Source organism: Abrus precatorius, unplaced genomic scaffold, assembly GCF_003935025.1.
Source record: "Abrus precatorius isolate BTA unplaced genomic scaffold, Abrus_2018 Scaffold7, whole genome shotgun sequence".
NCBI classification, from domain to species: domain Eukaryota; kingdom Viridiplantae; phylum Streptophyta; class Magnoliopsida; order Fabales; family Fabaceae; genus Abrus; species Abrus precatorius.
Genome location: NW_020874417.1, coordinates 29,996,467 through 30,050,467, shown reverse-complemented (window position 1 = coordinate 30,050,467; position 54,001 = coordinate 29,996,467). Strand labels below are relative to the sequence as shown.

General features: G+C 34.0%; 7 protein-coding genes across 16 annotated transcripts; 4 read left to right on the top strand and 3 right to left on the bottom strand.

Moving 5' to 3' along the window:
• The first annotated feature begins 2,513 nt into the window (after window positions 1-2,513).
• On the top strand, window positions 2,514-3,851 carry LOC113871763 (aspartic proteinase CDR1-like). The gene has a single exon (XM_027508866.1). The coding sequence runs from the start codon at window positions 2,514-2,516 to the stop codon at window positions 3,849-3,851; it is 1,338 nt and encodes a 445-aa protein (XP_027364667.1).
• Window positions 3,852-5,735: 1,884 nt separating this feature from the next.
• On the top strand, window positions 5,736-24,853 carry LOC113873485 (exocyst complex component SEC8). Of its 4 annotated transcripts, none has more exons than XM_027511621.1 (28): window positions 5,744-5,873; window positions 7,052-7,165; window positions 8,436-8,648; window positions 9,910-10,083; window positions 11,051-11,158; window positions 11,762-11,871; window positions 12,183-12,335; window positions 12,925-13,096; window positions 13,190-13,296; window positions 15,544-15,851; window positions 15,935-16,098; window positions 16,687-16,802; window positions 17,171-17,241; window positions 18,342-18,472; window positions 18,552-18,601; window positions 18,751-18,780; window positions 19,453-19,553; window positions 20,456-20,568; window positions 20,781-20,888; window positions 21,424-21,612; window positions 21,734-21,819; window positions 22,433-22,613; window positions 22,714-22,791; window positions 23,530-23,631; window positions 23,763-23,837; window positions 23,995-24,090; window positions 24,169-24,218; window positions 24,287-24,850. In XM_027511621.1, exons 2-28 carry the CDS (start codon window positions 7,124-7,126, stop codon window positions 24,372-24,374), a joined length of 3,216 nt encoding a protein of 1,071 aa, XP_027367422.1. In that variant the 5' UTR covers window positions 5,744-5,873; window positions 7,052-7,123; the 3' UTR covers window positions 24,375-24,850. The 4 variants fall into 4 exon arrangements, with proteins under 4 accessions (XP_027367424.1, XP_027367422.1, XP_027367421.1 ...); XM_027511620.1 differs by having other exon boundaries at window positions 12,183-12,356; XM_027511624.1 differs by lacking the exon at window positions 18,751-18,780 and adding an exon at window positions 6,405-6,467 and having other exon boundaries at window positions 5,755-5,873; window positions 11,057-11,158; window positions 12,183-12,356; window positions 24,287-24,853.
• Window positions 24,854-26,012: 1,159 nt separating this feature from the next.
• LOC113873486 (putative ribosomal large subunit pseudouridine synthase SVR1, chloroplastic) lies at window positions 26,013-29,786 on the bottom strand. Of its 2 annotated transcripts, XM_027511625.1 has the most exons (12): window positions 29,269-29,786; window positions 29,095-29,174; window positions 28,908-29,008; window positions 28,760-28,832; window positions 28,491-28,584; window positions 28,316-28,364; window positions 28,020-28,170; window positions 26,953-27,009; window positions 26,635-26,690; window positions 26,403-26,487; window positions 26,232-26,276; window positions 26,013-26,193 (listed from the first exon to the last, which is right to left on the bottom strand). In XM_027511625.1, exons 1-10 carry the CDS (start codon window positions 29,738-29,740, stop codon window positions 26,427-26,429), a joined length of 1,194 nt encoding a protein of 397 aa, XP_027367426.1. In that variant the 5' UTR covers window positions 29,741-29,786; the 3' UTR covers window positions 26,013-26,193; window positions 26,232-26,276; window positions 26,403-26,426. The 2 variants fall into 2 exon arrangements, with proteins under 2 accessions (XP_027367426.1, XP_027367427.1); XM_027511626.1 differs by lacking the exons at window positions 26,013-26,193; window positions 26,232-26,276; window positions 26,403-26,487 and having other exon boundaries at window positions 26,631-26,690.
• A 1,232-nt stretch (window positions 29,787-31,018) lies between these two features.
• LOC113871762 lies at window positions 31,019-31,975 on the top strand. The gene has a single exon (XM_027508865.1). It carries the CDS (start codon window positions 31,019-31,021, stop codon window positions 31,973-31,975), a length of 957 nt encoding a protein of 318 aa, XP_027364666.1.
• A 1,548-nt stretch (window positions 31,976-33,523) lies between these two features.
• On the top strand, window positions 33,524-35,419 carry LOC113871761. Its single transcript, XM_027508864.1, has 3 exons — window positions 33,524-33,780; window positions 33,832-34,681; window positions 35,060-35,419. Exons 1-3 carry the CDS (start codon window positions 33,524-33,526, stop codon window positions 35,417-35,419), a joined length of 1,467 nt encoding a protein of 488 aa, XP_027364665.1.
• Window positions 35,420-41,056: 5,637 nt separating this feature from the next.
• On the bottom strand, window positions 41,057-46,752 carry LOC113872692 (glycerol-3-phosphate dehydrogenase SDP6, mitochondrial). 2 transcript variants are annotated; one of them, XM_027510441.1, is made up of 7 exons: window positions 46,336-46,752; window positions 44,542-45,015; window positions 43,934-44,265; window positions 43,507-43,667; window positions 43,091-43,349; window positions 41,752-42,050; window positions 41,057-41,606 (listed from the first exon to the last, which is right to left on the bottom strand). In XM_027510441.1, coding segments are annotated over exons 1-7 (1,890 nt in total). In that variant the 5' UTR covers window positions 46,700-46,752; the 3' UTR covers window positions 41,057-41,605. The 2 variants fall into 2 exon arrangements, with proteins under 2 accessions (XP_027366242.1, XP_027366243.1); XM_027510442.1 differs by lacking the exon at window positions 41,057-41,606 and having other exon boundaries at window positions 41,751-42,050; window positions 46,336-46,732.
• Window positions 46,753-49,293: 2,541 nt separating this feature from the next.
• On the bottom strand, window positions 49,294-53,695 carry LOC113873455. Of its 5 annotated transcripts, none has more exons than XM_027511583.1 (3): window positions 53,480-53,525; window positions 50,975-51,030; window positions 49,532-50,440 (listed from the first exon to the last, which is right to left on the bottom strand). In XM_027511583.1, the coding sequence occupies exon 3, from the start codon at window positions 50,434-50,436 to the stop codon at window positions 49,645-49,647; it is 792 nt and encodes a 263-aa protein (XP_027367384.1). In that variant the 5' UTR covers window positions 50,437-50,440; window positions 50,975-51,030; window positions 53,480-53,525; the 3' UTR covers window positions 49,532-49,644. The 5 variants fall into 5 exon arrangements, with proteins under 5 accessions (XP_027367382.1, XP_027367386.1, XP_027367384.1 ...); XM_027511584.1 differs by having other exon boundaries at window positions 50,975-51,033; window positions 53,480-53,520; XM_027511581.1 differs by lacking the exon at window positions 50,975-51,030 and having other exon boundaries at window positions 49,294-50,440; window positions 53,480-53,695.
• Between the last annotated feature and the right edge of the window lie 306 nt (window positions 53,696-54,001).

The window sequence follows — 54,001 nt, the reverse complement described above, 5'->3', positions numbered from 1 at the left end:
TCTTATTATAAATATTATTTAATCAATAAAAACAAAAAAACATATATTGAGTTTCTTTCTCTCCTTTACTTTTGTCCTTCCGTTTGTATAAAAAAAAAAATTATCGGACTGTCCGAAATTATGTGATATCAATATTTTATAATTTTAAAAAAAATCATGTATATCGCTACGTGAGTGACTGGAATATGCTTTATTGAACTAGCAATGAGTTAGCTGAATATTAAAACTAAAATATTAAAATTAAAAAACTAGCTAATAAATATGAAATGGTAAATAATAATATCGTTAATTTTTAGATCAAAATTAAAATTGATAATTATACTTTTTTAAATAATTATAAAATCAAACTTTTAACTTTATTTTTAAATGTTTTTATTAAATAAAATAAGATAATATAATTTAATTTATATTATTATTTTGATAATAATTTTTTATTATAAAAAATAATTTTAATAATTTAATTATCTTTTAATAAAATTTAATAACAAAGGTGATTTAAAATTTTTAAACATTAAAATAAGAAAGGTAGTAAAATTTAAAAAATGAAGAAAAAAGAAAATTTTATTAAAAATAATATAATAAATCACTTTTAATTATTGACTAAAAAATAATATTTACAAAAATGCTTGTTAAAACAGTACTACTTTTGATAAACAGAATTTTTAGTTAACAAAATAAAATTTTTAACTAATTAAAAGGTTCTATCAAATACATTTAGTGATTATATGGTATTTTGTAAAATAAAAGAAATAAGGGAAAGGACTTTTATATTGATTTGATATTTTAAGAGGGAGGGGAAAGGTTTTTTTACTCAATTGTAGCTTTCTGAAAGATTTAAAGGATAATATTTTATAACCAATTTTGATAAAATTATTCTTGAAGAATATATTTATACATCTTAAATATATAATAATAAACTTGTTTATTTATTTTTCTCCCTTCTGCTTTCCCTAACAAAATTAAAAATATTACTCTCTTCCATTAAATTTTTTCCTGTCTTTTCTCCATTAATTAAAACTTCACTTGTTTTTTTGTCAAAATCAGACAATGTGTTTAAAAAATTATATAAATTAAAAATAATTTTCATTTAAAATTTTATAAAAATATCACTTTTTTTTTTTGCTATAAAAATATCACAAAATTAATAATTATACCCTTCATTAATATTAATTAATATCTCATTTGTAACAAAAAAATATATCTCATTTTTTTATATTAAAAATATATCTCATTTGTTTATTATTCTATACCAAATAAATATTAATTGTTAAGGATAAAACTGTAGATAAATATAATCATAATGTCAAAGAAAAGAAAAAAAACAGGAGAGGTATATTCTAAAAAACCGCGTATGAAAATACTTCGCGTGTCATAATTATATGAACATGTTTTCTCTCCAAAACGCTTTTTTCCATTAATTTTAATATTTTGAATACTTTTTTCAAAGATAGTATTTATATTTTTAAAATAATTTCTTTTATTTTCAGTTGTTAACTTAAATTCTGAATTTAAAATTATATTTTAAATTCAGGTTAACTTTTTTAACGTTACGTTCGCATTCATTCACTTTTATATTCTTAAATTTTTAGTTTTTTTTTCTAATTTTTAATACATTTTACATTTAATACAGGGGATTTAGGCTTAAATGTTAAATCCCCCTATCATATCTGATCCCAATTAACGCTTGCAATTCCATAAGACCAATCATATATTTTATTTTATTATCTCCAATCTTCTCCATGCATTTATTTTTTTTTCTAACAAACAATATATTTTATTATTATTTAATGTTCTTGTTTTTTTAATATACCAACTCTTTATAAATACCAATTAATTATTTTATCTTTTTTCTGTCATTATATTTATTTTGCTGAATATACCATTCATATTCTGTCATAATTATGCGAAAATGGTTTTCCTCCTAGATTCATTCTTTATCAGTAATATTTCATGCACTATAAGACTATTAATAAATTGAAAATTAATAAAAATATATCAAAATAAATTGATATATGTAGCATTACATCATTTAGATTCCATTCATAACTACCTTAGCCATTCCAAAGCTTGTATTTTTTTTTTTCAAAATTAAAAGTTTCAAAAGCATTTATTTTATATTTTCTTTTCATTACAAAAAGATAACTTTATTAATTAAATAATTTTGTTTATCAATACTTTTATTTTAATATTTTCAAACACTTTTTTTTTTCATATTTACGAATATCCATCTAATGCAAAGGCATCATTAGTAGTATCACGTCAATTAAAAGTGCATAATTGCAAGGTCACTGCACACTGGATTAAATCCGGTCAATATACATGGCATCATACTTTTGATATTATAATTATAACCATGATTTAATTAAAGGTGTGCAACTAATATTTACTAAATATAAGTTATTAGTACATTTAGTATCGATTTTTTATATTTTAATCTTACTTCTTCATGTCTTTATAAAATTAGCATATGTAATATCATTTTACACATCAACCATTTCATTTTCATTATCAAAATGGTCGTTACTAACAAATCACAACCCCTTTACCATACCTTGAACCTCCTATGCATATTTCTTCTCTTATTATTCTTCCACTCAGAAAGCATTTACATCGGGTATACTACTCATCTTATTTCCTATGATTCTCCTTTATCTCCATTCCATAACCCATCAAACACCCATTTTGATCGTTTGCGCAATGCTTTCCGACGCTCATTAAACCGTGTCAACCACTTCAAAGTGGCCACACTAGTCCCTAGTAAAGGCACAACGCAAGACCCTATAAACTCGGGTGGTGGAGAGTACCTCATGAAAATTTCCCTTGGAACCCCACCAATTGAGGTAATTGGAATAGCTGACACAGGAAGTGACCTCACATGGACACAATGTCTACCATGCATTAAATGTTACAATCAAGCTATTCCCCTCTTTGATCCTGGTCATTCCTCATCTTACCTTACAATACCATGCACATCGAAAATTTGCAACGCACTAGACACTTCAAACTGTAACCGTAACATTAGCACGTGTGGGTATAGTTATTCTTACGGGGATGGTTCTCGCACTGCGGGAAATCTTGCAGCTGAAACCTTAACATTAGGCACTAGCAGTAGCAACCCAATTTCTCTTAAAAATATTGTGTTTGGGTGTGGACACAACACTACTGGCATATTTGATGCATCAGGGTCTGGCATAGTAGGCCTTGGTGGTGGTGAGCTCTCACTAGTTTCTCAATTGGGTACTCAATTTGGCACCAAAAAGTTTTCCTATTGTCTAATTCCTACTTCAAGTAACTCCACTAGCAAGATAAGTTTTGGTAACGATGCTGTTGTTTCTGGTCCTAGTGTCGTTATAACTCCTATTGTAACAAAGGTAGCAACCTTCTACTACCTCACATTGGAGGCATTTACTATAGGAAACCAAAGGATTCCGTTTGTAATCAAGGATGGCACAGAGACAAGGTCTAGTGTTGAGGGAAACATCATAATTGATTCTGGGACAACATTGACAATTTTGCCTTTAAATGTTTATAATGACATGGTGTCTGCTTTGGATAAAGTAATAACGGCCAAGAAGGTGAGTGACCCCAACGGTTTACTTACCCTTTGTTATCAAAATAATCGTAACAATATCAAACTTCCCATTATCACGGCGCATTTCAAAGGAGGGGATGTGAATTTGCAGCCAGTGAATATGTTCTCTTGGGTGAAGGAAGATGTGGTGTGCTTCACAGTGATTGCATTCTCTAACTTCTCTATTCTTGGAAACTTGGCTCAAGCGAATTTCTTAATAGGATATGACCTTGAGGCAGGTACTGTGTCCTTTAAGGCTACCGATTGTACCCGACAATAGTGAGATGTGAGAGGTTTATGGAATAATTGACATCAAATAAAGTCCAATAATAAAGCTTTCTTTGCTATGATGTAATTATTATTTTAAAATATTATTATTGTATGTTATCCTCGTAGAATAGAAAGTATATATATATATATACATTGAATTGAAGGTATATTATTGAATTGCAATAATTTTTATATGTTTTTATATAATTATTTGTATGTCAACTGTAAAAAAATGAATTTAAATTGACCTCCTAATTTTACTCGAATATAATTCTGTCTCAATTATAATAAAAAAGTATAATGAATATTAAAAAAAATATAAGATGGTAAAACTTATAAAAAAAGTGACAAATAAGATTTAATAAATATGATATAAATTAAAATTTATTTTTCATTATTTAAGAATAACATGTAATAAAATAATTATTTTATAGTTTATTAAAAATTAATATATTTTAAATTAAATTTAAATACAATGAAACATCAATATACTATACTATAAATAGATAGTCAACACGAGAATATAACGTGAACAAAAAATTAATAATGTTTAATTTATTAGAAACTGAATATGTATTTAAAAAATATAATATTATAATAACAAAATAGAAATAATTTTAATAATTATTTATTTATGTAAAGATAATTAATAAAATAATTTTATAAACAATGTTACAATTAAAAATTGTTTATATTTTGTTTTGTTGATTGCCAACATCTGTCTATCTCTATTTTGTGATGTTGATTACTTTTAATTCTCTTTTTTTTTTCGGAGGCAATTAAATATACTAAAATGGATTTTAAAATAAAATAAAAAAGAAATGAAGAACACTGAGAACAGAATAAAAGATAGAAATAAAAAAAGAATACTACATTCACAGATGTGCTCGTTTTCTTTAGTTATCACTAATATTGTCAAGAGAATTATAAAAAGTTACCATCAAACTATCATGAACATACTTACTATTGGAATTAGTCCCAATAATGATGCAAATTACACAAATATATGTTCCCATAGTTGTTTTAAACAAAAAGCAACAACCATAGACATCATTCTTAATAATCACAATAAACTGTCTCCATTCACCATATCCAATGTATTAATAATGGTAAAAAATTTTGAAATAAAGTTTTTTTCTTTAGGAAGTTGAAAAATAATAAAGAAATAAACAATAAAAATTATTAAATGCTAATATAATGTATATTACCGTTAAAATTAAATATTTTTTATTGAGTAAAATTGATTTGTTATTGTAAAAAACAAAATCGGATTCATTCACATTTAATATTAAATTTAAATATTTATATTATTTAATATTTTTTTATAAAATATATAATTGAACAATATTTTTATTGAATATCAATTTAAAATTTCTTATAAATAAATAAATTTTATAAATTTTTAAATAATATATTTATAAACAAATATTTTATCTTATTAGTATGATATATATTTAAAATAGAAATAATATAAAGTTTAAATAAATTATTTATAAATATGTAAATTGATTAAAAATATATATATTTTTTTACATTATCGAATATTGATATTTGCATTCATTCGTATTTTTTTACTAGTATTAAATGATAACAAAAGTAACGAAATATTTTTCAAATAAAAACTACAAAAAGATATTACCATCGTTCCGAAGCGTGTTTTATTCTATCAAGGTTTGTGTGTGTCTCCTCTTTCTCTCTCTAATATTTATATAATTATAGTATAATATTTTTAATTAATGTAATTTAACAAGAAAATTTAATACATGACAATACGTACGATGACAATAACGATGGAAACTAGTGGGAAAAAAACTCGTTCAAAGAAGTAAAACAAATAATTGTCAAAATATTAAAATGAAAAACATATTTAATCATGATATGAATTTATCATCATACTAGTCAATCAAATCAATACACCTTTCCTTTCCGTATGCTGTGTGTCTATTCCTCACGCGCTCTCTCCCCGTCTCTGCGTTGTCGCCATTCTGAATTCTTCGCCTCTGATTCATTCCTCCCACGCCTCCAGCAACAGGTTCGATTCGCAAAACCTTCGATTCACCGCGCACACACTGAATCTCGATTCCAAGCCTTATTCTCAAGATCTTCCAACTCGAATGCATATTCCGAATCGTTACTAATGATGGTTCTTTTAGAGTTGAAAACTCTGAATTCTCGAATGCTTTCGTTTATTGCACCGAGTAGTTTGTTTTGCGTGAGTGAATTACTTAAGAGCTCAACTGAAGTGTGCACGAGAAAGAAAATCAGGGATCGGCTTCTGTTCGTAGTAGTTGAATCGTGTTTTTGGTGTTTTAGTTAATATTGCCGTAGTAATGGACAGCGAGAATGCCTAATTTTACGCTTACTTTTTTAAATTGTTGCTGAATGACTAAAAGAGTTGTCGTTATGTTGTGCGCACACATACAGAGGTTTTTGATGTAGGCATTTTTAATCATTTAATGGTTAATGTGGTGGTTAAGTGCAAGACTTCCGATGCTATTTCACTTTTGTTGAATTAGGAATTCGTTTGCTGTTGTTTGTTATGCTGTGATTTTCCTAATGTCAGGTTATCTGAAGTTCAAGTAAAACTACCGATTGCTCTCGCGTGCTACTGGAGCTGAATTTAGAGGTTTTTTTTTTTTAGTTGTTTCTTAAGTCTTCGCTCTTGGGCTTGGTGGCCAGGAATTGTTCATTATAAGTATATAAGGAAGAAGATTAAGGTCATTTTGTTTGGATTCTTAGACTTGCTTTTTTCTTGTGGAATTTTTAACTTGGAATAGGGGCAGGGGTCTTGGAGACAACTTTTCAGTAATTGTGTTTTGGCGGAATTAGTGCTAAATATATATTATACTTCAAAAGCAATTATAAGTTGGCTATATCCTTCTTTTGTTTGCTTTTTATTCTTATGCATTATTCTGCTGGATGGTGGATGTTTTCAGTCTTAATTTTATGAATTAAGTATACTGTAGATTATTATATTCATTGAAACACCATATTTTGTTAATGCATGTATTGAGGTCTTTTTTTTTTTTTTTTAATAATGTGAAACTTTGCCTAAGAATTTTCATGACTCTTCCAATTAAAATCAAGAGAATTTTTTCATTTATTTGGGTGCAATTGTTTTCCTTGTTTTGGGGGTAGATAGTACCTGACTTTTATATTAAAAGAACAATTTTGAATTTTTTAAAGCTTTTTTGTATTCATGCCTTGCAGTTAGAATTGCGGGACTGTTGGCACAAATTAAACCTGTATCTTCATGGTGTGTGGATACATTGAAGACTCAATATGGGAATTTTTGATGAGTTACCTTTGCCTTCAGAAAAAGCTGTAAGATTTACTTTGTTCCTTCTGAGATTTGTATTCATTACGAGATTAGTGACCTTCTTGGCTGAGGGATTTTCTGCAAGTGGTTCAATTTTAAGATTTTTTGGGCTTACTGCTGTATGGAGCTCATAAATGACTGGAATAGGTGTGCAAGTTGTGGGAAAATTTCACTTGTTTCATGTAATACACACTCTTGATCCCCCTTGGCCAAGTAGAATATGGTTCTGATGGAAGATGCCACAACCATTTATTGTCCAGAGCAATGTCCTTTCAAGCCAGATACACAGAGTCCCTAAAGCAAAAGCCCCTTTCTTCCGTGTTTCAAAATTCAATGTAAAATTCCAACTAAAAAGAATGATTTATTTTGGAGGCATTCACACTAGACATGAGAAAGTTCCCTTATAGTCTTCTCAATTCTTCCTTTATCGATTGTTTTTTGTCCCAACAGAACCCTAAATAGGAGAGGCCACTGAAAAATGGTTCACACTGCTATATTTGTTACATTTGGTAGGACCTGATCGTTCATATTAATACCAGTCAAATCACTCTTTCTCTAGAAAATAGTGTACATTTTTAAGCTAGGAAGCGTGGAAAACACATTATCTGGAGTATCCCTCCTGCATGGGCAGAAAAGAATAGGATCATCTGCAAATTGCAAGTGCCAAATGTCATTGCTTGGTCCTACCATCCAATGCTTGACCAAGACATGAACCCAAGCTCTGTTCCTTGCAGCATCATCCAATACTAATGTCAACAATTAAATGAAACACACAAGATTGTAGAGAAATAAATCTTTCTCTGTACTTAATTTTAGTGTTCCAGGATCTTTGAATATATATGTTTTAAATATTTTTTTGATGGAATTGTTATCTTTATTTATTTTTTCCTTTTACTTGCATTCACTCACATATTTTAGTTTGAAACAATGATAGAAATCTAGCATTATACCCAAATATTTACTGGATGGGTAATGGATACATTGGGATAATGTCAAGTTTCAATTACAGTTTGAATGTGGAATCATTCTATTGAAAATGGTTTGGTTATGCATCTGTACATATATTAACAATGTGTTGAGTTTTAAGCATTGCATGAATGATTTATTGTTATTCTTATTAATGCCAAATATGTCTTCACCATAGACATATATTAGAAGTCCAATTTATTTGCTCTGAAACTGCTGTTGTCATGGTATTTCTTTTGCACTAAGTCATGCATTACATTGTAAAATCACTCATGATAATCTGAGTCCCTGTGCCCCATTTGAATACAGTATTTGAGAGAAGACCTCTCTAGAATAGACGAGACTTGGGTTGCTGCTCGTTTTGATTCACTGCCTCATGTTGTTCACATTTTGACATCAAAAGATCGCGATGCTGCTGCACAATTTTTGAAGGAGCAAAGCGATATTGTTGAGGATGTTGTGGATGAAGTAGTACATTCTTATCACAGTGGCTTCAACAGAGCTATCCAAAACTATTCCCAGGTTTCTTAAATTCATATCTACTGGTCATTTTGATGAAAATACATTGAATCAGGGACAATTGGGTCATTTGCCATTGAAAGTACTGGGTGTTTGATTATGTGTATTCATTATAGATCCACCTGTAGTCTCCCCTCCCCCCCCCCCCCCTTCCACTGTCATGTTGTGATTGTTTTCATTCCAACTACTACTTTGTTCAATTTTTAAGAATTTGTTGGTGCCTTTCTTTCTCATAAATTTTTTTGTTATAAGAATTTTTTCCCTTCATTATAATAGTAACATTTTTTGTACTTGGTCTTGGCTTCATTTCAAGCATTTGTGTTATACATTTGTTTTAAATTTCACTGCTCATGTTCACTGTTTTATTTTATAACTTCCAATATCACTATATTTTTCCCTTTCCTGCATTGTTTATGACCATTTAGAGTCTATTTGGTAGACATGGTAGGATAGATAGAAAATGATAAGATATGAGATTTGGATAAGAATTGGATGTGATTAAAGTAAGATAGACTCTTATTTTATTTTACAATTGATGCATGCCAAAATAATAAACTAAATACCTTATGTTATTCTATTTTGTCTATTTCTAACCTAGACCTCCCTACAAGATAAAATTTAACCTAGACAGTATGGGATACGGCTGTATGATAGACTTATCATATTAAACAAACACTAAAACTAGAATAGGATAGGGAAATTTATCTTATACTGTTTCCTTATCATGTTCATTAGCTGAGTCCTTAATTTAGTCTTTTTTATTGATTCTTATTAGTTACAATCTTAAGGTGGTTTCCGTTGTGTGATCTGGAATGCAAGGTTGAAATACGAGAAAACTGGGAGTTCTTGTATTTTAAAAAATGAAGTTGAGAAGGAATTATTAGATGTAAATAGAATGAAAGACATTTAATATTTAATATTTTAATATCAAATTGAAACTGTTAGTGGTTCAAAAATTGTGTTAGAACTTCAAACAATTTCAATAGTAAGGGGTTGTTTGGTTTAAGGAAATGTTTTTTGTTTTCATTCTATTTCCTACTTTCTAAGATTTGTACAGGAAACAGTGAAAACAGGAAACAGAATGAAACCAAGGTGACGGTTTTGTAATTAAAAGTGGAAACAACAACTGTTTCCGGAAATCAAACAGATCCTTATTTTCTTCGGCTTCTTCCCCCTTTCATCTTGTTTAAATCTTAGTGTAGCTGAATTAGGACTGACCTATCATTATAAATTTCTGTTTGATAACTACTTTGCTTATATCCAGATCTTGAGGCTCTTCAGTGAATCTACTGAAAGTATATCTGTCTTGAAAGTAGATTTGGCAGAGGCCAAGAGGCGCCTTAGTGCTCGCAATAAGCAATTGCATCAACTATGGTACCGATCAGTCACGTTGCGGCACATAATATCCTTACTGGATCAAATTGAAGACATTGCTAAGGTCCATCTTTTATTTTAGAATTTCTGATCCAATTTTGTGACTTTTGTCAGTTGATGGGAGTCAGGCAGTGTAGTTGGCTTGTGATAGTTTTGCAGTTTGTTCTATAGAGCAAACAGATAAGTGCATTCACATGAATTTTCCCTCAGATGTAGAAAGAATAATTAATTATATAGACTGTGCTATTTACCTGAAATCTTTGGTGATTTTCAACTGTCAAAGAACCACTTGACCTTAAAACATTTGTTAAGTCGGAGAACAATAATAGTTTACTTTGAACATGACAACTTGGTTGGACCGCCCTCATAATTAGTTAGAGGTATAATTAGCTTGTTTTTAGAGTTAATTAGTTGTTGCTATATATTAGTTGGTTGGGCTTTGACACAGAAGAATTAAGGCAAATTGCATATAAATAAGAGGAAAGGTTGTGTGTGTGAGAGAGAGAGAGAGGAAGATCTTGTTATTTGAAAAGAAATTGTGGCCTTTGGGCATTGGGAGGTGCAGACCCTTGAAGTTTTACAGCATTCTAGTTTTGTAATTAGGATTTATCTCTATTTCTTTCTAATAAAATACCAGGTTCCGGTCACAAGTCATATGAAAGCCCAATGGGCTTGAAATGGAGATAAAAATAAAGCTAAAATTTTTCTGCTACTAAAGCTTAGTATTATAATTAGTTGAAATTCTAATTATTAGATTGATGACAAAGGGCAATTGAAATTTGGTTCACTGTGTTTTAATAGTGTGTCAAAGAATTATTTGATCTGAATGCTCAAGCACTGGAGAACCTATAGTATCTGTTTAAAAAATGTTTGATGAGAGCAAATTATTTGTGTTGTTGTATACGATTTGCATCCATAATGAGATTTCTGTTTCAAGTTTTTCAATTGATAATAATTTAGAGCATGTTTTCTTTTCAATTATTCTGTTTAAAATTATCAATTTCGTAGTGTTTTAATTATAAAGATCTAAGGTGCAGGTTCCATCTCGAATCGAGAAACTCATTTCAGAGAAGCAATTTTATGCTGCAGTTCAATTGCATGTGCAATCCATACTGATGCTCGAGCGAGGTCTCCAAACAGTAAGATTTCAATTTACTATTATTGTCTCTGTTCAGTGTGCTTCTCAAAGAGGGCTTCTAGAGAGTATATATTTTGGTCAAACCTTTTTTTTTCTCCCTTTGTAAAGTGTAAGGGAGGAATGTAAGATAGGGGGAGGACACTGTATCCTAAAGCCAAAAGTCAACAATGAGTCAGAGAGGCTTAGGGCCTACATATGTATATCTATTTTAATTTCTTGGTTAGTTACAAAAATGTATCCTTGTTTTCTGTTTTCAACTATTTGTACAAAAATTGATGAACACGATGTTTTTTTCTTAATTATGAAAACAGGAAATGCTAACAAAATGTTTTCTCAAACCAAATAGGCCCTAAAAATTACATATAACAAAGTGGTGACACCTCTCTGCATATTAGAAATGAAAATACTCCCTGAAATGAACATGACTGTGAGCAAAGCACTAGAGACAGTAAATGTTACACTTTCCTTTGACATATTGAAGGGAAAATGGAAGGTTGTTCACTTTGATTTGAACTCCAAATCTCGTATTGTATGTGACTATTCTAATCATTGCTTGAATATAAGTTTCTCTGTTTTTTCTCATAGTTCAGATTTTTTGGCCCAGGTTGGGGCACTTCAAGATGTCAGATCTGAGTTAACGAAGTTACGTGGAGTCCTCTTTTATAAGATTTTGGAGGATTTGCATGGTCATTTATACAATAAGGGTGAACATAGGTATTTGTTTTCCATTCCAATCTCTAACTTTGAACATCATGCTGTGAGAAATTACACTTTTGAAATGCTGTTATTTGTAGCTCATATTTACTGCACATTTTTCACCTTGTTATGCTATTCATGCAAACTGTGAAGCTCTATTTTCTCTTTAGTAATTTATTGTCTATTTTGTTTGCACGGTTTTGTGTTTTTGGAGGATGTTCCTAGAATGTACAACAACTTTTAATATGCTGTGTTGTGTTTAAAGTATTTCTTCTGAAGTTGTGATTTATTTTATGAAGTTATAAGTATTTGAACTGTTATTTGTGCAGTGCTGCTGGGTCAGCTATGTTAGAGAATGATGATGAAGTACCAACGACCACTGCTGTTGTGCTCAATGCACATAATTCACAACCCCTGTCTCGAAGAACAAGGTTATTCAAAGGTGACAATCAAAATAGTCTCCAGATTGATGGATCGTATAGGCCAGGATCTGTGGATGGAGGGTAATACTGCTCAATTGAATTTATCACTATTTATCTATTTTTCTGCTTATTTTGTACTACATAAAGCATGTCACTGTTTTCCTATTGAAGCTTCAAACAATTTTTTTATGTTGTACCTAGCTTTCTCTAATTATATGAAATTCCTCTCAGTTTGTCTTATATATCAAGAATGGAAAAGATTGTTGATAAATTTCTTTCATAAATAACTAAGGAAACTGATTTCTGCCGTACATGATGAGAATCGTTGGTTGTCTGATTTTATTCTGTGTTATTTTACTAGATTGGTTATAGTATTTTCATGTTATCCTTGATAGTGTGATTTTGTATCAGATTACTTTTTTTTTTTCTGGTTTGTTACTTTCATAGGTTGATCTAACAACATTCAGTTTGCCTAATGTGTACTTTGGGTTGAGTCCTCTTCGCTAATATTAACTATAGCATATAATATTAATTTAGAGATTTAATCTCTCAAAAATTTTCTAGTATGTATATCAGTATGTGCTTTGGAATTGTGGTTGCTGAATATATTTATACACATACATTAAATACCATCAAATGTGTGTTTCAGTTCTTTTGATGGCCATGACGAGGAAGGGACTCTGGATTCAAATGAGGAAGCTACTTTAGATGGGAATACAGCAGCCATGAGAATCAATGGTGGTGATGTGCCAAAGGATTCTAATACTGCTCTTCGTCAAATGCCAGCATGGCTTTCAAATTCAACACCTGATGAATTTCTTGTATGAGCCACTTAATTATTGAATTCACAATGCTTCTTGAATTTTGGTGACTTCTAGTCCTTTGAACTGAAGTTCTGAGATTCTTGTGCATAGGAAACAATTAGAAAGAGTGATGCACCACTTCATGTGAAGTATCTTCAGACCATGGTTGAGTGCCTTTGCATGCTTGGCAAAGTTGCAGCTGCTGGTGCTGTGATATGGTTTGTTTTCTTTATAATATTTTATTCCTTTTTAAAAATAGTTTAATATTATTCACTGGTTTTTCTAACATAAGCTTCAATATTGTCTTATTTTTACTGTCCCTTGCATGCTTTTGTGCTTATCTTTTTAGATTAAAACATACATTTGGTCCTTATAGTTAAACACTTATTTACGGATTAGTCTCTATACTAAATAAATGCTTTAGTCTCTCTATATGAGCATTTCATCATGCTTTTGTCCCTGTTTTTGCTTGCCATTTTAACACCATTAATGTTAACATACAACATTTGATTCTTATAGTTGACATTCATTTATGAATTAGTTTTTGTACATTTTTTAAAAAAGTTTTACTCCCTAAACAAGAGTTTATTTTGCTTTAGTCCTTGCTATAACTTGTTTTAAGTTTAACATTTTTGTAATGATTCAAAAATGGTTGTAAAGTGACAAAAACATAAGCTTTTTAGGTATAGGAACCAATTTGTAAATGAGTGTCACCTATAGGACTAGCTGCTTATTTTTCTTACTACATTTCATTATCACAATTTTGAAGATTTGGAATGCCTTTTTAAATAAAATTCTCTACAAACATACTTGTAGACTTTTGTTGCAAGCTTGATCTATGCTCTCCATTAGAATTTATATTTTATATAAATTTAACTATAGAGGGATTAAACTTACTAGTCACATGATAAAGGTGTAGAAAAATGTTATTGAACATAGATTATGAGGTGAAACTAAGATTATAGAAAATTAACTTGATTTTATTTCAAAAAATTTTACGATAAAAGCTAGATATCTTTTACAAAAAATATGAAAAATATCGTTACCAAAAAAATTTTACATATGATTTTTATTTAGAAAAAAAGCATACTAATTGGGTATAAGAGAAGTGTTATGAAAGGTTTTATAAAGGAAAATGGCTCTTGTAACATATATTCAGGCTATATAAAACACATATAAAAGGGATAATTACATATGTGAAAACTTCAAGAAGCGTATCTAAAGACCTTTCAATAGAGATATATTTACATTAAAAATCTGCTTTGAATCCTTACTTGTTTAACCTAGTCTTAGATACGCTTTCAAGTAACATACAAAATATTATTTCTAAGTGTATATTCTTTGTGGATGACATAATGTTATTTAAGGATTTAAAGGAAGAAGTTAATGCTAAACTTGACTTATGGAGAAAACATTTAGCATTTAAGGATTTTCATTTAAGTAGAAGTAAGAGAGAATATATATATTATAAATTTAGTTAAAATTAGAGTTGATATTGTACTACAAGTTTCTTGGTTTAGATATTTGGGATTGATTTTATAGAAGGATGAAAAAATTAATGAAGATATTACTCAAAATATAAATTGAGTAATTAAATGGAGAAAGACAAAAAAATATTTGAGATCATAAAATGTCTATTAAGCTGAAAGGAAAATTTTATTGTATTGCAATACGACCAACTATTTTATACTTAAAATACAAGCTTGGTGGTTAAGATGGAAAAAGACATTGGGAGTTATTTGTAACCTTAAAATGTCTTTTAAGTTGATAGGAAAATTTTATCGTACTACAATACAACTAACTACCCTATATGATAGTGAATGTTAGGTCTTAAAGATACAACATAAAAAGAAAGTGAGAGTGATAGAAATAAGAATGCTAAGGTGAGTGCTAAGGTGAGTGAGCGGTTGCATGAATAAAAACAGGATAAAATGATACTATACTGAGAATATTAGAGTAACACCTATAGTGAAATAGATGACTGAAAATCGTCTACTCTAAAGTGGTTTGGTCATATGCAAAGAAGACCTTTAGAAATATCAATAAGGTGGTTTGGTCATATTACAACTGGTTTTGACATGTCTGCTTGTTACTGGACACATCACTCCTTTCCTCTGCTAGGCTGTCCAATCTTCAATTAAGATACCCAAAAATAGTCATATTCTCTTGTTTCACACATCTGGAGTTCTTGTCTTATTTGCCCATGATCTAATGATCAAGAAAGTCGCAGTTCTGATTATATGTGTATATGCTTCCTATCGAGAGTTGATCTGAATAAGGAAATGATTTTGTATCGACAACTAATTACTGGGGATCTAATATTGTTGTGATAACATGTTGCTCAAATGAATAAGGATATTTGAATTGTGATTTTTTTCTTGTCTCACCTTATTCATTATTATTCTTTTTGTTGTATTTGCCTATGATGACGTAATATAAGCTGTATTGGTTTTATTGTATACCAGCCAAAGATTGCGGCCAACAATTCACGAGATAATTACATCCAAAATTAAAGCACATGCAGAGCTTTTGAATTCATCAAGGTCCAGCATTGGTCAGGGTTCTCGAACTGGAACAGGTGATGTACACTTCATAAAAGGTCAACTGGAAAGTTATCAGTTGCCAAAACAGAAGCGAAAGAATGGAATATCTGTTGCTGGGACTCTGTTGGCAGTGAGCCCTGTATCACCTCTCATGGCTCCTGGTGGGAAAGCGCAGGTTGCTGCTAAGGAGCTTCTTGATTCAATTTTGGATGCCGTTGTTCGAATATTTGGTGAGACACTAATTTTATGATTTTTATTCAAGATTAATCATTAATATAAAGGTAAATTTTTCATATCATGTATCACTCTCTAGAAAACCATGTCATTGTTGGGGAGCTTTTGGAAGCAAAAGCCAGTCAACATGCTGAGATGAACACACCAAAATCATTGCCAGTAGATGTAAACTGGAACCCTGATTCTGAAGCATCTCAAGTCACCGGGGGTTACAGCATTGGGTTCTCCTTGACAGTATTACAGGTATTCTATGTGTGGGCCATTTAGTTGCAAGAAATTTTATGATAAACATGGTTGGTGTCTTGGTCTAAGATACAAATCCTACACTGATAAATAGGAAGTATTTTAGGACACTTGTATTTTCTTTGTACTCTCTAAATAATCAAATAGTTGTCAATGGTCTACTTTTCTAGAGGGCTTAATATGTTATGTAGAGTGTGGACAAGAGTCCCTTTGTAATTGGTTTTATTTAAAATATATATCCTTCTTGCTAGAGCCCTTTTAGCTTACATGGACAGTGCACATGGTATGTGCTGGCTAACCTTGTTCTTTTGTTTGAATCCAACTTTTAAATTGATGAATAAGTGCTACGAGGAAATAGAAACCATGTAATGTAATGTGAAATTAATTTATATGAAACTAATAGGATCTGTGATGTGAATCATGTAATATCCCGTGTTGTCATGTTCTGTCTTTCCGTTTGTGACAAACTCATTTTGTTTAAGTTGGCATAGGGGGGCTAATTTATATAAAACTGACAGGACCTAAATTATGTTGTATAATTTTTATTTAATATTTTCAGCTTACATTTCTTGACCCGTGTTTTTATAGAGTGAATGCCAACAACTTATATGTGAAATTCTGCGGGCTACTCCTGAAGCTGCATCTGCTGATGCTGCTGTGCAAACAGCTAGGCTTGCAAGCAAAGCCCCTTCGAAAGACAAAAGGCAAGTGAATTGAGTTTATATTGTTCAATATAACATTTAACCGTAATTTCTGCTCAATGCAAAGTTTTTTTCTTCTTTTGGAACTATTGTATAGCCTTTAAGAGGAAGTGCTTTCATGATATGGTAATGTTGCTGTCTTGTGACTTGAAAGTCACAGGTTCAAATCCTTGAAATAACCTTTATGCCAGGTCCCGCATTTTCTGCAAGGCCTCCCTTTTTTATTGTATAAATTATAATTGGGTTCCTTTTGCCTCATACGTTCCCAACACCTCTGATTCAAGAAATTGAGAATATCTGCCAAAGAAGATGGCTTAAAAACTGAAAGACAAGGTGTGATGGTAATAATAATTGTTTCTTTTTGTTAACAGGGATGGGTCAGAAGATGGTCTTACCTTTGCATTTCGCTTTACAGATGCTACAATATCTATTCCTAATCAAGGTATGATAAATTCTATCAAAGGAGTAAAGTGAAATTTCAATTTATAATGGTTGATAGAATCATGTTGCTGTACGTTTACCCTTCAGAGAGTTATTATTAAGATATTCTATGAGATTTTGATGAATGTTGCATACTTTTCACAAATAATGCACTCTAGAAGGGTGTACCTATGGGCTTTACAAAAGAAGGTTCTCGTTGATTGGATTTAGTTAGATTCATTGACATAACGTTTCTAATAATTTAGCTTTGGAATGATACTTCATAGTTCGGATGAGTCATATGTTAGATTCATGGATGTGTATTACACGATCCCACCCCAATTTTTTTTGCTGAATGGTCCAGACGAGTGGCTTTTACTTCATGTCTTGGGTGTATTGGTACCTTCTTTTGCATTATTTTAATGCATTATTATAGTTACCTAATAACTTAACTTTTAGTACAAATTAGTTCTTTGCATGATATCAATCAGGATTACCTATATATGCTGAGAGATTGGGTAGCCCTGCTGCATTGTATAGCTTTTCATACTCAGTGTATTTAGAATTTTTTTCGGAGGATACTTTTTCTTTTCTCTGTAATAAAATTTATATTTCTGAATAGAAAAGGGAGCCTGTTGGGCATTTTATGTGTGGTTTATTTGATGGCTAGAAAAAGTTGCAATGTCAAAGAAAAATGAAATTCATATTGATAGTGAATCTTATTACTATTTTGATCTGGAAAAGCAAATTAATGTTTGAGACTACTTCTAATTTGGATAAAACACAAATTATCAGGTGCTTGTATTAGCGAACATTTACTTTCTGGCTATCTGTCTACAATTCTATATGGTTTCTTATTCAGTTTATGAAGATACTCCATTTCTTAATAGTATGCATTCTGACCTAGACTATTCTGTAATAGCTTTAATATGTAAAACACCAACGGAAGCTTCTTGTAATATCATTTAGTTTACTTCTTGATAATATTTTTATTCTCTACTTGCAGTTTATGATTTAATTACTAGTCATTGTCTTTAAAATACTCATTGTGTTTATCATTTATTTGTTTATTTAGCTGCAAATTTGTAATAATTTTCAACATATATGGCTGGTTTTATTCAGGAGTTGATCTTGTTCGCCAAGGCTGGAGTAGGAAGGGTCCAAATGTGCTGCAAGAGGGTTATGGTTCTGCAGCAGTTTTACCCGAGGAAGGCATATATTTAGCAGCATCCGTATACCGACCTGTCCTTCAGGTGTTTTATATTGGATTGCTATGTTGCTCCTGTAAAGTTTTGATCTTATCCTTTGTTCCTGACCTAACACTTTGTGCAGTTCACAGATAAAATTGCTTCGATGCTACCAACAAAGTATTCCCAACTTGGGTGAGCTGAGAAACATTGCATAGCTTTTTGTCTGTTCAATTTAAAAAAAATAAAATTTATTTCATGTTTGTGAAACCAATATGCTGCTTTCTTGTTCAACTTTTTTGTTAAAAAAACTATGAAATTATAATGTTGCTTTCAGTGTGCAGTGATATGTTAGGGACATGGACTAGTCCAAGGTGACTAATTCAATAGACTTTTAACCTTACCCTAATCATCCAATAGGCTTCTATCCCTAATCAATCTACTTCTATATATTAAATTTGAGTCTTTATTCATAAACGAGAATGTTTTAAGAGTCATTTTCTTTCTTATTATGCTTCCTTTTTCAATATAATTTCTTTATTTTAATTTCAAATTTAATTTAATTTTTGAATTATTGTAGCCATAATCAATTTTAATTTTAATTTGATTTTTGAATTTTGAATTTTTCATAATCTCTTTCTTATTTTTAAAAATTTATCTTTTTAATTTAGTCCTATTTAATATAATAAAATATTTACTCTTTAATTTATGAAACTTGTAAAATTTAACAGTAGTCATTCAATAAATATGCCTTTAATTTTTTATTCAAAATATATTTCACTTTAGTAATGTTTGTGCAGTGCATTATAAAGTCACTACTAGTAGAATGAACTAGAAAGTTACTCCTAATTCCTATCATTGCTACTGAATCAGTTTGATGTTAAATTTTACTCATATAGTTTTGACTAATAATGCTTGTATGTATCTTTTTTCTAAGCAATCTCTTGCTAGTTGATTCTGTACAACAAAACTTCTTTTCAAGAAATTTTGTTGCTTTCCTACTCATTGATGTTAATTTATGGTGTTGTCTACTTGGTCAATTGCAGCAATGATGGGTTGCTAGCTTTTGTGGAGAACTTTGTGAAGGACCACTTTTTACCAACTATGTTTGTGGACTACCGAAAAGGCGTGCAGCAAGCCATATCAAGCAAGTCTTTCTACTTCTTTTAGTGTCCATTCTGTATCTCTTATTTGAAGGTCTTATTGGCAATTACATGTGTGATAACTATTTTCCGGCCCAAAACATAAAAATGTATGAAGCAAATTGTTATTGTGCAACTGAAGGATGGAAGTTAAGTAGGTTGGTATTGTACAACTGAAGGGTAGAAATTAAGTCATTCCAAGTCGTGCCTTCCATGGTTCTGATCATCAGTTATCTTATACTTGTTCCCTTGCTGGATTATCCTTTCCTGAGACAATTCAATTCAAAGACCCCCCAAAATGGAGCATGACCTCTGAGTGTCTTTAGAGTTTTAATCGTTGTAGTTGTGCATAGTTTTATTTTCATTTTTATTTTTTGGTATGCATAGACTTAGTAATACATATTAATTTGTTGGAGAATTAAAATAAAGATTCAATTTGTAAAAAAAATTATAAAAAAAGGAATGGTTAAACTTCCCTTTTTTGAGAATCACAGTGCATAAAGACAATTTGCTGAGTGGTTAATCTACTGTTCATAGGAACTTTATTTTCCGTAGAATGAAGCTTAGATCGGTCGTTTATTATCATTCTCCATAATTTGTAACATCACTGTGCATATAGAGAATTTGCAGAACTTTAATTGCTGCTACATGCTACTGTATATTTTATGTTTGAAGGGTTAGAACATAGAACCTTTCATTCTGACTCAAGTTGATATAATAGCATATTTTATTAGACTTATTGCCATGTTATTGGAAAAAATAGAATTATTAGACAATTATTCTTCTTCCATATTAAAAAATGGAATCTGAATCTGAGTGTTCATGACTGGTTGAGATGTTAGTGTTTTCCCTCAGATGGATCCATTGAGTTTCTTTTAAGATCTGATCTCTGCATATGAACTTATAGGTCCAGCTGCATTTCGTCCAAGGGCACATGTGGTTACTACTTACACTCCGTCAATTGAGAAGGGTCGACCTGTATTGCAAGGATTATTGGCTATAGATCACTTGACAAAGGAGGTAAATTTTAACTTCAATAAATCTTAATAAGATAAGATATGATATTTTATTCTTGTATATTAAACACAAGATGGTGTGATCCCTGGAGCCCTGGACTAATAAAGTTTCTTTGGACATTATTTTATTGACTATAAATACTTGATGATTTATTTTTCATTTGATAGTCACAGAACATGGGTGTTTTCCCTGACTTTTACAAGTAATTATTGTAGGTGCTTGGCTGGGCACAAGCTATGCCCAAGTTTGCTAATGATCTTGTGAAGTATGTGCAAACTTTTCTGGAGAGGACTTATGAAAGATGTCGAACTGCATACATGGAGGTATTTTTTTTTTACTTTTTGGATAAAAAAAATTCAATAGAATAAAGCTACACAACAATGAAGGATATTCGATCTTCTTAAGGAATCTAAACAAAAACATAATATACACTCACAAGCATTATTAGAAATAGCTAAATCCTCAATCCGCATGGTACCAGACAAAGCCACTCATTTGAAACAACCAACGGCTGAGTATCATGAAGCTAAGATCGCAACTCTATGACCAAATGATCAGGCTCAGGAGTTTGATCCTTGTTGCTCCTGTTCTTCATTAATTAAATTAAGTTTCAGCTCTAAGTATGACCAGCTGATTAGCAAAACAAAAATTGTCTGGGTCTACGTCTTCCTGTCCCCAATAGCTGTAGCTTTTGGGTTAAGTTGATTCTTGAGATTGTTAGATATAAAACTGTTTGTGTTTGAACCCAATAGCTCAATCATTTTAGGTAAGTTGATAACTGACATACCTATAAATAGTTGCCTACTCTTGCACAATGGCCTCCACTATTTTCTAATGTTTTTGTCAATTATATTTCAGGCTGTTCTTGAGAAGCAGAGTTATATGCTTATTGGGAGGCATGATATTGAGAAATTGATGAAACTTGACCCCTCAAGTGCATATTTGCCAAATCTGCTTGGTCAGTTTAACATGGAAAGTAATGCTGAAACAATTGAGGCTGAATTAGAACTAAGTGAATTACTGCTAAATTTGCGTCCTATTAAGCAGGTTTTTTTTTTTTTTTTTTCTGTTTATGCTAACCAATTTCTACTCTTCCTATTTTTAAGTACTTAATTTACTGACTGATACATTATGTTTCTTCGGTGACTTTGTTGTTTTTTTGCATCAGGAAAACTTAATCCATGATGACAACAAGCTTATTTTGTTGGCATCCCTTAGTGACTCATTGGAGTATGTTGCAGACTCTATTGAAAGGTGGGTTTTCTACATGCTGTGCAATCCAGACATTGTTTTAATTGTACCTACTGTGTATAAAGCAAGCATATATGCAAGTCTGTCGGAATTGCAATTTATATTGTAGAATCTATGATTCTTGAAAGTTATGGGTAGTGGAACAATTTCATTCCCTGCAAGAAACTTGTTCTGCTGGGATCGTGGAGGGATTTTGCTAGATCAGTAGAATTGTTCCGTACTGCCAATCATATATATACAAACAATCATTTTTGGTTGGGGGGAAAAAGGAAGTTGCGGACTTAGATGTGTGTTAGTCAATGTAACATGCACGCATTCAGAATTTCAACAAGATCATGTTCAACAGGGAAGGGGAGCAGATTCGGTTAGGAGCTGGATAAAAGGAAAGAGAGGGGGGGGGGGGGGTAGAAAGGGGACAAAAAATCCTACCTGTATCATGTTTAATGATTTAATCAACGTATGTGTCATTCTCTTTCCTTGATGAGCAGTATGGTGTCTGGTGGTTTTTATTGGTCTCATAAATTAGAGTAATTAAGCATCATACACCCAAGATAGCTCTCTTTGAAATATTCTAGCCTTATTTTTGTGATACTTTAAATTATTGTTAAATTTGCAGGCTTGGACATACAACTCAAAGAGCATCAAATCATGTTGGAGGAAAATACCATCATAGTCGTACAGACAGTGCACCTACAAGGAGTCTAGCATCATTTGCTCAAGATTATAGGAAATTGGCAATTGATTGTCTCAAGGTTTTACGTATAGAGATGCAATTGGAGACATTATTTCATATGCAGGTTTGGCACTAGTGAGATTATTTGTCTCTAGTTGTAGAAGTAATAAGAATTTTATTGTTAATTGTCTCCAAATTTAGCTAAGCTTCACAATTTTGAGCAGGAAATGACAAATACAGAATACTTGGATGACCAAGATGCTGAAGAGCCAGATGACTTCATCATTTCTCTGACTGCACAGGTGTGTCTTTCTATCTTTGCATTTTGTCGTTGTCTTCATTAGGATTCTTAGTTGGATCCTGGGATGGATTTGGAAATAAACCATTGGGGATACCAAGATTATTGTAATGTTGTAACAAGACATGGTTTCCTTTTGGGCTGGTTTTCTGAGTTTGTGTAGTCCTATGACAGTTCATGAGCATCCTCCTTCCTTTATCAATGAATTTTTCAAATTGAGGGATAATTGCTATTGACGAAGTCCTCCCTAACAAATTTACTGCTAGTGGATAATTAACTAAAGTCAGGATTTATGGGGCAACATGATTAGTACTCCGTTCATGAGCTAGCTTTTGGGATGATATAGCTTATAAAAGGATCATGCTTCGTTTAAGGTTCTTGATGGATAAGTTCAGGATTTCAAATTTGTGTTTTATTTCAGAATGGAGATGGACTTATTTTCCTATAATTGTGGAACAATCCCTTGGGGCCATTAAAATATCAATACAACACAAGGTGTTAAAGTTAAACTAAATTAATTTGTTATAGCATCTTACTAAGTCACTATACCTACTAATTCAAAAAATCTAAATTATTTGATTTAATGCTAAAGACTATGGAATGTTACTATCAATCCCATTTTCAACAGTCAACTACATTGTAATAATGAATTTCTGAAAGTTGACCTTCCTGTTTAGTTACTCAAAGATGTAGCTGCTTACGCAAGTCATATTGTATATTATTTTGTTAATTGAATCCCCAGATAACAAGAAGAGATGAGGAAATGGCTCCCTTTATTTCAAATGCAAAGCGGAATTACATATTTGGTGGAATTTGTGGGGTTGCAGCAAACGCATCCATTAAGGTGTGAATTTCTTTACAGTTTGTTTTTAAACTTTGCATGTTTATGATTCGAGCGCGTATTTTCAGTTAAATCCCTTATATCACTTCCCTTGTTTCACCGCTAATGTTAGGCTGCTCTGTTTTACCTATTAGGCTTTAGCGGATATGAAGTCCATAAATCTTTTTGGCGTTCAGCAAATATGTCGAAACACGATTGCATTGGAACAGGCAAGTTTTTCTCGCTATTTCTCCAGAATTTACGCACACAACATTTCTAGAATTTTGGGGTTTTACTATACAACTTTTGGGAGAATTAATAAATGGGAAGATGTAAAAGCTCGTAATAAAAATTGACAAGCATAACAATTTTAAGATGGATGTACAGGCATTGGCAGCTATTCCATCCATAAATAGTGAAACAGTGCAACAGAGATTGGATCAAGTCCGCACCTACTATGAACTATTAAACATGCCATTTGAGGTAAGTCAACTAAACTAATGGCTTCGTGTTGATTGTAATTTTTGTCCAGTCATCTTACGTATTCCTATGCTGTTGCAGGCCTTGCTTGCCTTCATTACGGAACATATACACTTGTTCACCCCTGCTGAGTAAGTTTATGCAAATTTTAGCTGTTAATACCTTTTTATGGATTTATATTGACACAATATTTCTACAGGTACGCCAACCTTCTTAATGTTCAGGTTTCTGGAAGGGAAATTCCTCCTGATGCACGAGATCGAGTATCTGAAATATTGTCCCTGTAGTATGTTCATTCGTTTTGGACTGTTGGGGTGCTCACATCGATTAGATTTCTGGTTCTTATTTCTGAAAAATGCTGATGCAACAAGCCCACGCAGATGTCCAATTTTTCATCAAGTTACAACCGAGTAGACCACTAGTTAAACGATGATTTTGATTCTGCCCTTGGGGATGGTAGTTCCATTTTCCCCCCTCATTTGATTGTAGTGTTTATAATGTGATGTCAATTTTGGTTGCCGCTGCTTTCCTTTTTGGTCTTACTCTATTTTTGGGGTTTTGAGTATGGGTGTGATGAGGAATTTCATTCAAGTCATTATTTAGAACCACCTGAAAATCACGTGTATATTTTTCATGCTATATTGTATAATTTTCTTCCTACAATTGTGTGGCCAATTTTAGTGTAAAAAATTAATTTTTTTCGAGGAGAGACTCCCTCGTGATTATTTTTTAATCTATTGTGGGCTTCGAACAGGAGATGCATCGTTAAAACTCAAGCCTCAAACTAGTGCGCATTTTCTTACCCACGTGGTAATTTGGTAGGTTATTTTAGATACCGAAATTGAAAATGACCCCAAAAAAGAGTGAAATTGAAATAGTCACGGAATTAATGGTTAAGTTGTGATAATTTAAGATGGATAAATTTTATGATGCTTTGTAAATTAAGAGGTCTTTTAAATTTTTTATACGAAAGATAATTATTGCTGATAATTTTTTATTAATAGATAACGAAATTTGTAATTTATTTAAAAAAGATAAATACTTTTAAATTTTCAAAATATTAGAAGAAATATAACAATTTAAAAATGATCTATAATATTTTTCCAAATTTCCAAATATCAAAATAAGTACCTTTCAAATATACTATAAAATTAGCTAATTATATTTGTCAACTGAATTTGTGAGCTTTAAGCACTTTACATTTGGCTCTATATAAAAATATAATTAATATTAGACCAATTAAAGGTATTGGTACTCATCCAAATTCTAGATCACCACAACATTTGCTTTTCTTTTAGGGTTGGGGTGAGGGCTTGTGAAACGGAAAGTAGGGAATAGAAAATATTAAACACTAATATCGACAATTTACCCTTTGGATTACAAGAAATGGTGGAGAAAAAAAAAAGAGAAATGTGTTAGAAAAAAATATTATTTAACCTTTGAAAATGTGTTTAATTCATTTCAGAATTAAATTTCAAAAGTAATTTATTAATCACCTTTAGAATTTAATTTTTAGAAAAATGTATATATTTGTATATTAAACTTTGACAGTGATTTACGAACGATTTCTAGAATTTAATTTTTAAAATGTATTAAACACATCTCTAAAATAAATTGCAGGGTAATACAAATTGCAAAAACGAGTGGTAGAGTCCTATCCCAAACATTTTTGGCTTAAATAACTTAACAGTTTCATATACTACTTAATCACTATGTCTGATTTAACTAAAATAGAGGTGAAAATTTCTTAATGAATTAGAAAAAAAAAATCTGAATTTTTAGGATGAAAAATTAAAATCCGAATTTTTGCAATGAAAATTAAAATCTGAATTCATTTTGTTTAAAAGAATTTATTGCTGAAAATTTATTGAAGGGAACTACTAGCATTTGACTTAGTAAATAAGATTACATCACAATTTTTCCTTAGCCTCATGCATTATAGGTTTCGATTTAAACACATTTTTCAATTTAGAGTATAATTATCAAAACATACCCTCTTATTTGAACAGGCAGCTCTAAGCTAAGCTTGTATATTTATACACAGCCACGTCGTCACCGTTCCAATTCTTCTAAGCCGCAGGTTAAAATTTTTTCCCAATTCTTCTAGACTACATAGATATCATTGATTGCGTGAGGCTTCATGTCAAACTCTCCAGAAAGCCGTGTGCACGCTGCCACCATTCCAAATACTGCCCCAAGAAATGCAACAGGTGCCAGAATTCAACAGCTCAAATCAAAACTAGTACTGACCAACTCTTTGATGATAGCTTCAGCGAGCTGCTCCAATCTAATAAAGCATGAGTAACATTTCTAACCCCGATTATTAAGAAGCAACTTTGTCAACTCTTCCACCCCAATGCATTCAGATTCGTTGGATTTAACTCAATGTGCTTCCCAATTCTGAAAATACAACAGATGAATAATATTAAAATCTATTAACTACTAGGGAATTCAATTGAAATATTATAGGAATTGTATTTGAATACTACTATTACTACTGAAGAAAGACTACTAAGAAATTAGTAAAATTAGATGCATGACAATTACCCAAGGTCTGGTGGAAGTCTAAACCCACCAATGCGTACTCGCTTCAATGAATGAATCTGAAATATGAAACAGAAACAAGAAACAAATGCATTATGCTAAAAACCTGAAGGAGAAAAATAAAAGCATTTAGCATGTTATTAATCTATAGATATCATACAAGGAAGCTCCTAAAACTATAATTCCCATACGGAAGTTAATAACACAACCATATACCCCCAAAAGATTATATAAACTTCCTCCAAAAGCATACAACATAGCATATGGATAATCCTTTTATTATTATTTTTATATTAAAGCATATGTATAATTAAAGCTAACCTCAAGTCCAGCTTTTTTCACTAGTTCTCGAACTTCATGTTTCCTCCCTTCATGAACCTATGAGAATCCAAATTAAATGAAGCAAATGTCAGCTATGTCCAATTTCCTTCATCATCAGACAAGTCACATGCTCTAACAAGTAGATGGAGAACAGACTAAAATGAAGCCATCTTGATACTATGAGAGTGTAAATATATCCTGTATCATTGCTTAAATCTAAACCAATATTCCCATGTGACATGTACAATTTCACATTAATGGTCACAAATTTTCTAAACATCTCTAGTGTTGAACATCCAGAATAACATTAAACAATGAGAAACACAAAAGGGAAAAATAATTGTCATTAATTTAGAAAAGCCATTCATCTGAGAGTTAGTCTAAAAGTTTCAATAAGACGTGTGAAAAAAGTATTCAATATTACCAAAGAATTATAACATTTCAAATTATGACTAAGAAAAATTGAATCTTTTATTACATACATAGAGAATCTAATTGTGTGCCAGCCTTTGCTAGAATTGACCCAAAGTAACATTTTGTGAAACTGTTAGACGCGTGGCCCAAGTGTCAGCAGTTGTTTAGAACAGACTCAATAGGTTGACAATAGTATTAACAGTTAGTTATTTAGTTAGAACATTGGATAGTGTATATAAAGAGCAGGAGGGAAATAAGGGGACATTTTCAGACTCATAGGAATATGGAAGGCCAAGAACCACATCTCTCAGATACTTGGGTGAAGAGAGAGAGAGAGAGATTTCCATTGTATCATTCTTGGCCTCTGGTTCTGTATCACATTGATACTGAGCAGGGAAATTTCTGCAATACATCTAATAGTTCATCCTATTTCTGATCCAGTTCTATTAGAAACACAGACAATAATGCCAAATCTATGGTTACCATAGCCTATGATGCTATAATTTGCATTAAAAAGGAAACTTCATCAACCTTATGTGCCAACAGATTGTAATTTAAGCGACATACCATGCCATCATCAGAGAATTTGATAATCACAAATATACAAGCAGCATTGCATAACTGATCTAGCAGACCAGACCAGATAATTTTACCACAATACGAAGACGAGCTCTTTGCACATCTGGCTGACGAGGAAGTAACTCCACAATGTCCGGTACACAATGGACACCTTCAATGCTTGTTCCCTCACTTATGGTTACTAAGTGCCTCTTATGAACCAAGCCATCAACTGTTGCAATGTATCTGACATAATCAATGTGATGTTTCAGATAATGTAAGAAATTCATAGGAAAGGAGGACATTCTTCAGGCCAGAAATAATAATATCAAGCCTAAAAAAAAGCAAATATTATAAACCATACATACACAAAACAAATTCATTGACTCACTCTTTTGATAAATTAGATGAAGGGTGTGAAAGTTTTTGAGCAAAATCTCCTGTGAGCAAGCATTGATGCAGGAAGTGTTAGATATCACAAAACTGTTTATATTTAGACATGATTTATAAACAGAGCCACTATGAACTCAATGTTCATAAAAATGCTTTCTCAGGTCATCACATACCGTCGTTAGTCACAATAATTAACCCTGTAGTAGCAACATCAAGGCGTCCTACAGTGAATAGCCGAGGTGCGGGTACTCCCGGATGCTTTTTACCCTGGAATAAAGATAAAATCGTTTTTAGGCGACAGAGAAGACTTCATTTGATCTTATAAGAGAGGAAAAACAATATATCATCATCTCAGAAACAGTAATCCAATGCCTTCATATACTTACTAAAGTGAAAATGCAGAATAAATAAAACCTCTACTATCAATCGAAGTGTCACATACCCAACTCCTCAAGTAATCATCAAATAGATTTATCACAGATTTAGACTCATTCTCCCCAGACGAACATATATACCTGTGGAAATGCAAAAGTATTCACATCACTTATAAATTCAATTACATAAGGATACACGCGCAATACTTTACATACCCTTTCGGCTTGTTCAATGCGAGATAAACCTTTCGAGGCTGCCTCTTCGGAAGCCGGTTCCCATTCACATAGATTACATCCTTTGCAGGATCAACTCTAGTCTGCAACTCACACACAAAAAATTAAATAAACAAATATTCTATCAAAAGCATGAAATTATGATGTAATTCAGAGAATTGAAACAAACCTGAGGTGTATTACATACGGAACCATTAACCGTAACCCTCCCTTCGAAAATAAGCTCTTCGCAGCTTCTCCTCGACGCAACTGAAAACAGTTAACAGATACCGAACTCGTAACTGCATAACCTAGCTCCTAACGGAAATAACTAATTCTGTAACAGCTGAAACAAACTCGTTACCTCCGGAGGCGGCGAGAACCTTGCTGAGGCGCGTGCCGGCGGAGTCCTTGATTGTTTGGTTGTAGAACCTCCGCGCCGCCTTGGAATGCTGCGGCGGCGCCACCGCGCGAACCTTTTCGTGGTTTTGAGCTTTGTTGGTGCTGGTTTTGGTTTGCTTCTTGTCCTTCTTGGTGCCGGTTTGGGCGCTGGCCAAGGCATTGATGAGGCTCGGAGGAGGCTCCGATTGCAGCTTGAGATTCCCGTCCTCACCCCGAACGATCCAAGGGATGAGGAGCGGTGTGTCGTCGGGCTCGGTTGGGCCTTGGGTTTCGGGCTTGGGCTTCGGCTTTGAGGGAGCGAAGGAGATATTGAAATTTAAGGAAGAAGAGAAGGAGCACGTGAGGCGGGGGAGAGTACGAAATGATGAGAGAGTGTGTATTTTAGAGTGTGATTTAACTGAGAGTGCTACCATTGTAGCCGCTGCTGTTACCATTTTTTCGGGGGCGACCAGGAAACGCAGTGGTTTGAAATGAATTTGAAGAAATTATCTGCTCTTTTTTATCTTATCGGCTACCTATATTTACATTTGTCCGTTAAGAAAAAGTGTCTCTACTTTTTGGATTTTAGTGGATAGAGAATAACTCGGTGCTATTTGTAGGAAAAGGAAACTGAATATCTATTTGATATAAGTGGCTGGATAGATTAAAAGGTAATTAATTTAATTAAGATAATAATCAAGATATTATTTATTTTATTTTATTAAAAAGGTCAAAGATCAAGACTGGTTTAGAAGGCCCATTATAGTGCTTATATAAGGAAGGTAAAAGTACAGGTAAAGTGTTGACTTTTTATTATTAAATATTATTTATTACTCAGAACCAAATCTGACTTCAGCATCGGAGTGTCTTTTGTAGGTATTCTCCCCATGTCAGCGACTACTAGAGATACGTCATCGTTTCGGAGTAAAGACCTGAAGATTAGTATTTTCTTAACAGGAACATTTTGGTGCCCACCGTGGGGCACAATTAGTCTCGTTTTTCAGATTAATCATGGTACTAACGAGAAGCTAGCAGGAAGGACATGTTCAACAAGGAGGAACCTCTCGTCAACAGTTAGAGGGTGTCACACCAGACGAACCAACACCTGAAGTAGTGATGCAAGGGGAACCGACAAGAGCATTTTAGCTGTACTGAGGCAGCTTAAAGCAGAAATGACGGAGATGAAGAAGGAGAGAGAGAAGGATGCACTGGAGTTCTCGGCTCTGCGAAGGGAAAATGCTAACTTGAGAGAAGAGATAAGAACACACATCCCTTCCCAAACTACACCCATCATCCAGGATCAGGGGGAATCCTCGGCGTTGCAAGAGAAATCAAAGCAGGTTTATCAATCTGAGGCCAAAAATGACCGAGACGATCTCGTGAGTCGAAGCCCCTTCGCTCACCATATCCTTGAGGCTAAGCTGCCCGATAATTGGAGAGGATTAACAATAGATAAATATGATGGCGCATCTGATTCGGGGGAACATTTGGATGTCTTTACAACCCAAGTTGGTATGTACACCGAGAATGATTCTTTATGGTGTAAGATTTTTCCCACCTCACTCCGAGGGCCTGCACTCAGTTAGTTCACCCGACTCCCCCTTCATCCATTGACTCATTTGCAACTCTCGCAAGACGGTTCAATTTATAGTTCGCCACAAGCCGACCGCATCCCTTAACATCCTTGGCGCTGGTTAATTCGCCAAGAAAAGGGAGAGTCACTTAAAGCGTTTATGGAACGCTTTGGCAAAGTGACCCTTGCAATCCATAATTTGGAACCAGCAGTGGCTATGCACCACCTCATAACGGCCCTAAAGCCAGGACCTTTTGTTAATAGCATCTGTAAAAAATCACCTGTCGACCTAGACGAGTTAAGAAGTCAGGCTGCAAAGTATATGCAAATGGAAGAGTTATCTGAATACCGAAACCAGGTGCGGATGGACCAGGGGTCCAATTCAAAAAATACAGATAGGAGAGAAATTTTCAAGTCTAGGCAAGAAAATAAGAAGAGAAGAAATGAACCTGAAAGGCTGCCCAGGGGACCCAAATATCCTTCCTACACTACGCTCAACACTAATCGGTCTAGAGTACTAGATCAAGCATTGGCTACAGAAATACTGAGAATGTCTAGACGCACCAACACCCCTCCTCGGGCAGATAAAAGCAAAGCTTGCCGATACCATCAGAACAGGGGTCATACCATTGAAGAGTGCACCGCGCTGAAAGATAAAATTGAGGAATTAATAAAGGAAGGACATTTAAAAGATTTTGTGCAGACAAATCTCGTCGGTCAATCCAATAAAGGAAGAGACCGTTACCCTAAGCTATCAAGGAGATACGATGACAAGAGACTTGAACGACAGAGGAGTAAGTCCAGGGAACCTCCAACTGGACGGTACCATGAGCGTGAGAAGTACCCTAAAAGGGTCATTAATACCATAGCTGAAGGGTTTGCCGGTGGCGAAACTACCCATTCGGCCAGAAAAAGACATTTGAGGCAAGTCAGATCAGTCAACAATATCACACTTGGTAGCAGGATTTGGATTCCCCCTATTACATTTACTGATGAAGACTTTCAAGGAGTGGATCCTATACAAGACGACCCTATGGTTATAAGTGTAGCCATTCTCAACTGCACTGTCCGGAAAACACTCAGAGATCAGGGGAGTTCAGCCGACATCCTTTACTGAAATACTTTCAAGCAATTAGGAATACCCGAAGAGGAACTCAAAGAATATTGTGAACCCTTAGTTGGTTTTTCAGGGAAACGGGTGGAGACTCGGGGGTGTATTGATCTTTACACCTCATTTGGATCAGAGCACGAAGGAAAACGCATCAAGGTCACGTACTTGGTAGTTCATGCGAACACCTTGTACAACATGTTACTCGGCAGACCGTCCCTTAACAAACTTAAAACTATAGTATCTACTCCACATTTGGCTATGAAATTTCCATCAGAAAGGGGACGAATAGTCATAGTTCATGCTGATCAAAAGACAACGAGGGAATGCTATTTTGCAAGCTTACGCATCAGACCACTCCAAGAATATAAATGAGATGTCAACATTGTGACCCCTAAGTCGGAGGAGGACGTAGATATTGAACTTGATTCTAGGACTGATGAAGGGTGTCGGGTTGAGCCCAATGAAAATAAGCAACCTTTTTAGCTGGGACCGAAGCCTGAACAGGTTACTTACTTGGGAGTCGGCCTATCTGGCCAAGAAAAACACGAGCTCCAGAAGACATTGATACAAAATGCTGATCTTTTTGCCTGATCGGCTTCAGACATGCCTAGCATCGATCCAGCATTTCTTTGTCATCACCTCTCCATTTATAAAGCAGCGAGACCAATAGCCCAAAAGAAAAGGAAAGTGGGAGGCGACAGAGTAAAAGCAGTAAAAGAAGAGACTACTAAATTGATACAAGCCAGTTTTATCCGAGAGGTTAGGTACTCTACCTGGTTGGCCAATATAGTCAAGGTCAAAAAAGCAAATGGCAAATGGCGAATGTGTACCAACTACACAGATTTAAACAAAACATGCCCAAAAGATGCTTACCCACTCCCTAGCGTTGATGCCCTAGTAGACGGCGCAGCAGGACACAGAATGTTCAGTTTCTTAGATGCCTACTCTAGGTATAATCAAATCCGAATGTGTCCGCTGGATGAGGAAAAAACTGCATTCATCACTGATTCCGCTAACTTTTATTACCGAGTAATGCCTTTCGGTTTGAAGAATGCTGGGGCAACCTACCAGAGGCTAATGAATAAAATTTTTGAAGGGCAAATAGGAAAATGTATGGAAGTATATGTTGATGACATGGTAATCAAATCTATCAAATTAGAGCACCACCTTATGCACTTAAAAGAAGTATTCGGTCAGGCTCGGCGGCATAGGATGCGGTTCAATCCTGAAAAATGTACATTTGGTGTAGCCGGTGGTAAATTCTTGGGTTTCATGCTATTCGAAAGGGGAATCGAGGCAAACCCTAATAAATGTCAAGCTATCATCGAGATGGCTAGTTCTCGGAATGTCAAGAAAGTTCAATGACTAGCCGGTAGGATCACTGCCCTTTTCAGGTTTCTTCCCATAATGGCAGAGAGATCTCGGGCTTTCATTAACTTGCTTAAAAAATCTCAAAAATTTGTTTGGAATGACGAGTGTGAGGCCGCCTTCACCCAATATAAAAATATACTCGTAGCACCACCCGTATTAATAAAAACGCTCCCTGAGAAGGAGATGATTATATACCTGGCGGTGTCAGATAACGCCATCAGTTCCGTCCTGTTACAAGAAATGCCTGAACCGGCCCTAGTTTATTTCATCAGCAAAACGCTCCAAGGTTCCAAATCCCGGTATCAATTGATGGAGAAAGTGGTGTTTGCCCTAGCCCACACAGCTCGTCGGTTAAGACGCTACTTCCAGAGTCATCGAATGGTGGTACGGACAGATTGTCCAATGTTCAAAATTTTAAGAAAACCTGAATTAGCTGGTCGGTTAGTAGCATGAGCAATAGAATTATCTCAATTTGATATACACTTTGAAAGTCAACGCCTCCTTAAAGCTCAAGTACTTGCCGACTTTGTCAATGAATTCACGACTCAGCCACAAGCCAATTGGGATATGTGGAACCTACATATTGATGGATCATCAAACCAATCTGGTAGTGGAGCAGGAATTATACTTGAAGGCCCGAACGCCGTAACAATTGAACAATCTATTCGGTTTGGATTCAAAGCCTCTAATAATCAAGCTGAATATGAAGCCCTCCTAGCCGGCCTCAAATTGGCAAAGGATGTTGGAGTAAAACATGTCACTTGTTGGAGTGATTCAAAGATAGTGGCCGAACAGGTCAATGGAACATATCAGGTGAAGGATTCGGTCATGCTCCAATATTATCAAGAATTTAAAAATATAGAAGCCGAGTTTGATGAGATATGTGTTCGATACACCCCGAGAACAATGAATGAACAAGCCGATAAGCTTGCTAAGTTGGCAAGCCAAAGAAAACTTGGGCAATTAAAAAGTGTCATTCACCAGGAAGTCCTTAAACCGAGCATAGCTAAGAAAGAGTGCATAGATATAGAAAATGTGCCTCACAATTGGATGACTCCCATTATCCAATACCTTACCGATAGCAGCCTGCCAAATAATCCAGAATCGGCCAAGAAAATAAGAATGCATGCAGCTAAATACTTCCTTCTTGGCAAAGACTTGTACAGAAGAGGGATTTCAACACCTATGCTTAAATGCCTTAACGACGGCCAAGCAAACTATGTCACGAGGGAGATTCACGAAGGTATCTACGGTATCCATTCAGGTGGACGAACCATGGCGGCAAAAATACTCAGAGTTGGGTACTATTTGCCAACACTCTCCCAAGATTGCCATATGTTTGTAAAGAAATGTATCCCCTGTCAACAACACGGTCCACACTTACATTAACATGCCGACGCCCTCCGCCCTATTAGCTCTCCTTGGCCCTTTGCCATTTGGGGTATGGACCTCCTCGGCCCTTTCCCCTTAGCAAAAGGGCAGTGTAAATTTCTAATTGTTAGTGTGGATTACTTTACCAAATTGATTGAAGCCGAACCTCTTGCTACCATCACGGCCAACAATGTATAGAAATTCACTTGGAAAAACATCATCACACGTTTCGGCCTTCCTCATGCATTAATAACAGACAACGGATTGCAATTCACAGATCGACGATTCAATGAATTTTTGGAAGGGCTTCATATCAAGCACAAGGTTACATCTGTGGAACACCCTTAGACTAATGGTCAAGCTAAGGCCGCAAACAAAGTGATCTTGCATGAATTAAAAAGAAGATTAGGTTCGGCAAAAGAGGAGTGGGTAGAGAAGCTGCCCGAGGTGCTATGGGCTTATCGGTGTACGCCGCAAACCACAACAAAGGAAACTCCTTTTCGGCTTACCTATGGTACTGATATCATAGTGCCAGTAGAAATTGGAGAACCTTCATTTCAAAGGGAGAATTTTGAGAAATCGGCTAATAACGAGGTTTTGGCCGTCAACCTGGATATAATAGCTGAGGTACGTGGCCAAGCAGCCATTATGACCGAGGCCAGCAGAAGAATGATGGTTAAAAAATTTAATACCAAAATCAATCCATGACAATTTTATGAAAATGACTTGGTATGGCGAGTAACAGGAGATGCACGAAGAGATCGGCGAGAGGGAAAGTTAGCGGCTAACTGGAAGGCCCCTTACGGGTAACGGCAAGATTAGACAATGGAGCATACAAGTTAGAAATATTAGAAGGAAAGCTTATACCAAGAACTTGGAATGTTACACATTTGAAGCATTACTTTAGTTAAAAACTTGTAATTTGTATTCGGTGTACTCTTTTCCTCGCCCAAGTTTTGTCCTCTTAAAAAAAAGTGAAAAAGGGTTTTCTTGGGAAGGTTTCTAACAAGGCACCTTATCAATAAAATACTACTACTCACTTCTCAGTTATGGATTTCTTTCAAGCAAATCTTCTGAATTATTTAATTTCCCTCCCGAGTACCCCTACTCGGCCAAGGATGAACCGCTATTAAAACTCCCTCCCAAGTATCACTTAGTTAAGGATGAATTAATTTCCTCCCGAGTACCCCTACTCGGCCAAGGATGAATCGTTATTAAAATTCTCTCCTAAGTATCACTTGGTTAAGGATGAATTAATTCCCTCCCGAGTACCCTTACTCGGCCAAGGATGAACCATTATTTAAATTCCCTCCCGAGTACCCCTACTCGGCCAAGGATGAACTGCTATTAAAATTCCCTCCCAAGTATCACTTGGTTAAGGATGAATTAATTCCCTCCCGAGTACCCTTACTCGGCCAAGGATGAACCATTATTTAAATTCTTTCCCGAGTACCACTACTCGGCCAAGGATGAACCATTATTTAATTTCCCTCCCAAGTACCCTTACTCGGTCAAGGATGAACCGCTATTAGAATTCCCTCCCAAGTATCACTTGATTAAGGATGAATTAATTCCCTCCCGAGTACCCTTACTCGGTCAAGGATGAACCGCTATTAGAATTCCCTCCCAAGTATCACTTGATTAAGGATGAATTAATTCCCTCTCGAGTACTCTTACTCGGCCAAAGATGAATCATTATTTAAATTCCCTCCCGAGTACCCCTACTCGGCCAAGGATAAATCATTATTTAAATGCCCTCAGAAGTAACCTCACTCGGCTAAGGATGAATTAATTAATTATTGCAAATACCTATGTTAAAAACGAATTCATCATTACAGTCACATGTATCCTTACTCGACTGAGAAACGAAACATTGAATGAAGTCTTCGGCTTAGTTGTTTTAAAGAGAATTTGGAATAAAATAAGAAATTGAACTTGTATTTCGTTGAAACAGGATTACAAAATTTGGGCACTTTCGGCCCATGAATACAGAAGAAAAAACAAAAATCCCTTCTTAATTTCCCTCCTCTTCACCATTGAGATCAGGGGCGTCAAGACCTGCAGCTTCAGAACCAAGGGCTTCATGACCGAGAGCGTTATCATTAGCTTCATTTCGTATGGGGGCTTCGGCATCAGGTTCCATATCTTCATCAACCTCATCATACGAAAGGAACCTGCCATCGAAGAAGTCCTTCGTCAAATCAAAATGAAAGTTGGGAAGCACTTGGCAAAATCCATAGCATTGGCGGATAGCCTTGTTGAAGCCCGACTCATGTTCAAAGGCAACTTGTTCAGAACACTTGTCAGCAAAGGCTCTCAGATCTGCCTCCGCTTTCTGCCTTTCAAGGGCCAAGGCCTCCTCCGTTTCAGCAAATTTAGCTTTCAAAGTCTTTATCTCCAAAGACTTCACCTCTAGAGCCACATCTATCTTCAATGATTTAACCCTCAACGCCTTGTCCATTTCTTCCTGTTTAGCTCTTAAAGCTTGCTCGATTGACCGAAGCCGACTCTCGACTATGTGATAATGCTCCTTATACTGAGTAACCTCGGCTTCCAATGACTGCATAGTCTCGGTAAGGCTTGACTGAGTCTCTCTGCTCTCCGCCAGAGATTGTTGTGAAGCCGAGTATGCCTTCTCGACATTTTTTAACTCAAGTATAGGATCCACAACTAATCTTCGAAGCATGGAGGTAGATCGCACTTGCATCTCCGCATAGCACTGCCACAATGCTTCTAGATCTAAGTTGTTGATCACATCTTTTCCCAAGTTAAAAAGTAGGTCTGGAGCAATTAACCGGCCGGCATGCACCCCGGGATTCAGGAAAGAGTCGGTTAAACGAGTGGAGGAATCGCAAAATTTGAGGAACTGCCGGCCATAGCCATCACAGCACTTTGATCTTGCTTGCGCGATCCTTCTTCACTATTCGGTCGAACTGAATGATTGTACTTCCTTTTCTTCTCTCTCTCCACTTCTTTCCCCTTTTCTTTCTCCTTGCCTTTATCTTTGCGCCTTTTCGGCTACTTTTTTGCAATGACAAGGTCTTGAGGAGGAGGCCGGGGCTCGGTCACCTCAAGAATATGATCCAACTGAGGGTTTCGGTGCTCCTCAATAGGTGTGTTTTCAAGTGCTTTGGTCTTCAGAGTTTTACGATATGTCGGTACGTGAACACCGCGTTGAGCCATTATACCTACAATAGAAGCAAACAGTCAAATCAATACAACTTAAATAAAAAATGAAACCATAAGGATGGAATATACCATCCATGTCCAGACGAGGTTGAGGAGATTTTAATACTAATAGTATGTGTCGGGCAGGAAGCTCTCGAGAAAGAGACTTCAAGTAATCCAAAGCCGACAACATGTCCTCAGGAATCAAGTCATATCGGCAAGGCACCCGGGTCCAGTAGAAGGGAAAAAGGGGGTTATTTTCACTATCAAAGAAAAAATTTCTACCTACAGAGTGGACGGTTACTTTAAAGTAACTGGTTTTAAAACCCTTGAAAGAGAAGCATAAGGCTTAAACAATGGCAATTCTGGTTGCCTTATTAAAGATATCCACCTTGTCAAATCGGATGGATGAGTACAATAAAAATAAAGAAATAAGCCTACACTAGGTTCTATATACTGAAATTTACAGAGTACTCTAAAAGCTTGAATAGCCGCCCACCCGTTTGGATGGAGTTGCGTCGGCGCTACATTTAAAACTCTTAACACTCCCATTTGGAAGTCGTCAAAGGGTAATTTTATACCTAATTCTCTAAACATATACTCATACACAAAAAAGGTGTCGACCATCCCAGCACCCCTTAGAAAAATAAATTCAGGGTCTTTGGTCTCATCTCCCCGACAAGGTTCAATGGATATAGGGTAGGGATCGGAAGATTCCCATAATGCAATATCAATATGGTCAACAAAAGATTAAAGAATCTTATTTCTTTTAAAACGAGAGAAGTAGGCGGCTACTTCATCGTGTACCCATTCGTATCCAGGAATTATGCAAGGAGAAAATACGGGTCTTTCCCTAGGGGGCTCATACTCGGTAGTGGTTCAGAATCAATGGATTCAGACGACTCAGCTTCGTCATTGCATTCCCTAGAACGAATTTCTACCTCTTCCCCACTCGGTCTTGAGGCAAATTTCACCCCTCCTTCGGTTTTCTCAGGATTTTGAATATTGACACTAGTCGGTCTAGAGGAGTCTGACAATAAGTCCTCCCATTCCAAGGATTCGGCCATGATAAAATAAGGAAGGTAGAGAAAAAACTAAACGTACCTCACAGGTAGTCAGTTTGGAAGAAAAGAGAAAATTTGTACACCTTTCGGTTTGGAGCAGTAATATTTACTTTTCGGTTTAGAGATAAAGTGGAGAACAAAAGACCTGGACCACCATCTATTTATAGGGCCTTGGGCCCTCAGACATATGAAGGGACACCCCTCTTCCAAACCAACAGATCTCTTCAAAAATGGATGATTAAGATCGAATACCCTTTCGTTTCGCGCACACAGATCGAGGAAACCCTAAAAACTCTGAAGATTCTAGAATATTCTTTTTTTTTATTTATTATTTACCCTTTACTTCAATATTTTCTACACTAATTTTCTGAAAAACCGAGTACTCCTTTAAAGTACATCAAAACAAGATTTCACATCTAAAGCCGAATACCCCTCGGTATCCTTACACTTCCAACAAATTGAGTACCCCCTTATCTCTATTTTATGCTAGTCTATATTTACAGCCCTTACTTCGTAACTCTTCGGGCTTGGGGGGCTAGTGTACTGGATAGGAAATAACTCGGTCCTACTTGTAGGAAAAAGAAACCAAATACCTATTCGAACTAAGTGGCCGGATACCTTTTGTCAAAATTAAAAGGTAATTAACTCAATTAAGAAAATAATCAAGATATTATTTATTTTATTAAAAAGGCCAAAGATCAGGACTGGCTTAGAAGGCCCATTACAGTGCCTATATAAAGAAGGTAAAAGTACAGGTAAAGTGTTGACTTTTTATTATTAAATACCATTTATTACTCAGAACCTAATCCTGATTTCAGCATTATAATGCCTTTTGCAGGTATCCTCCCCACGTCAGCGACTACCAGAGATACGTCATCGTTTCAGAGCAAGGACCTGAAGACTAGCGTTTCCTTAATAGGAACATGAATTTTATTTTTTTTTATGAATAATATGTGCTTTTTAGAAATATTCTGTTGTTCAAGAATGAAAGAAATATTTCTTCTTTTGGCACTGCTTAATTTCTAACTTTTTTTTATCAAATATTGCATTTTTTTTCCTCTTAAAATATCAATAACTTTCTCATTTATCTTTTGAGTGAAAAAAAATTCATTTAGTACAGGTAAAGTGTTGACTTTTTATTATTAAATATCATTTATTACTCAGAACCGAATCCTGATTTCAGCATTATAGTGCCTTTTGCAGGTATCCTCCCCACGTCAGCGACTACCAGAGATACGTCATCGTTTCAGAGCAAGGACCTGAAGACTAGCGTTTCCTTAATAGGAACATGAATTTTTTTTTTTTTATGAATAATATGTGCTTTTTAGAAATATTCTGTTGTTCAAGAATGAAAGAAATATTTCTTCTTTTGGCACTGCTTAATTTCTAACTTTTTTTTTATCAAATATTGCATTTTTTTTCCTCTTAAAATATCAATAACTTTCTCATTTATCTTTTGAGTGAAAAAAAATTCATTTATCTATTTTTGTACTTGAAAGTAAAAATTTATCATTTAACTCCTTTCCCACTTTGAGAAAAAAATTATTTTGAGTCTCATCTAGTTTCTTTTTTCTTTCATTCTTTCTCTTCTTAATTAAACACATTAAATACTTTATTTTTCTTTTAGAACCTGTTTAGTTTTAAAAAACATTTTTTTATTTTTGTTTTTACTTTTAACTATAAAACTATCAATTTATTTTATTTTAAAAACAAGTACAAAAAACAGTAAAATAAAAAATTATTAAGTATTTTTTATATAAATATTTTAAAAGAAAAGATAGAATAAAAATAAAGTTTGCTTTATAAAAAATAAAAACAACAGATATTTCTTAAAACCAAATCACCCTCCCTTAATTTTCTCCGGCAAAAAAAAGGGTAATACACTAACTAGTTATCCAAATCACTCAATATCAAGAAATCATATGCAAACAGCTTTTTTGCCTTAGAATTCACGAGTTTAGTGTCAAAAACTAAAGAACTACATAATTTATTATATATGTATATATTTATACATTTAATTTCAATATTAATTATTAATTTTTTTATAATAAACGACTATAACTCTTCACTTTATTTTCAGTTTTCACTTTAAAAGGGCTAAAGAAAAAAATAGATAAATTAAAGATTGATATCCTTGTAATCCTGACCTGATAAAAGTATGGCATGATACAAAGTAAGAGAAAATTATTAAAAATAAAAGTTTTATTACATTTAAAAAAATAGCAATTTTCTAAATTTAGACTTTTAAAACTGAAGTTAACACTACAAAGCAAAAGTATTGTCTGAAACTACTTCAGTGAAGTCAATTCTATTCCCATGTAATCCGTAAAATTTAAACCAATATCAAAAAACTCTTTTTTTGATGGGGGGATTGGAAAGTAAAATAAAAATATAAAGATCGAGTTAAACTGAAACATGATCCTTCATTCCTTGATATCAATCTCCAGAAGTATTTCTTTGGTCCGTGACTGTCCAAAATAATGAATCCATCTTGCAAACGTTATTTTGGCAGGAATTTGTGAGACAAATTCGCCGAAGGGTTGATTTCTAATGTGTGTGTAGCTACTATCTACTCTCGTTGACAAGCATGGTCACCTATTGGGAAGAGAACATGCCCAAACAATTGTCAAGTGAAGAGCTTCTTTGTCGTTCAAGTCCAGAACCTGAGAAAAAGTTACAAAGCGATTATTATAAAATAGTCATATCTCCGTTTGTCACTTTTTTTCTAACAATAAGAAAGTTAATTAGTTGATATAACAATTGCATTATTTAAGAACGTAATTCATGTGTATAATCAACGGCACTTACTAATTGTGTTTCCCATCATGGAATTGTGCATTTTTTGAGGATTTAAAGGTCTTCAAAAATTCTGTAGCCTTCTCCAACTCTTCCTTCTGCCTTGAATTGTCCCACTTGTGCTCATTTGCCAATATTTCAATCACACGAGGCAATGCCTTTCGTGCTGCATCAGTTTCTAGGAAAGCAAGACGAGTCCTCCTTGCAATGAAATCAATAGCAGATTCACAGTATTCATTACGAGCACAGTAGGCCACTTCTGCCTCCAGATAAGGGTAACCGTGGGCTAGTCGTTTACCCAAATTTTCATTCTAAAAGAAAAAAATACAGAAGCAATTTAACTCTCACCATGTATGAAACAATGAAGCAACCCTATAACATGCATGAAGCCTATTAATAGAGAAAAAATATCACCGTAGGATACCACAAAGATCCTTATTGTTAACGCAACTTTTAGGTTATGATAGCCTAGACTGTCCTAGTTTTACCCAAAAGAGGATAATGCTGCTCCCCCAAGAAAATTGAAATTAATGGACTTAGACAGAATGCAATGTCTAAATTTTAAATCCCATTTCTAGTTATCTTCACAAATCACATCAGCCAGCAACCAGACTACGAATCTACGATTAAGAAGCCCTGTGACTTGGCAAAATGGCTAACGTTGATAACAAAGAAATAGTTGACTCCATCTACCACCGGTTATTCCATACCAAATGATGGCATCCCAAAATAGACATCAGTTCATAATATCATGTCAAGTTTGTAAGACTAAACACAACATACATCCACAATGTCGTAGCGTTGAGAGGCTATGTCTCATGATATCACATATGCTCAAACAGATGTATATTCTGAGTAATAACAGAAGAACTAAAAGGAAAAAGAAATAAAAAAACACCCCATGTTCATGTTCCAATGCCAGCTCTGCTACATGATTATGAAATCCAGTTGCATACAAGAGCCTTCTTTTCTATTTGGACCATGATCTCAGATCCCTAACAGGTATAGATGATGTCATATTCAGACAACATTTGGATCAATCTTAAAATTATGAAATAATAACACATACAAACTTAACCAAAATGGGCCACCATTATACTATTTTCAAGAAAAATTATGAAGACCATAAGGGTTATAATATAAAAAGAATAAACAAATGGAAAGAAAAATACAAAGCAGAGCACTACGTTATTTAAATGAGAGCAGTCCAGTAGTAACTGAAAAGTTGCTAAGATGGCACCAAATGACAGATGGTACCAAATAGTACACCTATTTTCCATTAAGATGTATTTGTATATGTTTGTTGCTCAATGAAATTAACAATATGACATATAAAGTAATAAAAGCAAACCTGAGCAATGGCAGCCACACGCTCAGCCAATGCTCCATATGCATGAGATAAGTGCTTTGCAGCAGCAGAATCCATTACCCCAGGAACAACTTTACCACCATGTGTACTCTTCATGCGCTTATACTGTTGAGCAAGAACTGTGAAAGAAGAAGGCTCCCACCCTTCACCACCAACAATCCGGAGATTTTCGGTTACACATTCATTGGTGGGGGTCAGCTTTCCAGACTTTATAGCTGCATTAACAGCATCTTCTGCCATGCTGAAAACACAATGTAGTCAGAAAAATACCGATGTTGCTGGAATGCTGATGAGAAAGAAAGACAACAATGAGACAAACAGTATAGTTATATGCTTGGTTAGTGAAACATCTAAATAAACTTCAACTAAGCAACTTTAGCTGCCCATTGAATAATTACCTACGATAGGTAGTCCACTTGCCACCGGTTATGGTGACCAAACCAGGGTAATCCTCGCAAACAACATGATCCCTTGAGATACTCTCAGTATTTTTGGCTGTTGGGTCCACTGCTAATGGGCGAATTCCACTCCAAGCAGAAAGAACATCAGTGCGGCGTACCTAAAATTTTTGCCACATTTTTCATTCCCCATCAGCAAACAGTGTAAAATGGAAAATGCAATTAATTTTTTAAAGGAGAAAAAATCAAAGACATCTAGATTGAGTGGCTACTCACTAGCATCATTTGACTTGCATTTAATCAAGAATTACAAGGACCACATGTATCAAACAACATCACATCACTGTGTTCCGTCCATACTTATGCTAAAGAAAATGAGGGAAAAAAATGAGTTAAAAGAACATATACATTGGCAGGTAAAACATACTTTAACATTGAGGTAATCAGATATGGCATCCAATATGAACTGTATTTCATCTTCGTGTGGTTCTGGACGATAAGTAATGTTAGTACTAGAATCTGTAGTCCCAGCAACAGTTCTTCCCAGCCATGGCAACATGAAAACAACACGTCCATCCGTTGTTTTAGGGACAATTAAGCCCATTCCTTCAGGAGAATAATAATCAGGAAGTATAATATGTACACCACTGCTGGGAGAAATCATTTCTTGTGCATTTTTGTTGGCCATTTTCCTTACAGAGTCACAAAATGGCCCACTTGCATTCACAATTACTTTTGCATATGTATCAAACTCCTTTCCTACAGCATGCAAAATAATAAAAAACGGTAATTAAATATCAACCTATTATTATAACTAATATTTAATTTAGACTCTTAAAACTCGGATTAAGATGTGCCCCATAAACTGTAATGCATATATTTTCCCATACACCCCACACACACAGGCAAGTCATTTGTCTCCTTAAACTAATTGGATATGTTATCCCAAATTTTCTTATATACTTTTTTTTTAAAGGTAAACCATGTAAACCTTCAATCCCTCTCGTAACAAATAGAAATATAAGGATGTGTTACCAGTTAAATTGTCCCGAATTCGTGCACCAATTATCCGATTTCCTGCATCATCCTTCAGTAAGGATACCACTTCTGCATGGTTCAGCACTGCTGCACCAGCTAAAGCAGCAGTGCAAGCCAATCCAACATTAAGCCTTGCATCATTCATCTGCCCATCATAATAAACAACTGTGCCCCTTAGGCTTCTATCTTTTCCCTCCCTTGCCAGAGTGGGAAAGAGCTCAACAGACTCTTCTGTAGAATAATATCTTGATAGGTGTAACAATTGTCTTCCTGCAACCAAATCATACATTTTCAAGCCCATCCAGTAGTACACTACTTCAAACCAGCTAAAACACGGTGTCATGCATGGCAGTGCATGGCATAGGTGTGGGGCATTGTCAATAACCCGTTTACGCTCCGCGAGTGCATGAAGCACTAACTTGAATTGTCCATAGTCAAGGTTAAAGACAGCTTTCTCCAAGTATCGAACACCTAATGGTTCACAAAACTGACATGTTAAATTTTGATCATTAGGTCAAGTATTAAGAAAAGTTAATCCAAATAAATATATTAAACAGCACATAAATTCAATTAACCAGTGCCCCAAGAGAAATGAAGTCTGGCAATTCGATAACAATACTGTTAAGATGCACACAGACCTTTGCAAATCTTATGTTTAAATCTCATACCCAAGGATGTTTCTAAACCTTCTAGGAAAAGGGAATTACTCACTTTTGAATTCTGTAATTGCAAATACAGTTTTCCTTTTCATTTTCAGTTTACTAAGTACATTTCATATGTTATCTTTCACTTGCAAAAACTAAATCAGAATCACTGTTCTATACAAATGTCCTTTCAGAGAACCACATCAATGTCTGTATTTTCCATTACAACTTACAACCATAGCATGTGCCTTTTTATCCAACCAAATTTGGTTTTGGATCTTCTAAATAATTCCCACAAGATGTCTGGACCCATTTTTTATGATCCTTGGATAAAAAGATTCATTCTCTTCATAAAAAAATGGAGGTAGGACCAATAAAGATTGATTTTTCGATTCATCCTTGGAGTTTAATACCTCATTCAAAAATGGTTTTTGATCCAATTTGGAGGAATCAATAGAAAAAGTAAATGTTTAAATGGTGATAAGAACAAAAGAAGATAATACCAATAATTAGTATAACAGTAAGAGTAAAGACGTATATATATATATATATATATATATATATATATATATATATATATATATACATATATAACATGCAAAAAAGTTATCTAGAGTAAGGTTCAACACATGGAAGTATTCCAACTGAAAAACTACACGCAGAATTATCTTAAAAACACCAGTAGGTTCAACCAACTTGATTCAGAATGAAATCTGATAAAGGATGATGTAAGTATTTAGCTTTTATCAATGTTTGAATGTCAATCATTTTGGCATCTCTCTCTCCTTTTTATTTCTACCCGTTTTCTTCCTTTCTTTGCCTTATCCCCTTTGATTCTTAATCTTGACAAGAAACGGAAAACAAGTACTCAAGCATTAAAACTGCACTTGACTAGGTGGAGCTGAAGGGTGAAGGAAAAAGAAGCAAAATCTTCTCATAATCAACATTTCTAATAGTCGAAATTGTTAGGAGACTGCTTATGCATTGTTAGGTAGAGGCTTATTGCACACGGCATCTGCCACAACCGTAACTGAACTGTAACCCCAAATCATTTGTCTATCACTAATTTTTTATCAATGACACAGAATCAACAACTTATAATTCATTGAGTTTGCAACCATTTCTTAACATATTATGTAATGTATACCTCCATGAAGGAGCTTCGTGGATCGAGACGAAGTTCCGGAAGCAAAATCTTCTCGCTCCACAAGCCCGACGCGGAGTCCTCGGGTCACGGCGTCAAGCGCAGCACCAGAGCCAGTGGCACCGCCGCCGATGACGAGAACATCAAGAGGATTAGACTTTCCGGCGGCCATCAATGCGGATTGCTGCGCCAACCTGGACGGAGCGACGGCGTCAGGGCCATGCAGACGCTTCTGTAACGTCTCGAGGCGGGAACCGCCTCCATAATCGTTAGCAGAGATGGGAGGATCGTGCAGAATGATGGCGCCTCCGTACGCGGTGGCGATGGCCGCTCCGACAACGGCGCCGAGTTTTCGGACTCGTGTCATGGCGGTGAGAAAGAAGAATGAGCGTGATGAAAAGCGCGGTGACAAAAGGTTATTAGGATAAATCGAATGCAAACGGTTTTATGGTTTTGGCGTGTGGAGTGGAGTGGAAAGTTGAAACGGTGACGTGTTGGGGTGCGTATATGTGGTCAAAGGAAATGGGGGGAATAAAGTGTAGAGTGTGACAAATGTCAGAAACTTCCACCAGCAATTTTTTTTTGTGTTTGTACTTCAAAGTAGGGAAGGTCAGTGTCATTTTTTATGTTCCTAAGTTGATAAAGTCAACAATTATTCTATTTTAAATATTTCCGATCAATTTATTTTATTTTATTTCTTTCTCTTCTTACAAGTTTAAACAAAGACACTGAAACCATCAAATAAATAAAATATTTTAAATTTTAGCTTTATGTTATCCTTATAATTTGATTGGTGGTTTCACTTTCAAGAAACAAGTTATAGTCATGGAACTAGTGGAATCTTCATCATAACAATCACTTACAACAAGATGTAATAATACAGAATATCGTTGTAAAACGACACTTCTAATAATAAAGAATATCTTTTTTATTTATTGAATTACCGAAAAACATGCTCTTACGTTTTTAAGTTTAAAACAATATTTTTTGAATCATTTTCAAACATCTATTTATTTATTAAATACTTTATGCATTTATTATAAATAAGAGAAAATTAATGAATTATGTTATAAAGTTAAAACTAATTTAAATAAAAAAAATTTAATCATACTTTTTAAATTTGAGTTTTATATTTTAAAATAAAAAGGAAACAAATATAATATAATTAATAATTAACACATTAAAGTATAAATGTGAATAAATTAATGCTTGCATTTTAGTTTCACTTTTTTAATTTGAAAAGCCACATTTTTCTATGGTGAAAAACAAAATATAATGTATTTTAGTATTTAATAGTGTAAATAAATTTTCTTTACAATGATAAAGCAAGTGTATTCATAAGATAAAATATGACAAGTTAAACTTATTAAATTAAATTTTTTTACTAATTTTAAAGTTGAATTTAACTTTAGACCGTAACAAAATTGACTTTAAATGAATTCACAAAGAAGTCTTTATATAAAAAAGATATAAATAATAAATAAAATTTATTTCATAAATTAAAAATAACTTATGTCTTTAAATTTTAGAGAAGTTAATTGAGAGAGCTTCTTAAAAATTTTAAAAAACAAATAACTATAAGTTCTTTTTAATTTATAGAAAAACTTTATTATTTTTTATACTAATTTATCTCTTATAAAAACTTCTATAAAAAATTATCCAAAGAAAGCTAATATGTGCATATCTAATTTATAATGACTAAGTTACGCTTATTGACCCCCCAAAAAATTACCAAGTCACAGTTATTGATAAAAAAAAAATATTAATTAAGTTACCGATAAGTATTTTAGCCAATAAATTATTTCATTTAATCTGAAGCAATTCTTCAAAATTAGCTTTGATATATGTCAAATGTGTATTATGTAATGATACCTCGTATAAAAAAGTTTAAATGTATGTATAATGTAATATGTTTAAAGTATATAGCTTGTACAAGTTAGACTTATTTTATCTAAATTGGGCTTAGTAACACAAAGGCTAGTTTGACTTGTCCTAAACAAAATATAGTATTTGAATAAAATATTAGTATATATTTTTTTATCTTGAGATACAAGGATTGAACTTGATTCGGAGTTCAGGTCAAACTAATTTTTAAACATCCTTAACTATAAGTAAATATAAACAAATTTCTTATTATTATTTTTTCCTATGCATAACTACAGTGTCATCAACAATTAACTTTAAATATCTCCTTTTCAGTGTTAGAAGATGAAACATGTTTTAAACAACTTTATACGGACAGTAAATTTAAGTAGTACAGTCTTAATTCACTTTAAATAAGATATTGAGTTCAAACTTTGTATATGAAAAAGGTATTGATTGAGAGAATTGATGCTTTTTTTGAATTTTTAGAGGATACCTTTATTTATTTATTTATTTATTTTGAAAATATATCTAATACGTTTGTTTTAATTTTAAAATTGACAATAGAAGTTCAAAATTAATTCTTAGTGATTTTTGTTTTAGTAGAGTGCCAATAAAATCAGCAATTACATATAGAAAAAAATTAATCATTAAAAAGCACATTTACTGAAAAAGAGACAAAATTGTATAACTTATCGGAGCAAAGTATGTTTTAAAAAAAGGATACAGAAGCATAGCCGTTTTAGCATGTGTCACTTACTCATAATTCATAAATTATGATAAATTTTATTGTAATGTGAAATACATACATTCATGCATCATTATTAGAAAATTGACAACTTCCCCGTCAGATTTTATGGCTCGTGATCCACCACTCAACCAACCAGCTTCGTAGTCACTTTTGGGGTGGCGACCCTTCAATTGAAAGGTGTACAATCCGTGATATATGCCACAAAAACACTGCTTATATACTTTGTCACTTAATGTGCCACAAATTAGCTGGAAAAGATGAAATGTGTACATCACAGAGCCAAATACTAACTACTAGGTGAATTGATGATGCAGTAGTATATAAAAGCAAAACTCTTTTGCGAAATACTAATAAATTCACAAGTATATAATTGATCAAAGATTCTCACTAAACAAATAAACAGCAGAAGTGATGGCTAAGACCCTAGCTCATATGTGTTGGCATAGCTACTCATAAACAGTGACATGCCATCTTAAAATGATAAAGTAGTACCAAACACGCGTGCAGCACAGGATGGGAAGGTAATTAATATTAGTTGCTTAAAAGAGCAATAAATGGCTCGCTTTTAAAGAATGAGAACCCTGCCAAATAAAATTCATGCTTATTCAAAGAACATTTCACAGCATCGCAAAAATCATTTTTATTTATAATCACTATTTAGAGACTCAATGGCATATACAGGCTGAGGCTGAAGCTTTCTATTGAAGTGTAGCCAAGCTAACACCTTTCTCATCACCTGTAACACTATTATCATCAAGGGTGCAAGCTCCTTCCAGCCACTCCTCTAGTTTGGCTTCTTTATTAGCTTTGAAGTCATCGTATCTTTCTGATACTGACAATAACTTAACGCTCATATCACTAACATTAGTCTGTTCAGGTTGAGACTCGTCTTCAACCTGGCTTGATAATGGCAATTCGTCGATTTCAGTAGCCGGTAAAGATATCGCAGACATGACTGATAATGGCAAAGTAGGGTTTGTCTGTGGCTTCTCATCCATACAACCCACTGATTCCTCAGTATCAGGCTGTGGCCACTTGAAACTTCTAGCCTTCTGTTTTGCTGACTTCAAAACATTTGAAAAATAGTTACTCCTTTTTTCATTGCCATCCTGAGCATTACCCCAGAAACTAGGTCTTTTTGTTTGAGAATTTGATGCTGAATTGATTAACCCTCTTTTTGGTTGTTTTGCTGTCATAGTTACCAGCGATTTTTTAATCTCTCCAATCATATTATTGGCTATGGGAAATCCACACTCTTTCATTGATCTAACCATAGCGATAGAGTCCTCCAAATTTTCCATGTGCAAAGTTGTTTCATGAGACTTCTCAACAACATTTTTCTTAGCTGTAACGACATTGGGCACTGCATTTTGAGCATGATGTTGAATAAAGAAAAGCCCAACAGATGGTTCATTAGCCACATACTTAATCATCTCTGCCATGCAATCACTTATCTCCACAAAACCATCAACAGTGGAGAATTCATCCATCTTCCTAAAGTCAAATTATATTTTCATCGTTATCATTATCCAAAAAAGAAATAAAATTCGATAACTGGGGAAAAACGTTACAAGTTTAATCAAAATTTGCTAATATATAAGGCTACTTTGCACAAGCACTAGATTGATGCATTTTCATTTTCATTCTGTGTTCCAAATCCTAAAGAGTGTTGAAGCAGATTAACAGTTTCAACTAAATGGATCCCACACACATGCATAATTAGATGTACATTATCAAAAGAAATATGCTGGTTATTTCACTATCTCTAATTGCTACATGCTGCATCAGGCGCAATATGTGTAATTTTTTTAAAGCATATGTTAATATTTGTATTTTGACTGTTTAATTATGATGAGAATGGAATTTTGAACTGAAAGGGCCCCAAGTTTTAGCATAATAATTCAGGCATTGGATTTAAGATTTAAGTTGGACTAAAAAGAATTTGATTCCTAAATTCACATATGGATACATTCCAAAAAATTTCTATCCATCTCTAGTGATATCTAGCTGAAACCTATTGAAATGTACCAGGAACTGCTGCATCATCTATGTGTAAGATTGAAGAAAATGGAGTAGTGTTGTGCTTGCTAATGGGATGCAGCAAAAAAGAAATGGAAATATGACATATATAGATAAATAAGGGGAAGTGAAGTAAATAATGAGCTTTAGTCCAAAAAAAAGGAATGGAATGGATGAGAGATAATAATAGGGATACATTAGCACCAAAAGAGGAAGTGTTGATGTAGTGCCAAATAAATGGGGCATACAGACTTGACAACATATAGAGAGGAATATTTATATACTTATTGGCCATGTACCAAAGAGGAGTTGGTTCTATAAAACGAGTCTAGAAACCTCAACAAACATGCAAAATCAGAAGTCTTCTCACCCTGACAATTCTTAAAGAACAGGAAATCCTTGGGGAAATAGAAAACATGGGAAGCAGAATAAACCAGTAAAGAAGGACGTCATGCAAAGTTAGAGATGATAAAGCTATGCAAGAACATTCTAAAATGAACAATATCCCAAGCAAGCATCATTCTAGACACAAAATGGGAACTATCCCAATTGGCAAAGAAAGCAGATTAAAGAAACAAGGACTTATGTGAGATATGAACTTCCAGAGACTTGAACCAAAACATCATAGTACTTTATCAACATTATTTTAGTAATTATCAAATATTGAAACTCAAGTAGCATTAACTATCATATTAGTTTTTCTCCATGTGTCCCCATACCCCATTAAATAGATCAATCCGCTTATGCAGTATATTAAGCTAAAACAGGAAAGACCATTGGTAGCTGAGAGCTCTTTTTCCTAAAAAAGGAATAATCTATACTTCTATAATCTCCATTGTCATACGTAGCTCTACCTAGGTTAAAAACTTTAAAATGTCTTGAGTTGATTGAGTCATGCCAATTCAATAGCTCCAGTCAGTGGGTAGTTATTTAAAAAATTAAGCAAAGAATCAATCGTAGTAAGAGTTGAGGATGGAAATAAACAAATTCCCACCATTATAGTTAAGGAACAATTTCCCACTAAAGACAGAAGAAGCAAAAACTACAAGAAAAAGACAACCAATCCTCTTTGAAAGAGAGAACAAAAGATAATACAAGGAGAAACTTCAGCTCCATAATAAAAAAAAGAACTAAGGTCCCTGGTCCCTTCAAATATTATGGGTATGTTAGATTTCTCTTTTAAAAAGAGTTTTTTAATTTTTTTTTCTAATATAGTATAAATTTATATTATATTTAGAAAAAAAATAAAAAACTCTTTCTAAAAGAGAAATCAAACATACCCTAAGTAGCCCAATCTCACTTTTCTTCCCAAAATCTTTCTGCAACAAATCCAAAATCATGCAAAGGTGCGCATACCTGGTTTCCCTTCTCACCAAAAACCAAACAGCCTGTACACACCATGTGTTCCAACCATCAGGGAATTGAAGATCAAATGACAGTAAATTCAAAACTACTGTACCATGTCTTACGAAATTCAGGATTAAGAGCTATCTATGAGTCTTTTCTATTGTGATAGATCATTAAGGTTGATTTTACTAAGTCCCACAGACAAAATGAACCACTCAAGGAGCATTGGACTCCTAAAACGAAATCTAAAGCCAGAAATCAAAACAATGAGGGTGGAAACTGAAGATACATTCAAGCTCCCTTAACATATGATCTTTTCTATCCCCATCATTAATCCATATCCTCTTCTATATACAAATTTCATGTATAAGTATACTGTACCCAAAAAAAAATGAATTTCCTAGTCCCTAATTACAAAATGACCAATACCCAGAATTCCCTGCTACATATCTTTGAACTAGAATTTAAGAAAACTAATTTTTGGAAGAGATTACAGGAAAACAACATCCTCTCAACACAGATACTAAAAAGAAAACACTCAAAACAATGAACTGTAAGTAGGGCTATAAACACAACCCTACCCCATGTATGATGTATGCAAGGGCATATAAACGGCTTGGAAAAGCATGCATTCTTCTCCAACCAGATACACCAATACAGAAAATGAATCAAATGCACACTTGCGAAAGCCAAGAGACTAGTCTCCACATTGCAATTACTAAATAATATAATAGGAAAGCATCCAAAAATGCACATAACAACCATGATCAAATGAGATCAACCCCCCCCCCCCCAAAAAAAAAAGAATTGAAAAAGTCAAAATATAGAGGAAAAATAAGGATGATCGGTGACAATTCTGGGGACAGTTTCCTGTTATCAAAGTCAAAATTGGGATTTAGAGAAAGTTTACTACCTTAATTAAGTAAAGTCTTATAAGCATTTGAAATCAAGGTGCCCTGTGTGTCTTGTTAAATTGGTAATCATGTTACGTCATTGATTTGAATACCCTCTAGAGTTGAGCATAAATGCAATTACGTTTCAACCCATAAAACCAAGCAAGTAATATAACATGGACCCATCATTGATATCATCATCAGAGTTAGGTAGGTTAGTGAAAAGTTAAGAGCTTTATGAGACAGGAAGAAGAAGGGGAAAGAGAGAACCTACCCTGCAGTGAAGATAAGACGGTGATGTGATAAAGAAGGAGAGAAACCCATGTTGGTGCCGCACCCTTCTCTTATTGTAGTTGTAGATGTGGTCCTTGTCTTTTCTTTATCTTGGTCCATAGTCCACCACAAGCGACAGCGACAGTGAAAGTGACAATGACATATATTCTACCCCCACCCCTTCAACTCAATGGCGTTTGTTTGATAAGCTCCTATATATAATTGTCCCGTGTGCTGAGGTTGATGAATTTGGGCCTAGGAAACAGCAAGGACTCATCACCCTACAAACACCTGTACTGTGCATTTCCATGTTATACTAGAATTTTAATTTTAAAGCTAGGGCTATGTCATTTGAAACATTAAAAAATGACATGATGATGAGTGTAATTTTATTTACTTAATTATTACATTTTTATATTATGATACCTTAAAAATATACTTTAAATATGTTTGACTAAGTTCTCAATTTAGTTTATGAGAAATTAAGTTTAATATTTTATTTTTTATAAAATTAAAAATATCA

Coding starts and splice junctions, on each gene's coding strand:
- LOC113871763 (XM_027508866.1), top strand. CDS start 2,514: ATGGTCGTTACTAACAAATCACAACCCCTTTACCATACCTTGAACCTC.
- LOC113871761 (XM_027508864.1), top strand. CDS start 33,524: ATGATTATATACCTGGCGGTGTCAGATAACGCCATCAGTTCCGTCCTG. Junction 33,781..33,831: donor AAACCTGAATTAGCTGGTCG/GTTAGTAGCATG, acceptor ACACTTTGAAAG/TCAACGCCTCCTTAAAGCTC. Junction 34,682..35,059: donor CCCAAGATTGCCATATGTTT/GTAAAGAAATGT, acceptor GAACACCCTTAG/ACTAATGGTCAAGCTAAGGC.
- LOC113872692 (XM_027510441.1), bottom strand. CDS start 46,699: ATGACACGAGTCCGAAAACTCGGCGCCGTTGTCGGAGCGGCCATCGCC. Junction 44,266..44,541: donor AATTCGGGACAATTTAACTG/GTAACACATCCT, acceptor TGCATGCTGTAG/GAAAGGAGTTTGATACATAT. Junction 43,668..43,933: donor CTGATTACCTCAATGTTAAA/GTATGTTTTACC, acceptor CAAAAATTTTAG/GTACGCCGCACTGATGTTCT.
- LOC113873455 (XM_027511581.1), bottom strand. CDS start 53,598: ATGGACCAAGATAAAGAAAAGACAAGGACCACATCTACAACTACAATA. Junction 50,441..53,479: donor CGTCTTATCTTCACTGCAGG/GTAGGTTCTCTC, acceptor ATTTGACTTTAG/GAAGATGGATGAATTCTCCA.
- LOC113873486 (XM_027511625.1), bottom strand. CDS start 29,740: ATGGTAACAGCAGCGGCTACAATGGTAGCACTCTCAGTTAAATCACAC. Junction 29,009..29,094: donor CCGTATGTAATACACCTCAG/GTTTGTTTCAAT, acceptor TGTGAGTTGCAG/ACTAGAGTTGATCCTGCAAA. Junction 27,010..28,019: donor GAGCTCGTCTTCGTATTGTG/GTAAAATTATCT, acceptor GGATTCTCATAG/GTTCATGAAGGGAGGAAACA.
- LOC113871762 (XM_027508865.1), top strand. CDS start 31,019: ATGGAACGCTTTGGCAAAGTGACCCTTGCAATCCATAATTTGGAACCA.
- LOC113873485 (XM_027511620.1), top strand. CDS start 7,124: ATGGGAATTTTTGATGAGTTACCTTTGCCTTCAGAAAAAGCT. Junction 18,602..18,750: donor ACAAAGTATTCCCAACTTGG/GTGAGCTGAGAA, acceptor TTCAGTGTGCAG/TGATATGTTAGGGACATGGA. Junction 18,781..19,452: donor GGGACATGGACTAGTCCAAG/GTGACTAATTCA, acceptor GGTCAATTGCAG/CAATGATGGGTTGCTAGCTT.